Genomic DNA, 71,851 nt, shown 5'->3' with positions numbered 1-71,851 from the left:
ATTTAAGTCCGCAGGACCCTGAACCATTGTACAGGCTTTTTCCCTGGGAAACAAAACTGACAAGCCACTGTTCTGGGTGTCAGTTTCCAGGACACACTTGGCTCTCTCAAACCAGACAAAGTTGGCACTGGTGCCACCTTGCGTCTGGGAGGCATCCTGCGAGAGGCGGATCTCCAGGTGGCACCCGGGTATTAAAGGCGGCATTACCTAAACCATTGTACAGGCTTTTTCCCTGGGAAACAAAACTCACAAGCCACTGTTCTGGGTGTCAGTTTGCAGGAGCCACCTGGCACTCTTAAACCAGACCAAGTTGGCACTGGTGCCACCTTGCGTCTGGGAGGCATCCTGCGAGAGGTGCAATTCCAGGAGGCACCCGGCAATTTAAGGCCGCAGGACCCTGAACCATTGTACAGGCTTTTTCCCTGGGAAACAAAACTCACAAGCCACTGTTCTGGGTGTCAGTTTTCAGGACCCACTTGGCACTCTTAAACCAGACCAATTTAGCACAGGTGTTGCTTAGCGTCTGGGAAACATCTGGCGTGATGCGGAATTCCAGGAGGCACCCCGCAATTTAAGGCCTCAGGCCCCTGAACCATTTTACAGGCTTTTTCCCTGGGAAACAAAACTCACAAGCCACTGTTCTGGGTGTCAGTTTGCAGGACCCACTTGGCACTCTCAAACCAGACCAAGTTGGCAATGGTGCCACCTTGCGTCTGGGAGGCATCCTGCGAGAGGCGGAATTCCAGGAGGCACCCGGCAATTTAAGTCCGCAGGCCGCTGAACAATTGTACAGGCTTTTTCCCTGGGAAACAAAACTCACAAGCCACAGTTCTGGGTGTCAGTTTTCAGGACCCACTTGACACTCTCAAAGCAGACCAAGTTGGCACTGGTGCCACCTTGCGTCTGAGAGGCATCCTGCGAGAGGCGCAATTCCAGGCGGCGCCCGGCAATTTAAGGCTGCAGGACCCTGAACCATTGTACAGGCTTTTTCCCTGGGAAACAAAACTCACAAGCCACTGTTCTGGGTGTCAGTTTTCAGGACCCACTTGGCACTCTCAAACCAGACCAAGTTGGCACTGGTGCCACCTTGCGTCTGGGAGACATTCTGCGAGAGGCGGATCTCCAGGTGGCACCCGGCTATTAAAGGCGGCATTACCTAATCCATTTTACAGGCTTTTTCCCTGGGAAACAAAACTCACAAGCCACTGTTCTGGGTGTCAGTTTTCAGGACCCACTTGGAACTCTTAAACCAGACCAAGTTGGCACTGGTGCCACCTTGCGTCTGGGAGGCATCCTGCGAGAGGCGCAATTCCAGGAGGCACCCGGCAATTTAAGGCCGCAGGACCCTGAACCATTGTACAGGCTTTTTCCCTGGGAAACAAAACTCACAAGCCACTGTTCTGGGTGTCAATTTTCAGGACCCACTTGGCACTCAACCCAGACCAAGTTGGCACTGGTGCCACCTTGCGTCTGGGAGGCATCGTGCGAGAGGCTGAATTCTAGGAAGCACCCGGCAATTTAAGGCCGCAGGACCCTGAACCATTGTACAGGCTTTTTCCCTGGGAAACAAAACTCACAAGCCACTGTTCTGGGTGTCATTTTTCAGGACCCACTTGACACACTCAAAGCAGACCAAGTTGGCACTGGTGCCACCTTGCGTCTGGGAGGCATCCTGCGAGATGCGCAAGTCCAGGAGGCACCCGGTAATTTAAGGCTGCAGGACCCTGAACCATCGTACAGGCTTTTTCCCTGGGAAAGAAAACTCACAAGCCACTTTTCTGGGTGTCAGTTTTCAGGAGCCACCTGGTACTCTCAAACAAGACCAAGTTGGCACTGGTGCCACCTTGCGTCTGGGAGGCATCCTACGAGAGGCGGAATTCCAGGAGGCACCCGGCAATTTAAGGCCGCAGGACCCAAAACCATTCTACAGGCTTTTTCCCTGGGAAAAAAAATTCAGAAGCCACTGTTCTGGGTGTCAGTTTGCAGGACCGACCTGGCAGTCTCAAACCAGACCAAGTTGGCACCGGTGCCACCTTGCGTCTGGGAGGCATCCTGCAAGACGCCGAATTCCAGGAGGCACCCGGCAATTTAAGGCCGCAGGACCCTGAACCATTGTACAGGCTTTTTCCCTGGGAAACAAAACTCACAAGCCACTGTTCTGGGTGTCAGTTTCCAGGACCCACTTGGCACTCATAAACCAGACCAATTTGGCACTGGTGTTGCTTAGCGTCTGGGAAACATCTGGTGAGTTGCGGAATTCCTGGAGGCACTCGGCAATTTAAGGCCTCAGGCCCCTGAACCATTGTACAGGCTTTTTCCCTGGGAAACAAAACTCACAAGCCACTGTTCTGGGTGTCAGTTTTCAAGACACACTTGGCACTCTCAAACGAGACCAAGTTGGCACTGGTGCCACCTTGCGTCTGGGAGGCATCCGGCGAGATGCGCAACTCCGGAGGCACCCGGCAATTTAAGGCCGCAGGACCCTGAACCATTGTACAGGCTTTTTCCCTGGGAAACAAAACTCACAAGCCACTGTTCTGGGTGTCAGTTTTCAGGACCCAGTTGGCACTCTCAAACCAGACCAAGTCGGAAATGGTGTCATTTTGCGTCTGGGAGGCACCCTGCGAGAGTCCGAATTCCAGGAGGCACCCAGCAATTTAAGGCCGCAGGACCCTGAACCATTGTACAGGCTTTTTCCCTGGGAAACAAAACTCACAAGCCACTGTTCTGGGTGTCAGTTTTCAGGACCCACTTGGCACTCTCAAACCAGACCAAGTTGGCACTGGTGCCACCTTGCGTCTGGGAGGCATCCTACGAGAGGCGGAATTCCAGGAGGCACCCGGCAATTTAAGGCCGCAGGACCCAAAACCATTCTACAGGCTTTTTCCCTGGGAAAAAAAATTCAGAAGCCACTGTTCTGGGTGTCAGTTTGCAGGACCCACTTGGCACTCTCAAACCAGACCAAGTTGGCACTGGTGCCACCTTGTGTCTGGGAGGCATCCTCCGAGATGCGGAATTCCAGGAGGCACCCGGCAATTTAAGGCCGCAGGACCCTGAACCATTGTACAGGCTTTTTCCCTGGGAAACAAAACTCACAAGCCACTGTTCTGGGTGTCAGTTTCCAGGACCCACTTGGCACTCATAAACCAGACCAATTTGGCACTAGTGTTGCTTAGCGTCTGGGAAACATCTGGCGAGATGCGGAATTCCTGGAGGCACTCGGCAATTTAAGGCCTCAGGCCCCTGAACCATTTTACAGGCTTTTTCCCTGGGAAACAAAACTCACAAGCCACTGTTCTGGGTGTCAGTTTGCAAGACACACTTTGCACTCTCAAACCAGACCAAGTTGGCACTGGTGCCACCTTGCGTCTGGGAGGCATCCTGCGAGAGGCCGAATTCCAGGAGGCACCCGGCAATTTAAGGCCTCAGGCCCCTGAACCATTGTACAGGCTTTTTCCCTGGGAAACAAAACTCACAAGCCACTGTTCTGGGTGTCAGTTTGCAGGACCCACTTGGCACTCTCAAACCAGACCAAGTTGGCACTGGTGCCACCTTGCGTCTGGGAGGCATCCTGCGAGAGGCGGATCTCCAGGTGGCACCCGGCTATTAAAGGCGGCATTACCTAAACCATTGTACAGGCTTTTTCCCTGGGAAACAAAACTCACAAGCCACTGTTCTGGGTGTCAGTTTGCAGGAGCCACCTGGCACTCTTAAACCAGACCAAGTTGGCACTGGTGCCACCTTGCGTCTGGGAGGCATCCTGCGAGAGGTGCAATTCCAGGAGGCACCCGGCAATTTAAGGCCGCAGGACCCTGAACCATTGTACAGGCTTTTTCCCTGGGAAACAAAACTCACAAGCCACTGTTCTGGGTGTCAGTTTTCAGGACCCACTTGGCACTCTTAAACCAGACCAATTTAGCACAGGTGTTGCTTAGCGTCTGGGAAACATCTGGCGTGATGCGGAATTCCAGGAGGCACCCCGCAATTTAAGGCCTCAGGAACCTGAACCATTGTACAGGCTTTTTCTCTGGGAAACAAAACTCACAAGCCACTGTTCTGGGTGTCAGTTTTCAGGACCCACTTGGCACTCTCAAACCAGACCAAGTTGGCACGGGTGCCACCTTGCGTCTGGGAGGCATCCTGCGAGAGGCGGAATTCCAGGAGGCACCCGCCAATTAAAGTCCGCAGGCCGCTGAACAATTGTACAGGCTTTTTTCCTGGGAAACAAAACTCACAAGCCACTGTTCTGGGTGTCAGTTTTCAGGACACACTTGGCACTCTCAAACCAGACCAAGTTGGCACTGGTGCCACCTTGTGTCTGGGAAGCATCCTGCGAGAGGCGCAATTCCAGGCGGCGCCCGGCAATTTAAGGCTGCAGGACCCTGAACCATTGTACAGGCTTTTTCCCTGGGAAACAAAACTCACAAGCCACTGTTCTGGGTGTCAGTTTTCAGGACCCACTTGACACTCTCAAACCAGACCAAGTTGGCACTGGTGCCACCTTGCATCTGGGAGGCATTCTGCGAGAGGCGGATCTCCAGGTGGCACCCGGCTATTAAAGGCGGCATTACCTAATCCATTTTACAGGCTTTTTCCCTGGGAAACAAAACTCACAAGCCACTGTTCTGGGTGTCAGTTTTCAGGACCCACTTTACACACTCAAAGCAGACCAAGTTGGCACTGGTGCCACCTTGCATCTGGGTGGCATCCGGCGAGATGCGCAACTCCGGAGGCACCCGGCAATTTAAGGCCGCAGGACCCTGAACCATTGTACAGGCTTTTTCCCTGGGAAACAAAACTCACAAGCCACTGTTCTGGGTGTCAGTTTTCAGGACCCAGTTGGCACTCTCAAACCAGACCAAGTCGGAAATGGTGTCATTTTGCGTCTGGGAGGCACCCTGCGAGAGTCCGAATTCCAGGAGGCACCCAGCAATTTAAGGCCGCAGGACCCTGAACCATTGTACAGGCTTTTTCCCTGGGAAACAAAACTCACAAGCCACTGTTCTGGGTGTCAGTTTTCAGGACCCACTTGGCACTCTCAAACCAGACCAAGTTGGCACTGGTGCCACCTTGCGTCTGGGAGGCATCCTACGAGAGGCGGAATTCCAGGAGGCACCCGGCAATTTAAGGCCGCAGGACCCAAAACCATTCTACAGGCTTTTTCCCTGGGAAAAAAAATTCAGAAGCCACTGTTCTGGGTGTCAGTTTGCAGGACCCACTTGGCACTCTCAAACCAGACCAAGTTGGCACTGGTGCCACCTTGTGTCTGGGAGGCATCCTCCGAGATGCGGAATTCCAGGAGGCACCCGGCAATTTAAGGCCGCAGGACCCTGAACCATTGTACAGGCTTTTTCCCTGGGAAACAAAACTCACAAGCCACTGTTCTGGGTGTCAGTTTCCAGGACCCACTTGGCACTCATAAACCAGACCAATTTGGCACTAGTGTTGCTTAGCGTCTGGGAAACATCTGGCGAGATGCGGAATTCCTGGAGGCACTCGGCAATTTAAGGCCTCAGGCCCCTGAACCATTTTACAGGCTTTTTCCCTGGGAAACAAAACTCACAAGCCACTGTTCTGGGTGTCAGTTTGCAAGACACACTTTGCACTCTCAAACCAGACCAAGTTGGCACTGGTGCCACCTTGCGTCTGGGAGGCATCCTGCGAGAGGCCGAATTCCAGGAGGCACCCGGCAATTTAAGGCCTCAGGCCCCTGAACCATTGTACAGGCTTTTTCCCTGGGAAACAAAACTCACAAGCCACTGTTCTGGGTGTCAGTTTGCAGGACCCACTTGGCACTCTCAAACCAGACCAAGTTGGCACTGGTGCCACCTTGCGTCTGGGAGGCATCCTGCGAGAGGCGGATCTCCAGGTGGCACCCGGCTATTAAAGGCGGCATTACCTAAACCATTGTACAGGCTTTTTCCCTGGGAAACAAAACTCACAAGCCACTGTTCTGGGTGTCAGTTTGCAGGAGCCACCTGGCACTCTTAAACCAGACCAAGTTGGCACTGGTGCCACCTTGCGTCTGGGAGGCATCCTGCGAGAGGTGCAATTCCAGGAGGCACCCGGCAATTTAAGGCCGCAGGACCCTGAACCATTGTACAGGCTTTTTCCCTGGGAAACAAAACTCACAAGCCACTGTTCTGGGTGTCAGTTTTCAGGACCCACTTGGCACTCTTAAACCAGACCAATTTAGCACAGGTGTTGCTTAGCGTCTGGGAAACATCTGGCGTGATGCGGAATTCCAGGAGGCACCCCGCAATTTAAGGCCTCAGGAACCTGAACCATTGTACAGGCTTTTTCTCTGGGAAACAAAACTCACAAGCCACTGTTCTGGGTGTCAGTTTTCAGGACCCACTTGGCACTCTCAAACCAGACCAAGTTGGCACGGGTGCCACCTTGCGTCTGGGAGGCATCCTGCGAGAGGCGGAATTCCAGGAGGCACCCGCCAATTAAAGTCCGCAGGCCGCTGAACAATTGTACAGGCTTTTTTCCTGGGAAACAAAACTCACAAGCCACTGTTCTGGGTGTCAGTTTTCAGGACACACTTGGCACTCTCAAACCAGACCAAGTTGGCACTGGTGCCACCTTGCGTCTGGGAAGCATCCTGCGAGAGGCGCAATTCCAGGCGGCGCCCGGCAATTTAAGGCTGCAGGACCCTGAACCATTGTACAGGCTTTTTCCCTGGGAAACAAAACTCACAAGCCACTGTTCTGGGTGTCAGTTTTCAGGACCCACTTGACACTCTCAAACCAGACCAAGTTGGCACTGGTGCCACCTTGCATCTGGGAGGCATTCTGCGAGAGGCGGATCTCCAGGTGGCACCCGGCTATTAAAGGCGGCATTACCTAATCCATTTTACAGGCTTTTTCCCTGGGAAACAAAACTCACAAGCCACTGTTCTGGGTGTCAGTTTTCAGGACCCACTTTACACACTCAAAGCAGACCAAGTTGGCACTGGTGCCACCTTGCATCTGGGTGGCATCCGGCGAGATGCGCAACTCCGGAGGCACCCGGCAATTTAAGGCCGCAGGACCCTGAACCATTGTACAGGCTTTTTCCCTGGGAAACAAAACTCACAAGCCACTGTTCTGGGTGTCAGTTTTCAGGACCCAGTTGGCACTCTCAAACCAGACCAAGTCGGAAATGGTGTCATTTTGCGTCTGGGAGGCACCCTGCGAGAGTCCGAATTCCAGGAGGCACCCAGCAATTTAAGGCCGCAGGACCCTGAACCATTGTACAGGCTTTTTCCCTGGGAAACAAAACTCACAAGCCACTGTTCTGGGTGTCAGTTTTCAGGACCCACTTGGCACTCTCAAACCAGACCAAGATGGCACTGGTGCCACCTTGCGTCTGGGAGGCATCCTACGAGAGGCGGAATTCCAGGAGGCACCCGGCAATTTAAGGCCGCAGGACCCAAAACCATTCTACAGGCTTTTTCCCTGGGAAAAAAAATTCAGAAGCCACTGTTCTGGGTGTCAGTTTGCAGGACCCACTTGGCACTCTCAAACCAGACCAAGTTGGCACTGGTGCCACCTTGTGTCTGGGAGGCATCCTCCGAGATGCGGAATTCCAGGAGGCACCCGGCAATTTAAGGCCGCAGGACCCTGAACCATTGTACAGGCTTTTTCCCTGGGAAACAAAACTCACAAGCCACTGTTCTGGGTGTCAGTTTCCAGGACCCACTTGGCACTCATAAACCAGACCAATTTGGCACTAGTGTTGCTTAGCGTCTGGGAAACATCTGGCGAGATGCGGAATTCCTGGAGGCACTCGGCAATTTAAGGCCTCAGGCCCCTGAACCATTTTACAGGCTTTTTCCCTGGGAAACAAAACTCACAAGCCACTGTTCTGGGTGTCAGTTTGCAAGACACACTTTGCACTCTCAAACCAGACCAAGTTGGCACTGGTGCCACCTTGCGTCTGGGAGGCATCCTGCGAGAGGCCGAATTCCAGGAGGCACCCGGCAATTTAAGGCCTCAGGCCCCTGAACCATTGTACAGGCTTTTTCCCTGGGAAACAAAACTCACAAGCCACTGTTCTGGGTGTCAGTTTGCAGGACACACTTGGCACTCTCAAACCAGACCAAGTTGGCACTGGTGCCACCTTGCGTCTGGGAGGCATCCTGCGAGAGGCGGATCTCCAGGTGGCACCCGGCTATTAAAGGCGGCATTACCTAAACCATTGTACAGGCTTTTTCCCTGGGAAACAAAACTCACAAGCCACTGTTCTGGGTGTCAGTTTTCAGGACCCACCTGGCACTCTTAAACCAGACCAAGTTCGCACCGGTGCCACCTTGCGTCTGGGAGGCATCCTGCGAGAGGTGCAATTTCAGGAGGCACCCGGCAATTTAAGGCCGCAGGACCCTGAACCATTGTACAGGCTTTTTCCCTGGGAAACAAAACTCACAAGCCACTGTTCTGGGTGTCAGTTTTCAGGACCCACTTGGCACTCTTAAACCAGACCAATTTAGCACAGGTGTTGCTTAGCGTCTGGGAAACATCTGGCGTGATGCGGAATTCCAGGAGGCACCCGGCAATTTAAGGCCTCAGGCCCCTGAACCATTGTACAGGCTTTTTCCCTGGGAAACAAAACTCACAAGCCACTGTTCTGGGTGTCAGTTTGCAGGACACACATGGCACTCTCAAACCAGACCAAGTTGGCACTGGTGCCACCTTGCGTCTGGGAGGCATCCTGCGAGAGGCGGAATTCCAGGAGGCACCCGGCAATTTAAGTCAGCAGGACCCTGAACCATTGTACAGGCTTTTTCCCTGGGAAACAAAACTCACAAGCCACTGTTCTGGGTGTCAGTTTTCAGGACCCACTTGACACTCTCAAACCAGACCAAGTTGGCACTGGTGCCACCTTGCGTCTGGGAGGCATCCTGCAAGAGGCGGATCTCCAGGTGTCACCCGGCTATTAAAGGCGGCATTAACTAAACCATTTTACAGGCTTTTTCCCTGGGAAACAAAACTCACAAGCCACTGTTCTGGGTGTCAGTTTGCAGGACACACTTGGCACTCTCAAACGAGACCAAGTTGGCACTGGTGCCACCTTGCATCTGGGAGGCATCCTGCGAGAGGCCGAATTCCAGGAGGCACCCGGCAATTTAAGTCCGCAGGACCCTGAACCATTGTACAGGCTTTTTCCCTGGGAAACAAAACTGACAAGCCACTGTTCTGGGTGTCAGTTTCCAGGACACACTTGGCTCTCTCAAACCAGACAAAGTTGGCACTGGTGCCACCTTGCGTCTGGGAGGCATCCTGCGAGAGGCGGATCTCCAGGTGGCACCCGGGTATTAAAGGCGGCATTACCTAAACCATTGTACAGGCTTTTTCCCTGGGAAACAAAACTCACAAGCCACTGTTCTGGGTGTCAGTTTGCAGGAGCCACCTGGCACTCTTAAACCAGACCAAGTTGGCACTGGTGCCACCTTGCGTCTGGGAGGCATCCTGCGAGAGGTGCAATTCCAGGAGGCACCCGGCAATTTAAGGCCGCAGGACCCTGAACCATTGTACAGGCTTTTTCCCTGGGAAACAAAACTCACAAGCCACTGTTCTGGGTGTCAGTTTTCAGGACCCACTTGGCACTCTTAAACCAGACCAATTTAGCACAGGTGTTGCTTAGCGTCTGGGAAACATCTGGCGTGATGCGGAATTCCAGGAGGCACCCCGCAATTTAAGGCCTCAGGCCCCTGAACCATTTTACAGGCTTTTTCCCTGGGAAACAAAACTCACAAGCCACTGTTCTGGGTGTCAGTTTGCAGGACCCACTTGGCACTCTCAAACCAGACCAAGTTGGCAATGGTGCCACCTTGCGTCTGGGAGGCATCCTGCGAGAGGCGGAATTCCAGGAGGCACCCGGCAATTTAAGTCCGCAGGCCGCTGAACAATTGTACAGGCTTTTTCCCTGGGAAACAAAACTCACAAGCCACAGTTCTGGGTGTCAGTTTTCAGGACCCACTTGACACTCTCAAAGCAGACCAAGTTGGCACTGGTGCCACCTTGCGTCTGAGAGGCATCCTGCGAGAGGCGCAATTCCAGGCGGCGCCCGGCAATTTAAGGCTGCAGGACCCTGAACCATTGTACAGGCTTTTTCCCTGGGAAACAAAACTCACAAGCCACTGTTCTGGGTGTCAGTTTTCAGGACCCACTTGGCACTCTCAAACCAGACCAAGTTGGCACTGGTGCCACCTTGCGTCTGGGAGACATTCTGCGAGAGGCGGATCTCCAGGTGGCACCCGGCTATTAAAGGCGGCATTACCTAATCCATTTTACAGGCTTTTTCCCTGGGAAACAAAACTCACAAGCCACTGTTCTGGGTGTCAGTTTTCAGGACCCACTTGGAACTCTTAAACCAGACCAAGTTGGCACTGGTGCCACCTTGCGTCTGGGAGGCATCCTGCGAGAGGCGCAATTCCAGGAGGCACCCGGCAATTTAAGGCCGCAGGACCCTGAACCATTGTACAGGCTTTTTCCCTGGGAAACAAAACTCACAAGCCACTGTTCTGGGTGTCAATTTTCAGGACCCACTTGGCACTCAACCCAGACCAAGTTGGCACTGGTGCCACCTTGCGTCTGGGAGGCATCGTGCGAGAGGCTGAATTCTAGGAAGCACCCGGCAATTTAAGGCCGCAGGACCCTGAACCATTGTACAGGCTTTTTCCCTGGGAAACAAAACTCACAAGCCACTGTTCTGGGTGTCATTTTTCAGGACCCACTTGACACACTCAAAGCAGACCAAGTTGGCACTGGTGCCACCTTGCGTCTGGGAGGCATCCTGCGAGATGCGCAAGTCCAGGAGGCACCCGGTAATTTAAGGCTGCAGGACCCTGAACCATCGTACAGGCTTTTTCCCTGGGAAAGAAAACTCACAAGCCACTTTTCTGGGTGTCAGTTTTCAGGAGCCACCTGGTACTCTCAAACAAGACCAAGTTGGCACTGGTGCCACCTTGCGTCTGGGAGGCATCCTACGAGAGGCGGAATTCCAGGAGGCACCCGGCAATTTAAGGCCGCAGGACCCAAAACCATTCTACAGGCTTTTTCCCTGGGAAAAAAAATTCAGAAGCCACTGTTCTGGGTGTCAGTTTGCAGGACCGACCTGGCAGTCTCAAACCAGACCAAGTTGGCACCGGTGCCACCTTGCGTCTGGGAGGCATCCTGCAAGACGCCGAATTCCAGGAGGCACCCGGCAATTTAAGGCCGCAGGACCCTGAACCATTGTACAGGCTTTTTCCCTGGGAAACAAAACTCACAAGCCACTGTTCTGGGTGTCAGTTTCCAGGACCCACTTGGCACTCATAAACCAGACCAATTTGGCACTGGTGTTGCTTAGCGTCTGGGAAACATCTGGTGAGTTGCGGAATTCCTGGAGGCACTCGGCAATTTAAGGCCTCAGGCCCCTGAACCATTGTACAGGCTTTTTCCCTGGGAAACAAAACTCACAAGCCACTGTTCTGGGTGTCAGTTTTCAAGACACACTTGGCACTCTCAAACGAGACCAAGTTGGCACTGGTGCCACCTTGCGTCTGGGAGGCATCCGGCGAGATGCGCAACTCCGGAGGCACCCGGCAATTTAAGGCCGCAGGACCCTGAACCATTGTACAGGCTTTTTCCCTGGGAAACAAAACTCACAAGCCACTGTTCTGGGTGTCAGTTTTCAGGACCCAGTTGGCACTCTCAAACCAGACCAAGTCGGAAATGGTGTCATTTTGCGTCTGGGAGGCACCCTGCGAGAGTCCGAATTCCAGGAGGCACCCAGCAATTTAAGGCCGCAGGACCCTGAACCATTGTACAGGCTTTTTCCCTGGGAAACAAAACTCACAAGCCACTGTTCTGGGTGTCAGTTTTCAGGACCCACTTGGCACTCTCAAACCAGACCAAGTTGGCACTGGTGCCACCTTGCGTCTGGGAGGCATCCTACGAGAGGCGGAATTCCAGGAGGCACCCGGCAATTTAAGGCCGCAGGACCCAAAACCATTCTACAGGCTTTTTCCCTGGGAAAAAAAATTCAGAAGCCACTGTTCTGGGTGTCAGTTTGCAGGACCCACTTGGCACTCTCAAACCAGACCAAGTTGGCACTGGTGCCACCTTGTGTCTGGGAGGCATCCTCCGAGATGCGGAATTCCAGGAGGCACCCGGCAATTTAAGGCCGCAGGACCCTGAACCATTGTACAGGCTTTTTCCCTGGGAAACAAAACTCACAAGCCACTGTTCTGGGTGTCAGTTTCCAGGACCCACTTGGCACTCATAAACCAGACCAATTTGGCACTAGTGTTGCTTAGCGTCTGGGAAACATCTGGCGAGATGCGGAATTCCTGGAGGCACTCGGCAATTTAAGGCCTCAGGCCCCTGAACCATTTTACAGGCTTTTTCCCTGGGAAACAAAACTCACAAGCCACTGTTCTGGGTGTCAGTTTGCAAGACACACTTTGCACTCTCAAACCAGACCAAGTTGGCACTGGTGCCACCTTGCGTCTGGGAGGCATCCTGCGAGAGGCCGAATTCCAGGAGGCACCCGGCAATTTAAGGCCTCAGGCCCCTGAACCATTGTACAGGCTTTTTCCCTGGGAAACAAAACTCACAAGCCACTGTTCTGGGTGTCAGTTTGCAGGACCCACTTGGCACTCTCAAACCAGACCAAGTTGGCACTGGTGCCACCTTGCGTCTGGGAGGCATCCTGCGAGAGGCGGATCTCCAGGTGGCACCCGGCTATTAAAGGCGGCATTACCTAAACCATTGTACAGGCTTTTTCCCTGGGAAACAAAACTCACAAGCCACTGTTCTGGGTGTCAGTTTGCAGGAGCCACCTGGCACTCTTAAACCAGACCAAGTTGGCACTGGTGCCACCTTGCGTCTGGGAGGCATCCTGCGAGAGGTGCAATTCCAGGAGGCACCCGGCAATTTAAGGCCGCAGGACCCTGAACCATTGTACAGGCTTTTTCCCTGGGAAACAAAACTCACAAGCCACTGTTCTGGGTGTCAGTTTTCAGGACCCACTTGGCACTCTTAAACCAGACCAATTTAGCACAGGTGTTGCTTAGCGTCTGGGAAACATCTGGCGTGATGCGGAATTCCAGGAGGCACCCCGCAATTTAAGGCCTCAGGAACCTGAACCATTGTACAGGCTTTTTCTCTGGGAAACAAAACTCACAAGCCACTGTTCTGGGTGTCAGTTTTCAGGACCCACTTGGCACTCTCAAACCAGACCAAGTTGGCACGGGTGCCACCTTGCGTCTGGGAGGCATCCTGCGAGAGGCGGAATTCCAGGAGGCACCCGCCAATTAAAGTCCGCAGGCCGCTGAACAATTGTACAGGCTTTTTTCCTGGGAAACAAAACTCACAAGCCACTGTTCTGGGTGTCAGTTTTCAGGACACACTTGGCACTCTCAAACCAGACCAAGTTGGCACTGGTGCCACCTTGTGTCTGGGAAGCATCCTGCGAGAGGCGCAATTCCAGGCGGCGCCCGGCAATTTAAGGCTGCAGGACCCTGAACCATTGTACAGGCTTTTTCCCTGGGAAACAAAACTCACAAGCCACTGTTCTGGGTGTCAGTTTTCAGGACCCACTTGACACTCTCAAACCAGACCAAGTTGGCACTGGTGCCACCTTGCATCTGGGAGGCATTCTGCGAGAGGCGGATCTCCAGGTGGCACCCGGCTATTAAAGGCGGCATTACCTAATCCATTTTACAGGCTTTTTCCCTGGGAAACAAAACTCACAAGCCACTGTTCTGGGTGTCAGTTTTCAGGACCCACTTTACACACTCAAAGCAGACCAAGTTGGCACTGGTGCCACCTTGCATCTGGGTGGCATCCGGCGAGATGCGCAACTCCGGAGGCACCCGGCAATTTAAGGCCGCAGGACCCTGAACCATTGTACAGGCTTTTTCCCTGGGAAACAAAACTCACAAGCCACTGTTCTGGGTGTCAGTTTTCAGGACCCAGTTGGCACTCTCAAACCAGACCAAGTCGGAAATGGTGTCATTTTGCGTCTGGGAGGCACCCTGCGAGAGTCCGAATTCCAGGAGGCACCCAGCAATTTAAGGCCGCAGGACCCTGAACCATTGTACAGGCTTTTTCCCTGGGAAACAAAACTCACAAGCCACTGTTCTGGGTGTCAGTTTTCAGGACCCACTTGGCACTCTCAAACCAGACCAAGATGGCACTGGTGCCACCTTGCGTCTGGGAGGCATCCTACGAGAGGCGGAATTCCAGGAGGCACCCGGCAATTTAAGGCCGCAGGACCCAAAACCATTCTACAGGCTTTTTCCCTGGGAAAAAAAATTCAGAAGCCACTGTTCTGGGTGTCAGTTTGCAGGACCCACTTGGCACTCTCAAACCAGACCAAGTTGGCACTGGTGCCACCTTGTGTCTGGGAGGCATCCTCCGAGATGCGGAATTCCAGGAGGCACCCGGCAATTTAAGGCCGCAGGACCCTGAACCATTGTACAGGCTTTTTCCCTGGGAAACAAAACTCACAAGCCACTGTTCTGGGTGTCAGTTTCCAGGACCCACTTGGCACTCATAAACCAGACCAATTTGGCACTAGTGTTGCTTAGCGTCTGGGAAACATCTGGCGAGATGCGGAATTCCTGGAGGCACTCGGCAATTTAAGGCCTCAGGCCCCTGAACCATTTTACAGGCTTTTTCCCTGGGAAACAAAACTCACAAGCCACTGTTCTGGGTGTCAGTTTGCAAGACACACTTTGCACTCTCAAACCAGACCAAGTTGGCACTGGTGCCACCTTGCGTCTGGGAGGCATCCTGCGAGAGGCCGAATTCCAGGAGGCACCCGGCAATTTAAGGCCTCAGGCCCCTGAACCATTGTACAGGCTTTTTCCCTGGGAAACAAAACTCACAAGCCACTGTTCTGGGTGTCAGTTTGCAGGACACACTTGGCACTCTCAAACCAGACCAAGTTGGCACTGGTGCCACCTTGCGTCTGGGAGGCATCCTGCGAGAGGCGGATCTCCAGGTGGCACCCGGCTATTAAAGGCGGCATTACCTAAACCATTGTACAGGCTTTTTCCCTGGGAAACAAAACTCACAAGCCACTGTTCTGGGTGTCAGTTTTCAGGACCCACCTGGCACTCTTAAACCAGACCAAGTTCGCACCGGTGCCACCTTGCGTCTGGGAGGCATCCTGCGAGAGGTGCAATTTCAGGAGGCACCCGGCAATTTAAGGCCGCAGGACCCTGAACCATTGTACAGGCTTTTTCCCTGGGAAACAAAACTCACAAGCCACTGTTCTGGGTGTCAGTTTTCAGGACCCACTTGGCACTCTTAAACCAGACCAATTTAGCACAGGTGTTGCTTAGCGTCTGGGAAACATCTGGCGTGATGCGGAATTCCAGGAGGCACCCGGCAATTTAAGGCCTCAGGCCCCTGAACCATTGTACAGGCTTTTTCCCTGGGAAACAAAACTCACAAGCCACTGTTCTGGGTGTCAGTTTGCAGGACACACATGGCACTCTCAAACCAGACCAAGTTGGCACTGGTGCCACCTTGCGTCTGGGAGGCATCCTGCGAGAGGCGGAATTCCAGGAGGCACCCGGCAATTTAAGTCAGCAGGACCCTGAACCATTGTACAGGCTTTTTCCCTGGGAAACAAAACTCACAAGCCACTGTTCTGGGTGTCAGTTTTCAGGACCCACTTGACACTCTCAAACCAGACCAAGTTGGCACTGGTGCCACCTTGCGTCTGGGAGGCATCCTGCAAGAGGCGGATCTCCAGGTGTCACCCGGCTATTAAAGGCGGCATTAACTAAACCATTTTACAGGCTTTTTCCCTGGGAAACAAAACTCACAAGCCACTGTTCTGGGTGTCAGTTTGCAGGACACACTTGGCACTCTCAAACGAGACCAAGTTGGCACTGGTGCCACCTTGCATCTGGGAGGCATCCTGCGAGAGGCCGAATTCCAGGAGGCACCCGGCAATTTAAGTCCGCAGGACCCTGAACCATTGTACAGGCTTTTTCCCTGGGAAACAAAACTGACAAGCCACTGTTCTGGGTGTCAGTTTCCAGGACACACTTGGCTCTCTCAAACCAGACAAAGTTGGCACTGGTGCCACCTTGCGTCTGGGAGGCATCCTGCGAGAGGCGGATCTCCAGGTGGCACCCGGGTATTAAAGGCGGCATTACCTAAACCATTGTACAGGCTTTTTCCCTGGGAAACAAAACTCACAAGCCACTGTTCTGGGTGTCAGTTTGCAGGAGCCACCTGGCACTCTTAAACCAGACCAAGTTGGCACTGGTGCCACCTTGCGTCTGGGAGGCATCCTGCGAGAGGTGCAATTCCAGGAGGCACCCGGCAATTTAAGGCCGCAGGACCCTGAACCATTGTACAGGCTTTTTCCCTGGGAAACAAAACTCACAAGCCACTGTTCTGGGTGTCAGTTTTCAGGACCCACTTGGCACTCTTAAACCAGACCAATTTAGCACAGGTGTTGCTTAGCGTCTGGGAAACATCTGGCGTGATGCGGAATTCCAGGAGGCACCCCGCAATTTAAGGCCTCAGGCCCCTGAACCATTTTACAGGCTTTTTCCCTGGGAAACAAAACTCACAAGCCACTGTTCTGGGTGTCAGTTTGCAGGACCCACTTGGCACTCTCAAACCAGACCAAGTTGGCAATGGTGCCACCTTGCGTCTGGGAGGCATCCTGCGAGAGGCGGAATTCCAGGAGGCACCCGGCAATTTAAGTCCGCAGGCCGCTGAACAATTGTACAGGCTTTTTCCCTGGGAAACAAAACTCACAAGCCACAGTTCTGGGTGTCAGTTTTCAGGACCCACTTGACACTCTCAAAGCAGACCAAGTTGGCACTGGTGCCACCTTGCGTCTGAGAGGCATCCTGCGAGAGGCGCAATTCCAGGCGGCGCCCGGCAATTTAAGGCTGCAGGACCCTGAACCATTGTACAGGCTTTTTCCCTGGGAAACAAAACTCACAAGCCACTGTTCTGGGTGTCAGTTTTCAGGACCCACTTGGCACTCTCAAACCAGACCAAGTTGGCACTGGTGCCACCTTGCGTCTGGGAGACATTCTGCGAGAGGCGGATCTCCAGGTGGCACCCGGCTATTAAAGGCGGCATTACCTAATCCATTTTACAGGCTTTTTCCCTGGGAAACAAAACTCACAAGCCACTGTTCTGGGTGTCAGTTTTCAGGACCCACTTGGAACTCTTAAACCAGACCAAGTTGGCACTGGTGCCACCTTGCGTCTGGGAGGCATCCTGCGAGAGGCGCAATTCCAGGAGGCACCCGGCAATTTAAGGCCGCAGGACCCTGAACCATTGTACAGGCTTTTTCCCTGGGAAACAAAACTCACAAGCCACTGTTCTGGGTGTCAATTTTCAGGACCCACTTGGCACTCAACCCAGACCAAGTTGGCACTGGTGCCACCTTGCGTCTGGGAGGCATCGTGCGAGAGGCTGAATTCTAGGAAGCACCCGGCAATTTAAGGCCGCAGGACCCTGAACCATTGTACAGGCTTTTTCCCTGGGAAACAAAACTCACAAGCCACTGTTCTGGGTGTCATTTTTCAGGACCCACTTGACACACTCAAAGCAGACCAAGTTGGCACTGGTGCCACCTTGCGTCTGGGAGGCATCCTGCGAGATGCGCAAGTCCAGGAGGCACCCGGTAATTTAAGGCTGCAGGACCCTGAACCATCGTACAGGCTTTTTCCCTGGGAAAGAAAACTCACAAGCCACTTTTCTGGGTGTCAGTTTTCAGGAGCCACCTGGTACTCTCAAACAAGACCAAGTTGGCACTGGTGCCACCTTGCGTCTGGGAGGCATCCTGCCAGAGGCGGAATTCTAGGAGGCACCCGGCAATTTAAGGCCGCAGGACCCAAAACCATTCTACAGGCTTTTTCCCTGGGAAAAAAAATTCAGAAGCCACTGTTCTGGGTGTCAGTTTGCAGGACCGACCTGGCAGTCTCAAACCAGACCAAGTTGGCACCGGTGCCACCTTGCGTCTGGGAGGCATCCTGCAAGACGCCGAATTCCAGGAGGCACCTGGCAATTTAAGGCCGCAGGACCCTGAACCATTGTACAGGCTTTTTCCCTGGGAAACAAAACTCACAAGCCACTGTTCTGGGTGTCAGTTTCCAGGACCCACTTGGCACTCATAAACCAGACCAATTTGGCACTGGTGTTGCTTAGCGTCTGGGAAACATCTGGTGAGTTGCGGAATTCCTGGAGGCACTCGGCAATTTAAGGCCTCAGGCCCCTGAACCATTGTACAGGCTTTTTCCCTGGGAAACAAAACTCACAAGCCACTGTTCTGGGTGTCAGTTTTCAAGACACACTTGGCACTCTCAAACGAGACCAAGTTGGCACTGGTGCCACCTTGCGTCTGGGAGGCATCCTGCGAGAGGCCGAATTCCAGGAGGCACCCGGCAATTTAAGTCCGCAGGACCCTGAACCATTGTACAGGCTTTTTCCCTGGGAAAGAAAACTCACAAGCCACTGTTCTGGGTGTCAGTTTGCAGGACACACTTGGCACTCTCAAACCAGACCAAGTTGGCACTGGTGCCACCTTGCGTCTGGGAGGCATCCTGCGAGAGGCGGATCTCCTGGTGGCACCCGGCTATTAAAGGCGGCATTACCTAAACGATTGTACAGGCTTTTTCCCTAGGAAACAAAACTCACAAGCCACTGTTCTGGGTGTCAGTTTTCAGGACCCACCTGGCACTCTTAAACCAGACCAAGTTGGCACCGGTGCCACCTTGCGTCTTGGAGGCATCCTGCGAGAGGCCGAATAACAGGAGGCACCCGGCAATTTAAGGCCGCAGGACCCTGAACCATTGTACAGGCTTTTTCCCTGGGAAACAAAACTCACAAGCCACTGTTCTGGGTGTCAGTTTTCAGGACCCACTTGGCACTCTTAAACCAGACCAATTTAGCACAGGTGTTGCTTAGCGGCTGGGAAACATCTGGCGTGATGCGGAATTCCAGGAGGCACTCGGCAATTTAAGGCCTCAGGCCCCTGAACCATTGTACAGGCTTTTTCCCTGGGAAACAAAACTCACAAGCCACTGTTCTGGGTGTCAGTTTGCAGGAGCCACCTGGCACTCTTAAACCAGACCAAGATGGCACTGGTGCCACCTTGTGTCTGGGAGGCATCCTGCCAGAGGCGGAATTCCAGGAGGCACCCGGCAATTTAAGGCCGCAGGACCCAAAACCATTCTACAGGCTTTTTCCCTGGGAAACAAAACTCACAAGCCACTGTTCTGGGTGTCAGTTTTCAGGACCCACTTGGCACTCTCAAACCAGACTAAGTTGGAAATGGTGTCATTTTGCGTCTGGGAGGCATCCTGCGAGTGGCTGAATTCCAGGAGGCACCCGGCAATTCAAGTCCGCAGGACCCTGAACCATTGTACAGGCTTTTTCCCTGGGAAACAAAACTCACAAGCCTCTGTTCTGGGTGTCAGTTTTCAGGACCCACTTGGCACTCTCAAACCAGACCAAGTTGGCACTGGTGCCACCTTGCGTCTGGGAGGCATCCTGCGAGAGGCGGATCTCCAGGTGGCACCCGGCTATTAAAGGCGTCATTACCTAATCCATTGTACAGGCTTTTTCCCTGGGAAACAAAACTCACAAGCCACTGTTCTGGGTGTCAGTTTTCAGGACCCACTTGGCACTCTTAAACCAGACCAAGTTGGAACTGGTGCCCCCTTGTGTCTGGGAGGCATCCTGCGAGATGCGGAATTCCAGGAGGCACCCGGCAATTTAAGGCCGCAGGCCCCTGAACCATTGTACAGGCTTTTTCCCTGGGAAACAAAACTCACAAGCCACTGTTCTGGGTGTCAGTTTTCAGGACCCACTTGGCACTCTTAAACCAGACCAAGTTGGAACTGGTGCCACCTTGCGTCTGGGAGGCATCCTGCAAGACGCCGAATTCCAGGAGTCACCCGGCAATTTAAGGCCGCAGGACCCTGAACCATTGTACAGGCTTTTTCCCTGGGAAACAAAACTCACAAGCCACTGTTCTGGGTGTCAGTTTGCAGGACCCACTTGGCACTCTCAAACCAGACCAAGTTGGCACTGGTGCCACCTTGCGTCTGGGGGGCATCCTGCCAGAGGCGGAATTCCAGGAGGCACCCGGCAATTTAAGGCCGCAGGACCCAAAACCATTCTACAGGCTTTTTCCCTGGGAAAAAAAATTCAGAAGCCACTGTTCTGGGTGTCAGTTTGCAGGACCCACTTGGCACTCTCAAACCAGACCAAGTTGGCACTGGTGCCACCTTGCGTCTGGGAGGCATCCTGCCAGAGGCGGAATTCCAGGAGGCACCCGGCAATTTAAGGCCGCAGGCCCCTGAACCATTGTACAGGCTTTTTCCCTGGGAAACAAAACTCACAAGCCACTGTTCTGGGTGTCAGTTTCCAGGACCCACTTGGCACTCTTAAACCAGACCAATTTGGCACTGGTGTTGCTTAGCGTCTGGGAAACATCTGGTGAGATGCGGAATTCCAGGAGGCACCCGGCAATTTAAGGCCTCAGGCCCCTGAACCATTGTACAGGCTTTTTCCCTGGGAAACAAAACTCACAAGCCACTGTTCTGGGTGTCAGTTTGCAGGAGCTACCTGGGACTCTTAAACCAGACCAAGTTGGCACTGGTGCCACCTTGCATCTGGGAGGCATCCTGCGAGAGGTGAAATTCCAGGAGGCACCCGGCAATTTAAGGCCGCAGGACCCTGAACCATTGTACAGGCTTTTTCCCTGGGAAACAAAACTCACAAGCCACTGTTCTGGGTGTCAGTTTTCAGGACCCACTTGGCACTCTTAAACCAGACCAATTTAGCACAGGTGTTGCTTAGCGTCTGGGAAACATCTGGCGTGATGCGGAATTCCAGGAGGCACCCCGCAATTAAAGTCCGCAGGCCGCTGAACAATTGTACAGGCTTTTTCCCTGGGAAACAAAACTCACAAGCCACTGTTCTGAGTGTCAGTTTGCAGGACACACTTGGCACTCTCAAACCAGACCAAGTTGGCACTGGTGCCACCTTGCGTCTGGGAGGCATCCTGCGAGAGGCGCAATTCCAGGCGGCGCCCGGCAATTTAAGGCTGCAGGACCCTGAACCATTGTACAGGCTTTTTCCCTGGGAAACAAAACTCACAAGCCACTGTTCTGGGTGTCAGTTTTCAGGACCCACTTGACACTCTCAAACCAGACCAAGTTGGCACTGGTGCCACCTTGCGTCTGGGAGGCATTCTGCGAGAGGCGGATCTCCAGGTGGCACCCGGCTATTAAAGGCGGCATTACCTAATCCATTTTACAGGCTTTTTCCCTGGGAAACAAAACTCACAAGCCACTGTTCTGGGTGTCAGTTTTAAGGACCCACTTTACACACTCAAAGCAGACCAAGTTGGCACTGGTGCCACCTTGCGTCTGGGAGGCATCCTGCGAGATGCGCAACTCCGGAGGCACCCGGTAATTTAAGGCCGCAGGACCCTGAACCATTGTACAGGCTTTTTCCCTGGGAAACAAAACTCACAAGCCACTGTTCTGGGTGTCAGTTTTCAGGACCCAGTTGGCACTCTCAAACCAGACCAAGTCGGAAATGGTGTCATTTTGCGTCTGGGAGGCACCCTGCGAGATTCCGAATTCCAGGAGGCACCCGGCAATTTAAGGCTGCAGGACCCTGAACCATTGTACAGGCTTTTTCCCTGGGAAACAAATCTCACAAGCCACTGTTCTGGGTGTCAGTTTCCAGGACCCACTTGGCACTCTTAAACCAGACCAATTTGGCACTGGTGTTGCTTAGCGTCTGGGAAACATCTGGCGAGATGCGGAATTCCTGGAGGCACTCGGCAATTTAAGGCCTCAGGCCCCTGAACCATTTTACAGGCTTTTTCCCTGGGAAACAAAACTCACAAGCCACTGTTCTGGGTGTCAGTTTGCAAGACACACTTTGCACTCTCAAACCAGACCAAGTTGGCACTGGTGCCACCTTGCGTCTGGGAGGCATCCTGCGAGAGGCCGAATTCCAGGAGGCACCCGGCAATTTAAGGCCTCAGGCCCCTGAACCATTGTACAGGCTTTTTCCCTGGGAAACAAAACTCACAAGCCACTGTTCTGGGTGTCAGTTTTCAGGACACACTTGGCACTCTCAAACCAGACCAAGTTGGCACTGGTGCCACCTTGCGTCTGGGAGGCATCCTGCGAGAGGCGTATCTCCAGGTGGCACCCGGCTATTAAAGGCGGCATTACCTAAACCATTGTACAGGCTTTTTCCCTGGGAAACAAAACTCACAAGCCACTGTTCTGGGTGTCAGTTTTCAGGACCCACCTGGCACTCTTAAACCAGACCAAGTTGGCACCGGTGCCACCTTGCGTCTGGGAGGCATCCTGCGAGAGGTGCAATTTCAGGAGGCACCCGGCAATTTAAGGCCTCAGGCCCCTGAACCATTGTACAGGCTTTTTCCCTGGGAAACAAAACTCACAAGCCACTGTTCTGGGTGTCAGTTTGCAGGACACACATGGCACTCTCAAACCAGACCAAGTTGGCACTGGTGCCACCTTGCGTCTGGGAGGCATCCTGCGAGAGGCGGAATTCCAGGAGGCACCCGGCAATTTAAGTCAGCAGGACCCTGAACCATTGTACAGGCTTTTTCCCTGGGAAACAAAACTCACAAGCCACTGTTCTGGGTGTCAGTTTTCAGGACCCACTTGGCACTCTTAAACCAGACCAATTTAGCACAGGTGTTGCTTAGCGTCTGGGAAACATCTGGCGTGATGCGGAATTCCAGGAGGCACCCCGCAATTTAAGGCCTCAGGCCCCTGAACCATTGTACAGGCTTTTTCCCTGGGAAACAAAACTCACAAGCCACTGTTCTGGGTGTCAGTTTTCAGGACCCACTTGGCACTCTCAAACCAGACCAAGTTGGCACTGGTGCCACCTTGCGTCTGGGAGGCATCCTGCGAGAGGCGGATCTCCAGGTGGCACCCGGCTATTAAAGGCGTCATTACCTAATCCATTTTACAGGCTTTTTCCCTGGGAAACAAAACTCACAAGCCACTGTTCTGGGTGTCAGTTTTCAGGACCCACTTGGCACTCTTAAACCAGACCAAGTTGGAACTGGTGCCCCCTTGTGTCTGGGAGGCATCCTGCGAGAGGCGCAATTCCAGGAGGCACCAGGCAATTTAAGGACGCAGGCCCCTGAACCATTGTACAGGCTTTTTCCCTGGGAAACAAAACTCACAAGCCACTGTTCTGGGTGTCAGTTTTCAGGACCCACTTGGCACTCTTAAACCAGACCAAGTTGGAACTGGTGCCACCTTGCGACTGGGAGGCATCCTGCAAGACGCCGAATTCCAGGAGTCACCCGGCAATTTAAGGCCGGAGGACCCTGAACCATTGTACAGGCTTTTTCCCTGGGAAACAAAACTCACAAGCCACTGTTCTGGGTGTCAGTTTGCAGGACCCACTTGGCACTCTCAAACCAGACCAAGTTGGCACTGGTGCCACCTTGCGTCTGGGAGGCATCCTGCCAGAGGCGGAATTCCAGGAGGCACCCGGCAATTTAAGGCCGCAGGACCCAAAACCATTCTACAGGCTTTTTCCCTGGGAAAAAAAATTCAGAAGCCACTGTTCTGGGTGTCAGTTTGCAGGAGCCACTTGGCACTCTCAAACCAGACCAAGTTGGCACTGGTGCCACCTTGCGTCTGGGAGGCATCCTGCAAGACGCCGAATTCCAGGAGGCACCCGGCAATTTAAGGCCGCAGGACCCTGAACCATTGTACAGGCTTTTTCCCTGGGAAACAAAACTCACAAGCCACTGTTCTGGGTGTCAGTTTCCAGGACCCACTTGGCACTCTTAAACCAGACCAATTTGGCACTGGTGTTGCATAGCGTCTGGGAAACATCTGGTGAGATGCGGAATTCCAGGAGGCACCCGGCAATTTAAGGCCTCAGGCCCCTGAACCATTGTACAGGCTATTTCCCTGGGAAACAAAACTCACAAGCCACTGTTCTGGGTGTCAGTTTGCAGGACCCACTTGGCACGCTCAAACCAGACCAAGTTGGCACTGGTGCCACCTTGCGTCTGGGAGGCATCCTGCGAGAGGCGGAATTCCAGGAGGCACCCGGCAATTAAAGTCCGCAGGCCGCTGAACAATTGTACAGGCTTTTTCCCTGGGAAACAAAACTCACAAGCCACTGTTCTGAGTGTCAGTTTGCAGGACACACTTGGCACTCTCAAAGCAGACCAAGTTGGCACTGGTGCCACCTTGCGTCTGGGAGGCATCCTGCGAGAGGCGCAATTCCAGGCGGCGCCCGGCAATTTAAGGCTGCAGGACCCTGAACCATTGTACAGGCTTTTTCCCTGGGAAACAAAACTCACAAGCCACTGTTCTGGGTGTCAGTTTTCAGGACCCACTTGACACTCTCAAACCAGACCAAGTTGGCACTGGTGCCACCTTGCGTCTGGGAGGCATTCTGCGAGAGGCGGATCTCCAGGTGGCACCCGGCTATTAAAGGCAGCATTACCTAATCCATTTTACAGGCTTTTTCCCTGGGAAACAAAACTCACAAGCCACTGTTCTGGGTGTCAGTTTTAAGGACCCACTTTACACACTCAAAGCAGACCAAGTTGGAACTGGTGCCACCTTGCGTCTGGGAGGCATCCTGCGAGATGCGCAACTCCGGAGGCACCCGGTAATTTAAGGCCGCAGGACCCTGAACCATCGTACAGGCTTTTTCCCTGGGAAACAAAACTCACAAGCCACTGTTCTGGGTGTCAGTTTTCAGGACCCACTTGGCACTCTTAAACCAGACCAAGTTGGCACTGGTGCCACCTTGCGTCTGGGAGGCATCCTGCGAGAGGCTGAATTCCAGGAGTCACCCGGAAATTTAAGGCTGCAGGACCCTGAACCATTGTACAGGCTTTTTCCCTGGGAAACAAAACTCACAAGCCACTGTTCTGGGTGTCAGTTTTCAGGACCCAGTTGGCACTCTCAAACCAGACCAAGTCGGAAATGGTGTCATTTTGCGTCTGGGAGGCACCCTGCGAGAGTCCGAATTCCAGGAGGCACCCGGCAATTTAAGGCTGCAGGACCCTGAACCATTGTACAGGCTTTTTCCCTGGGAAACAAAACTCACAAGCCACTGTTCTGGGTGTCAGTTTCCAGGACCCACTTGGCACTCATAAACCAGACCAATTTGGCACTGGTGTTGCTTAGCGTCTGGGAAACATCTGGCGAGATGCGGAATTCCTGGAGGCACTCGGCAATTTAAGGCCTCAGGCCCCTGAACCATTTTACAGGCTTTTTCCCTGGGAAACAAAACTCACAAGCCACTGTTCTGGGTGTCAGTTTGCAAGACACACTTTGCACTCTCAAACCAGACCAAGTTGGCACTGGTGCCACCTTGCGTCTGGGAGGCATCCTGCGAGAGGCCGAATTCCAGGAGGCACCCGGCAATTTAAGGCCTCAGGCCCCTGAACCATTGTACAGGCTTTTTCCCTGGGAAACAAAACTCACAAGCCACTGTTCTGGGTGTCAGTTTGCAGGACACACTTGGCACTCTCAAACCAGACCAAGTTGGCACTGGTGCCACCTTGCGTCTGGGAGGCATCCTGCGAGAGGCGTATCTCCAGGTGGCACCCGGCTATTAAAGGCGGCATTACCTAAACCATTGTACAGGGTTTTTCCCTGGGAAACAAAACTCACAAGCCACTGTTCTGGGTGTCAGTTTTCAGGACCCACCTGGCACTCTTAAACCAGACCAAGTTGGCACCGGTACCACCTTGCGTCTGGGAGGCATCCTGCGAGAGGTGCAATTTCAGGAGGCACCCGGCAATTTAAGGCCGCAGGACCCTGAACCATTGTACAGGCTTTTTCCCTGGGAAACAAAACTCACAAGCCACTGTTCTTGGTGTCAGTTTTCAGGACCCACTTGGCACTCTTAAACCAGACCAATTTAGCACAGGTGTTGCTTAGCGTCTGGGAAACATCTGGCGTGATGCGGAATTCCAGGAGGCACCCCGCAATTTAAGGCCTCAGGAACCTGAACCATTGTACAGGCTTTTTCCCTGGGAAACAAAACTCACAAGCCACTGTTCTGGGTGTCAGTTTGCAGGACACACATGGCACTCTCAAACCAGACCAAGTTGGCACTGGTGCCACCTTGCGTCTGGGAGGCATCCTGCGAGAGGCGGAATTCCAGGAGGCACCCGGCAATTTAAGTCAGCAGGACCCTGAACCATTGTACAGGCTTTTTCCCTGGGAAACAAAACTCACAAGCCACTGTTCTGGGTGTCAGTTTTCAGGACCCACTTGACACTCTCAAACCAGACCAAGTTGGCACTGGTGCCACCTTGCGTCTGGGAGGCATCCTGCAAGAGGCGGATCTCCAGGTGTCACCCGGCTATTAAAGGCGGCATTACCTAAACCATTGTACAGGCTTTTTCCCTGGGAAACAAAACTCACAAGCCACTGTTCTGGGTGTCAGTTTGCAGGAGCCACCTGGCACTCTTAAACCAGACCAAGTTGGCACTGGTGCCACCTTGCGTCTGGGAGGCATCCTGCGAGAGGCGTATCTCCAGGTGGCACCCGGCTATTAAAGGCGGCATTACCTAAACCATTGTACAGGCTTTTTCCCTGGGAAACAAAACTCACAAGCCACTGTTCTGGGTCTCAGTTTTCCGGACCCACTTGGCACTCTTAAACCAGACCAATTTAGCACAGGTGTTGCTTAGCGTCTGGGAAACATCTGGCGTGATGCGGAATTCCAGGAGGCACCCCGCAATTTAAGGCCTCAGGAACCTGAACCATTGTACAGGCTTTTTCCCTGGGAAACAAAACTCACAAGCCACTGTTCTGGGTGTCAGTTTGCAGGACCCACTTGGCACGCTCAATCCAGACCAAGTTGGCACTGGTGCCACCTTGCGTCTGGGAGGCATCCTGCGAGAGGCGGAATTCCAGGAGGCACCCGGCAATTAAAGTCCGCAGGCCGCTGAACAATTGTACAGGCTTTTTCCCTGGGAAACAAAACTCACAAGCCACTGTTCTGAGTGTCAGTTTGCAGGACACACTTGGCACTCTCAAACCAGACCAAGTTGGCACTGGTGCCACCTTGCGTCTGGGAGGCATCCTGCGAGAGGCGCAATTCCAGGCGGCGCCCGGCAATTTAAGGCTGCAGGACCCTGAACCATTGTACAGGCTTTTTCCCTGGGAAACAAAACTCACAAGCCACTGTTCTGGGTGTCAGTTTTCAGGACCCACTTGACACTCTCAAACCAGACCAAGTTGGCACTGGTGCCACCTTGCGTCTGGGAGGCATTCTGCGAGAGGCGGATCTCCAGGTGGCACCCGGTTATTAAAGGCGGCATTACCTAATCCATTTTACAGGCTTTTTCCCTGGGAAACAAAACTCACAAGCCACTGTTCTGGGTGTCAGTTTTAAGGACCCACTTTACACACTCAAAGCAGACCAAGTTGGCACTGGTGCCACCTTGCGTCTGGGAGGCATCCTGCGAGATGCGCAACTCCGGAGGCACCCGGTAATTTAAGGCCGCAGGACCCTGAACCATCGTACAGGCTTTTTCCCTGGGAAACAAAACTCACAAGCCACTGTTCTGGGTGTCAGTTTTCAGGACCCACTTGGCACTCTTAAACCAGACCAAGTTGGCACTGGTGCCACCTTGCGTCTGGGAGGCATCCTGCGAGAGGCTGAATTCCAGGAGTCACCCGGAAATTTAAGGCTGCAGGACCCTGAACCATTGTACAGGCTTTTTCCCTGGGAAACAAAACTCACAAGCCACTGTTCTGGGTGTCAGTTTTCAGGACCCAGTTGGCACTCTCAAACCAGACCAAGTCGGAAATGGTGTCATTTTGCGTCTGGGAGGCACCCTGCGAGAGGCGGAATTCCAGGAGGCACCCGGCAATTTAAGTCAGCAGGACCCTGAACCATTGTACAGGCTTTTTCCCTGGGAAACAAAACTCACAAGCCACTGTTCTGGGTGTCAGTTTCCAGGACCCACTTGGCACTCATAAACCAGACCAATTTGGCACTGGTGTTGCTTAGCGTCTGGGAAACATCTGGCGAGATGCGGAATTCCTGGAGGCACTCGGCAATTTAAGGCCTCAGGCCCCTGAACCATTTTACAGGCTTTTTCCCTGGGAAACAAAACTCACAAGCCACTGTTCTGGGTGTCAGTTTGCAAGACACACTTTGCACTCTCAAACCAGACCAAGTTGGCACTGGTGCCACCTTGCGTCTGGGAGGCATCCTGCGAGAGGCCGAATTCCAGGAGGCACCCGGCAATTTAAGGCCTCAGGCCCCTGAACCATTGTACAGGCTTTTTCCCTGGGAAACAAAACTCACAAGCCACTGTTCTGGGTGTCAGTTTGCAGGACACACTTGGCACTCTCAAACCAGACCAAGTTGGCACTGGTGCCACCTTGCGTCTGGGAGGCATCCTGCGAGAGGCGTATCTCCAGGTGGCACCCGGCTATTAAAGGCGGCATTACCTAAACCATTGTACAGGGTTTTTCCCTGGGAAACAAAACTCACAAGCCACTGTTCTGGGTGTCAGTTTTCAGGACCCACCTGGCACTCTTAAACCAGACCAAGTTGGCACCGGTGCCACCTTGCGTCTGGGAGGCATCCTGCGAGAGGTGCAATTTCAGGAGGCACCCGGCAATTTAAGGCCGCAGGACCCTGAACCATTGTACAGGCTTTTTCCCTGGGAAACAAAACTCACAAGCCACTGTTCTTGGTGTCAGTTTTCAGGACCCACTTGGCACTCTTAAACCAGACCAATTTAGCACAGGTGTTGCTTAGCGTCTGGGAAACATCTGGCGTGATGCGGAATTCCAGGAGGCACCCCGCAATTTAAGGCCTCAGGAACCTGAACCATTGTACAGGCTTTTTCCCTGGGAAACAAAACTCACAAGCCACTGTTCTGGGTGTCAGTTTGCAGGACACACATGGCACTCTCAAACCAGACCAAGTTGGCACTGGTGCCACCTTGCGTCTGGGAGGCATCCTGCGAGAGGCGGAATTCCAGGAGGCACCCGGCAATTTAAGTCAGCAGGACCCTGAACCATTGTACAGGCTTTTTCCCTGGGAAACAAAACTCACAAGCCACTGTTCTGGGTGTCAGTTTTCAGGACCCACTTGACACTCTCAAACCAGACCAAGTTGGCACTGGTGCCACCTTGCGTCTGGGAGGCATCCTGCAAGAGGCGGATCTCCAGGTGTCACCCGGCTATTAAAGGCGGCATTACCTAAACCATTGTACAGGCTTTTTCCCTGGGAAACAAAACTCACAAGCCACTGTTCTGGGTGTCAGTTTGCAGGAGCCACCTGGCACTCTTAAACCAGACCAAGTTGGCACTGGTGCCACCTTGCGTCTGGGAGGCATCCTGCGAGAGGCGTATCTCCAGGTGGCACCCGGCTATTAAAGGCGGCATTACCTAAACCATTGTACAGGCTTTTTCCCTGGGAAACAAAACTCACAAGCCACTGTTCTGGGTCTCAGTTTTCAGGACCCACTTGGCACTCTTAAACCAGACCAATTTAGCACAGGTGTTGCTTAGCGTCTGGGAAACATCTGGCGTGATGCGGAATTCCAGGAGGCACCCCGCAATTTAAGGCCTCAGGAACCTGAACCATTGTACAGGCTTTTTCCCTGGGAAACAAAACTCACAAGCCACTGTTCTGGGTGTCAGTTTGCAGGACCCACTTGGCACGCTCAATCCAGACCAAGTTGGCACTGGTGCCACCTTGCGTCTGGGAGGCATCCTGCGAGAGGCGGAATTCCAGGAGGCACCCGGCAATTAAAGTCCGCAGGCCGCTGAACAATTGTACAGGCTTTTTCCCTGGGAAACAAAACTCACAAGCCACTGTTCTGAGTGTCAGTTTGCAGGACACACTTGGCACTCTCAAACCAGACCAAGTTGGCACTGGTGCCACCTTGCGTCTGGGAGGCATCCTGCGAGAGGCGGAATTCCAGGAGGCACCCGGCAATTTAAGTCAGCAGGACCCTGAACCATTGTACAGGCTTTTTCCCTGGGAAACAAAACTCACAAGCCACTGTTATGGGTGTCAGTTTGCAGGACCCAGTTGGCACTCTCAAACCAGACAAAGTTGGCACTGGTGCCACCTTGCGTCTGGGAGGCATCCTGCGAGAGGCGGATCTCCAGGTGGCACCCGGTTATTAAAGGCGGCATTACCTAATCCATTTTACAGGCTTTTTCCCTGGGAAACAAAACTCACAAGCCACTGTTCTGGGTGTCAGTTTTAAGGACCCACTTTACACACTCAAATCAGACCAAGTTGGCACTGGTGCCACCTTGCGTCTGGGAGGCATCCTGCGAGATGCGCAACTCCGGAGGCACCCGGTAATTTAAGGCCGCAGGACCCTGAACCATCGTACAGGCTTTTTCCCTGGGAAACAAAACTCACAAGCCACTGTTCTGGGTGTCAGTTTTCAGGACCCACTTGGCACTCTTAAACCAGACCAAGTTGGCACTGGTGCCACCTTGCGTCTGGGAGGCATCCTGCGAGAGGCTGAATTCCAGGAGTCACCCGGAAATTTAAGGCCGCAGGACCCTGAACCATTGTACAGGCTTTTTCCCTGGGAAACAAAACTCACAAGCCACTGTTCTGGGTGTCAGTTTTCAGGACCCAGTTGGCACTCTCAAACCAGACCAAGTCGGAAATGGTGTCATTTTGCGTCTGGGAGGCACCCTGCGAGAGTCCGAATTCCAGGAGGCACCCGGCAATTTAAGGCTGCAGGACCCTGAACCATTGTACAGGCTTTTTCCCTGGGAAACAAAACTCACAAGCCACTGTTCTGGGTGTCAGTTTCCAGGACACACTTGGCACTCATAAACCAGACCAATTTGGCACTGGTGTTGCTTAGCGTCTGGGAAACATCTGGCGAGATGCGGAATTCCTGGAGGCACTCGGCAATTTAAGGCCTCAGGCCCCTGAACCATTTTACAGGCTTTTTCCCTGGGAAACAAAACTCACAAGCCACTGTTCTGGGTGTCAGTTTGCAAGACACACTTTGCACTCTCAAACCAGACCAAGTTGGCACTGGTGCCACCTTGCGTCTGGGAGGCATCCTGCGAGAGGCCGAATTCCAGGAGGCACCCGGCAATTTAAGGCCTCAGGCCCCTGAACCATTGTACAGGCTTTTTCCCTGGGAAACAAAACTCACAAGCCACTGTTCTGGGTGTCAGTTTGCAGGAGCCACCTGGCACTCTCAAACCAGACCAAGTTGGCACTGGTGCCACCTTGCGTCTGGGAGGCATCCTGCGAGAGGCGTATCTCCAGGTGGCACGCGGCTATTAAAGGCGGCATTACCTAAACCATTGTACAGGCTTTTTCCCTGGGAAACAAAACTCACAAGCCACTGTTCTGGGTGTCAGTTTGCAGGAGCCACCTGGCACTCTTAAACCAGACAAAGTTGGCACCGGTGCCACCTTGCGTCTGGGAGGCATCCTGCGAGAGGTGCAATTTCAGGAGGCACCCGGCAATTTAAGGCCGCAGGACCCTGAACCATTGTACAGGCTTTTTCCCTGGGAAACAAAACTCACAAGCCACTGTTCTGGGTGTCAGTTTTCAGGACCCACTTGGCACTCTTAAACCAGACCAATTTAGCACAGGTGTTGCTTAGCGTCTGGGAAACATCTGGCGTGATGCGGAATTCCAGGAGGCACCCCGCAATTTAAGGCCGCAGGACCCTGAACCATTGTACAGGCTTTTTCCCTGGGAAACAAAACTCACAAGCCACTGTTCTGGGTGTCAGTTTTCAGGACCAACTTGGCACTCTCAAACCAGACCAAGTTGGCACTGGTGCCACCTTGCGTCTGGGAGGCATCCTGCGAGAGGCGGAATTCCAGGAGGCACCCGGCAATTTAAGTCAGCAGGACCCTGAACCATTGTACAGGCTTTTTCCCTGGGAAACAAAACTCACAAGCCACTGTTCTGGGTGTCAGTTTTCAGGACCCACTTGACACTCTCAAACCAGACCAATATGGCACTGGTGCCACCTTGCGTCTGGGAGGCATCCTGCAAGAGGCGGATCTCCAGGTGTCACCCGGCTATTAAAGGCGGCATTACCTAAACCATTTTACAGGCTTTTTCCCTGGGAAACAAAACTCACAAGCCACTGTTCTGGGTGTCAGTTTGCAGGACACACATGGCACTCTCAAACCAGACCAAGTTGGCACTGGTGCCACCTTGCGTCTGGGAGGCATCCTGCGAGAGGCGGAATTCCAGGAGGCACCCGGCAATTTAAGTCAGCAGGACCCTGAACCATTGTACAGGCTTTTTCCCTGGGAAACAAAACTCACAAGCCACTGTTCTGGGTGTCAGTTTTCAGGACCCACTTGACACTCTCAAACCAGACCAAGTTGGCACTGGTGCCACCTTGCGTCTGGGAGGCATCCTGCAAGAGGCGGATCTCCAGGTGTCACCCGGCTATTAAAGGCGGCATTACCTAAACCATTGTACAGGCTTTTTCCCTGGGAAACAAAACTCACAAGCCACTGTTCTGGGTGTCAGTTTGCAGGAGCCACCTGGCACTCTTAAACCAGACCAAGTTGGCACTGGTGCCACCTTGCGTCTGGGAGGCATCCTGCGAGAGGCGTATCTCCAGGTGGCACCCGGCTATTAAAGGCGGCATTACCTAAACCATTGTACAGGCTTTTTCCCTGGGAAACAAAACTCACAAGCCACTGTTCTGGGTCTCAGTTTTCAGGACCCACTTGGCACTCTTAAACCAGACCAATTTAGCACAGGTGTTGCTTAGCGTCTGGGAAACATCTGGCGTGATGCGGAATTCCAGGAGGCACCCCGCAATTTAAGGCCTCAGGAACCTGAACCATTGTACAGGCTTTTTCCCTGGGAAACAAAACTCACAAGCCACTGTTCTGGGTGTCAGTTTGCAGGACCCACTTGGCACGCTCAATCCAGACCAAGTTGGCACTGGTGCCACCTTGCGTCTGGGAGGCATCCTGCGAGAGGCGGAATTCCAGGAGGCACCCGGCAATTAAAGTCCGCAGGCCGCTGAACAATTGTACAGGCTTTTTCCCTGGGAAACAAAACTCACAAGCCACTGTTCTGAGTGTCAGTTTGCAGGACACACTTGGCACTCTCAAACCAGACCAAGTTGGCACTGGTGCCACCTTGCGTCTGGGAGGCATCCTGCGAGAGGCGGAATTCCAGGAGGCACCCGGCAATTTAAGTCAGCAGGACCCTGAACCATTGTACAGGCTTTTTCCCTGGGAAACAAAACTCACAAGCCACTGTTATGGGTGTCAGTTTGCAGGACCCAGTTGGCACTCTCAAACCAGACAAAGTTGGCACTGGTGCCACCTTGCGTCTGGGAGGCATCCTGCGAGAGGCGGATCTCCAGGTGGCACCCGGTTATTAAAGGCGGCATTACCTAATCCATTTTACAGGCTTTTTCCCTGGGAAACAAAACTCACAAGCCACTGTTCTGGGTGTCAGTTTTAAGGACCCACTTTACACACTCAAATCAGACCAAGTTGGCACTGGTGCCACCTTGCGTCTGGGAGGCATCCTGCGAGATGCGCAACTCCGGAGGCACCCGGTAATTTGAGGCCGCAGGACCCTGAACCATCGTACAGGCTTTTTCCCTGGGAAACAAAACTCACAAGCCACTGTTCTGGGTGTCAGTTTTCAGGACCCACTTGGCACTCTTAAACCAGACCAAGTTGGCACTGGTGCCACCTTGCGTCTGGGAGGCATCCTGCGAGAGGCTGAATTCCAGGAGTCACCCGGAAATTTAAGGCCGCAGGACCCTGAACCATTGTACAGGCTTTTTCCCTGGGAAACAAAACTCACAAGCCACTGTTCTGGGTGTCAGTTTTCAGGACCCAGTTGGCACTCTCAAACCAGACCAAGTCGGAAATGGTGTCATTTTGCGTCTGGGAGGCACCCTGCGAGAGTCCGAATTCCAGGAGGCACCCGGCAATTTAAGGCTGCAGGACCCTGAACCATTGTACAGGCTTTTTCCCTGGGAAACAAAACTCACAAGCCACTGTTCTGGGTGTCAGTTTCCAGGACACACTTGGCACTCATAAACCAGACCAATTTGGCACTGGTGTTGCTTAGCGTCTGGGAAACATCTGGCGAGATGCGGAATTCCTGGAGGCACTCGGCAATTTAAGGCCTCAGGCCCCTGAACCATTTTACAGGCTTTTTCCCTGGGAAACAAAACTCACAAGCCACTGTTCTGGGTGTCAGTTTGCAAGACACACTTTGCACTCTCAAACCAGACCAAGTTGGCACTGGTGCCACCTTGCGTCTGGGAGGCATCCTGCGAGAGGCCGAATTCCAGGAGGCACCCGGCAATTTAAGGCCTCAGGCCCCTGAACCATTGTACAGGCTTTTTCCCTGGGAAACAAAACTCACAAGCCACTGTTCTGGGTGTCAGTTTGCAGGAGCCACCTGGCACTCTCAAACCAGACCAAGTTGGCACTGGTGCCACCTTGCGTCTGGGAGGCATCCTGCGAGAGGCGTATCTCCAGGTGGCACGCGGCTATTAAAGGCGGCATTACCTAAACCATTGTACAGGCTTTTTCCCTGGGAAACAAAACTCACAAGCCACTGTTCTGGGTGTCAGTTTGCAGGAGCCACCTGGCACTCTTAAACCAGACAAAGTTGGCACCGGTGCCACCTTGCGTCTGGGAGGCATCCTGCGAGAGGTGCAATTTCAGGAGGCACCCGGCAATTTAAGGCCGCAGGACCCTGAACCATTGTACAGGCTTTTTCCCTGGGAAACAAAACTCACAAGCCACTGTTCTGGGTGTCAGTTTTCAGGACCCACTTGGCACTCTTAAACCAGACCAATTTAGCACAGGTGTTGCTTAGCGTCTGGGAAACATCTGGCGTGATGCGGAATTCCAGGAGGCACCCCGCAATTTAAGGCCGCAGGACCCTGAACCATTGTACAGGCTTTTTCCCTGGGAAACAAAACTCACAAGCCACTGTTCTGGGTGTCAGTTTTCAGGACCAACTTGGCACTCTCAAACCAGACCAAGTTGGCACTGGTGCCACCTTGCGTCTGGGAGGCATCCTGCGAGAGGCGGAATTCCAGGAGGCACCCGGCAATTTAAGTCAGCAGGACCCTGAACCATTGTACAGGCTTTTTCCCTGGGAAACAAAACTCACAAGCCACTGTTCTGGGTGTCAGTTTTCAGGACCCACTTGACACTCTCAAACCAGACCAATATGGCACTGGTGCCACCTTGCGTCTGGGAGGCATCCTGCAAGAGGCGGATCTCCAGGTGTCACCCGGCTATTAAAGGCGGCATTACCTAAACCATTTTACAGGCTTTTTCCCTGGGAAACAAAACTCACAAGCCACTGTTCTGGGTGTCAGTTTGCAGGAGCCACCTGGCACTCTCAAACCAGACCAAGTTGGCACTGGTGCCACCTTGCGTCTGGGAGGCATCCTGCGAGAGGTGCAATTCCAGGAGGCACCCGGCAATTTAAGTCCGCAGGACCCTGAACCATTGTACAGTCTTTTTCCCTGGGAAACAAAACTCACAAGCCACTGTTCTGGGTGTCAGTTTTCAGGACCCACTTGACACGCCCAAAGCAGACCAAGTTGGCACTGGTGCCACCTTGCGTCTGGGAGGCATCCTGCGAGAGGCACAATTCCAGGAGGCACCCGGCAATTTAAGGCCGCAGGACCCTGAACCACTGTACAGGCTTTTTCCCTGGGAAACAAAACTCACAAGCCACTGTTCTGGGTGTCAGTTTCCAAGACCCACTTGGCACTCTCAAACCAGACCAAGTTGGCACTGTTGTTGCTTAGCGTCTGGGAAACATCTGGTGAGATGCGGAATTCCAGGAATCACCCGGCAATTTTAGGCCGCAGGACCCAGAACCATTGTACAGGCTTTTTCCCTGGGAAACAAAACTCACAAGCAACTGTTCTGGGTGTCAGTTTGCAGGACACACTTGACACTCTCAAACGAGACCAAGTTGGCACTGGTGCCACCTTGCATCTGGGAGGCATCCTGCGAGAGGCGCAATTCCAGGAGGCACCCGGCAATTTAAGTCCGCAGGACCCTGAACCATTGTACAGGCTTTTTCCCTGGGAAACAAAACTCACAAGCCACTGTTCTGGGTGTCAGTTTTCAGGACACACTTGGCACTCTCAAACCAGACAAAGTTGGCACTGGTGCCACCTTGCGTCTGGGAGGCATCCTGCGAGAGGCGGATCTCCAGGTGGCACCCGGGTATTAAAGGTGGCATTACCTAAACCATTGTACAGGCTTTTTCCCTGGGAAACAAAACTCACAAGCCACTGTTCTGGGTGTCAGTTTTCAGGAGCCACCTGGCACTCTTAAACCAGTCCAAGTTGGCACTGGTGCCACCTTGCGTCTGGGAGGCATCCTGCGAGAGGTGCAATTCCAGGAGGCACCCGGCAATTTAAGGCCGCAGGACCCTGAACCATTGTACAGGCTTTTTCCCTGGGAAACAAAACTCACAAGCCACTGTTCTGGGTGTCAGTTTTCAGGACCCACTTGGCACTCTTAAACCAGACCAATTTAGCACAGGTGTTGCTTAGCGTCTGGGAAACATCTGGCGTGATGCGGAATTCCAGGAGGCACCCCGCAATTTAAGGCCGCAGGACCCTGAACCATTGTACAGGCTTTTTCCCTGGGAAACAAAACTCACAAGCCACAGTTCTGGGTGTCAGTTTTCAGGACCCACTTGACACTCTCAAAGCAGAACAAGTTGGCACTGGTGCCACCTTGCGTCTGAGAGGCATCCTGCGAGAGGCGCAATTCCAGGCGGCGCCCGGCAATTTAAGGCTGCAGGACCCTGAACCATTGTACAGGCTTTTTCCCTGGGAAACAAAACTCACAAGCCACTGTTCTGGGTGTCAGTTTTCAGGACCCACTTGGCACTCTCAAACCAGACCAAGTTGGCACTGGTGCCCCCTTGCGTCTGGGAGGCATTCTGCGAGAGGCGGATCTCCAGGTGGCACCTGGCTTTTAAAGGCGGCATTACCTAATCCATTTTACAGGCTTTTTCCCTGGGAAACAAAACTCACAAGCCACTGTTCTGGGTGTCAGTTTTCAGGACCCACTTGGAACTCTTAAACCAGACCAAGTTGGCACTGGTGCCACCTTGCGTCTGAGAGGCATCCTGCGAGAGGCGCAATTCCAGGTGGCACACGGCAATTTAAGGCCGCAGGCCCCTGAACCATTTTACAGGCTTTTTCCCTGGGAAACAAAACTCACAAGCCACTGTTCTGGGTGTCAGTTTGCAAGACACACTTTGCACTCTCAAACCAGACCAAGTTGGCACTGGTGCCACCTTGCGTCTGGGAGGCATCCTGCGAGAGGCCGAATTCCAGGAGGCACCCGGCAATTTAAGGCCTCAGGCCCCTGAACCATTGTACAGGCTTTTTCCCTGGGAAACAAAACTCACAAGCCACTGTTCTGGGTGTCAGTTTTCAGGACCCACCTGGCACTCTTAAACCAGACCAAGTTGGCACTGGTTCCACCATTGCGTCTGGGAGGCATCCTGCGAGAGGCGTATCTCCAGGTGGCACCCGGCTATTAAAGGCGGCATTACCTAAACCATTGTACAGGCTTTTTCCCTGGGAAACAAAACTCACAAGCCACTGTTCTGGGTGTCAGTTTTCAGGACCCACCTGGCACTCTTAAACCAGACCAAGTTTGCACCAGTGCCACCTTGCGTCTGGGAGGCATCCTGCGAGAGGTGCAATTTCAGGAGGCACCCGGCAATTTAAGGCCGCAGGACCCTGAACCATTGTACAGGCTTTTTCCCTGGGAAACAAAACTCACAAGCCACTGTTCTGGGTGTCAGTTTTCAGGACCCACTTGGCACTCTTAAACCAGACCAATTTAGCACAGGTGTTGCTTAGCGTCTGGGAAACATCTGGCGTGATGCGGAATTCCAGGAGGCACCCCGCAATTTAGGCCTCAGGCCCCTGAACCATTGTACAGGCTTTTTCCCTGGGAAACAAAACTCACAAGCCACTGTTCTGGGTGTCAGTTTGCAGGAGCCACCTGGCACTCTCAAACCAGACCAAGTTGGCACTGGTGCCACCTTGCGTCTGGGAGGCATCCTGCGAGAGGTGCAATTCCAGGAGGCACCCGGCAATTTAAGGCCGCAGGACCCTGAACCATTGTACAGGCTTTTTCCCTGGGAAACAAAACTCACAAGCCACTGTTCTGGGTGTCAGTTTGCAGGACCCACTTGGCACTCTCAAACCAGACCAAGTTGGCACTGGTGCCACCTTGCGTCTGGGTGGCATCCTGCAAGACGCCGAATTCCAGGAGGCACCCGGCAATTTAAGGCCACAGGCCCCTGAACCATTGTACAGGCTTTTTCCCTGGGAAACAAAACTCACAAGCCACTGTTCTGGGTGTCAGTTTTCAGGACCCACTTGACACTCTCAAAGCAGACCAAGTTGGCACTGGTGCCACCTTGCGTCTGGTAGGCATCCTGCGAAAGGCGGATCTCCTGGTGGCACCCGGTTATTAAAGGCGGCATTACCTAAACCATTTTACAGGCTTTTTCCCTGGGAAACAAAACTCACAAGCCACTGTTCTGGGTGTCAGTTTTCAGGACCCACTTGGCACTCTCAAACCAGACCAAGTTGGCACTGGTGCCACCTTGCGTCTGGGAGGCATCCTGCGAGAGGCGCAATTCCAGGAGGCACCCGGCAATTTAAGTCCGCAGGACCCTGAACCATTGTACAGGCTTTTTCCCTGGAAAACAAAACTCACAAGGCCCTGTTCTGGGTGTCAGTTTTCAGGACCCACTTGGCACTCTTAAACCAGACCAAGTTGGAACTGGTGCCACCTTGCGTCTGGGTGGCATCCTGTGAGAGGCGGATCTCCTGGAGGCACCCGGCAATTTAAGGCCGCAGGACCCTGAACCATTGTACAGGCTTTTTCCCTGGGAAACAAAACTCACAAGCCACTGTTCTGGGTGTCAGTTTCCAGGACACACTTGGCACTCTCAAACCAGACCAAGTTGGCACTGTTTTTGCTTAGCGTCTGGGAAACATCTGGTGAGATGCGGAATTCCAGGAATCACCCGGCAATTTAAGGCCGCAGGACCCAGAACCATTTTTCAGGCTTTTTCCCAGGGAAACAAAACTCACAAGCAACTGTTCTGGGTGTCAGTTTGCAGGACACACTTGACACTCTCAAACGAGACCAAGTTGGCACTGGTGCCACCTTGCATCTGGGAGGCATCCTGCGAGAGGCGCAATTCCAGGAGGCACCTGGCAATTTAAGTCCGCAGGACCCTGAACCATTGTACAGGCTTTTTCCCTGGGAAACAAAACTCACAAGCCACTGTTCTGGGTGTCAGTTTCCAGGACACACTTGGCACTCTCAAACCAGACAAAGTTGGCACTGGTGCCACCTTGCGTCTGGGAGGCATCCTGCGAGAGGCGGATCTCCAGGTGGCACCCGGGTATTAAAGGCGGCATTACCTAAACCATTGTACAGGCTTTTTCCCTGGGAAACAAAACTCACAAGCCACTGTTCTGGGTGTCAGTTTGCAGGAGCCACCTGGCACTCTTAAACCAGACCAAGTTGGCACTGGTGCCACCTTGCGTCTGGGAGGCATCCTGCGAGAGGTGCAATTCCAGGAGGCACCTGGCAATTTAAGGCCGCAGGACCCTGAACCATTGTACAGGCTTTTTCCCTGGGAAACAAAACTCACAAGCCACTGTTCTGGGTGTCAGTTTTCAGGACCCACTTGGCACTCTTAAACCAGACCAATTTAGCACAGGTGTTGCTTAGCGTCTGGGAAACATCTGGCGTGATGCGGAATTCCAGAAGGCACCCCGCAATTTAAGGCCTCAGGCCCCTGATCCATTGTACAGGCTTTATCCCTGGGAAACAAAACTCACAAGCCACTGTTCTGGGTGTCAGTTTGCAGGACCCACTTGGCACTCTCAAACCAGACCAAGTTGGCACTGGTGCCACCTTGCGTCTGGGAGGCATCCTGCGAGAGGCGGAATTCCAGGAGGCACCCGGCAATTTAAGTCCGCAGGCCGCTGAACAATTGTACAGGCTTTTTCCCTGGGAAACAAAACTCACAAGCCACAGTTCTGGGTGTCAGTTTTCAGGACCCACTTGGCACTCTCAAAGCAGACCAAGTTGGCACTGGTGCCACCTTGCGTCTGAGAGGCATCCTGCGAGAGGCGCAATTCCAGGCGGCGCCCGGCAATTTAAGGCTGCAGGACCCGGAACCATTGTACAGGCTTTTTCCCTGGGAAACAAAACTCACAAGCCACTGTTCTGGGTGTCAGTTTTCAGGACCCACTTGGCACTCTCAAACCAGACCAAGTTGGAACTGGTGCACCCTTGCGTCTGGGAGGCATTCTGCGAGAGGCGGATCTCCAGGTGGCACCCGGCTATTAAAGGCGGCATTACCTAATCCATTTTACAGGCTTTTTCCCTGGGAAACAAAACTCACAAGCCACTGTTCTGGGTGTCAGTTTTCAGGACCCACTTGGAACTCTTAAACCAGACCAAGTTGGCACTGTTGTTGCTTAGCGTCTGAGAGGCATCCTGCGAGAGGCGCAATTCCAGGAGGCACCCGGCAATTTAAGGCCGCAGGCCCCTGAACCATTGTACAGGCTTTTTTTCTGGGAAACAAAACTCACAAGCCACTGTTCTGGGTGTCAATTTTCAGGACCCACTTGGCACTCTTAACCCAGACCAAGTTGGATCTGGTGCCACCTTGCGTCTGGGAGGCATCCTGCGAGAGGCTGAATTCCAGGAAGCACCCGGCAATTTAAGGCCGCAGGACCCTGAACCATTGTACAGGCTTTTTCCCTGGGAAAGAAAACTCACAAGCCACTGTTCTGGGTGTCAGTTTGCAGGACACACTTGGCACTCTCAAAGCAGACGAAGTTGGCACTGGTGCCACCTTGCGTCTGGGAGGCATCCTGCGAGATGCGCAAGTCCAGGAGGCACCCGGTAATTTAAGGCTGCAGGACCCTGAACCACCGTACAGGCTTTTTCCCTGGGAAACAAAACTCACAAGCCACTGTTCTGGGTGTCAGTTTGCAGGAGCCACCTGGAACTCTCAAACAAGACCAAGTTGGCACTGGTGCCACCTTGCGTCTGGGAGGCATCCTGCTAGAGGCGGAATTCCAGGAGGCACCCGGCAATTTAAGGCCGCATGACCCAAAACCATTCTACAGGCTTTTTCCCTGGGAAAAAAAATTCAGAAGCCACTGTTCTGGGTGTCAGTTTGCAGGACCCACCTGGCACTCTCAAACCAGACCAAGTTGGCACCGGTGCCACCTTGCGTCTGGGAGGCATCCTGCAAGACGCCGAATTCCAGGAGGCACCCGGCAATTTAAGGCCGCAGGCCCCTGAACCATTGTACAGGCTTTTTCCCTGGGAAACAAAACTCACAAGCCACTGTTCTGGGTGTCAGTTTCCAGGACCCACTTGGCACTGATAAACCAGACCAATTTGGCACTGGTGTTGCTTAGCGTCTGGGAAACATCTGGTGAGATGCGGAATTCCTGGAGACACTCGGCAATTTAAGGCCTCAGGCTCCTGAACCATTGTACAGGCTTTTTCCCTGGGAAACAAAACTCACAAGCCACTGTTCTGGGTGTCAGTTTGCAAGACACACTTGGCACTCTCAAACGAGACCAAGTTGGCACTGGTGCCACCTTGCGTCTGGGAGGCATCCTGCGAGAGGCCGAATTCCAGGAGGCACCCGGCAATTTAAGTCCGCAGGACCCTGAACCATTGTACAGGCTTTTTCCCTGGGAAACAAAACTCACAAGCCACTGTTCTGGGTGTCAGTTTTCAGGACACACTTGGCACTCTCAAACCAGACCAAGTTGGCACTGGTGCCACCTTGCGTCTGGGAGGCATCCTGCGAGAGGCGTATCTCCAGGTGGCACCCGGCTATTAAAGGCGGCATTACCTAAACCATTGTACAGGCTTTTTCCCTGGGAAACAAAACTCACAAGCCACTGTTCTGGGTGTCAGTTTTCAGGACCCACCTGGCACTCTTAAACCAGACCAAGTTGGCACTGGTGCCACCTTGCGTCTGGGAGGCATCCTGCGAGAGGCCGAATTCCAGGAGGCACCCGGCAATTTAAGTCCGCAGGACCCTGAACCATTGTACAGGCTTTTTCCCTGGGAAACAAAACTCACAAGCCACTGTTCTGGGTGTCAGTTTTCAGGACCCACTTGGCACTCTTAAACCAGACCAATTTAGCACAGGTGTTGCTTAGCGTCTGGGAAACATCTGGCGTGATGCGGAATTCCAGGAGGCACCCGGCAATTTAAGGCCTCAGGCCCCTGAACCATTGTACAGGCTTTTTCCCTGGGAAACAAAACTCACAAGCCACTGTTCTGGGTGTCAGTTTGCAGGACACACATGGCACTCTTAAACCAGACCAAGTTGGCACTGGTGCCACCTTGCGTCTGGGAGGCATCCTGCGAGAGGCGGAATTCCAGGAGGCACCCGGCAATTCAAGTCCGCAGGACCCTGAACCATTTTACAGGCTTTTTCCCTGGGAAACAAAACTCACAAGCCACTGTTCTGGGTGTCAGTTTTCAGGACCCACTTGACACTCTCAAACCAGACCAAGTTGGCACTGGTGCCACCTTGCGTCTGGGAGGCATCCTGCGAGAGGCGGATCTCCAGGTGTCACCCGGGTATTAAAGGCGGCATTACCTAAACCATTTTACAGGCTTTTTCCTTGGGCAACAAAACTCACAAGCCACTGTTCTGGGTGTCAGTTTCCAGGACACACTTGGCACTCTCAAACCAGACAAAGTTGGCACTGGTGCCACCTTGCGTCTGGGAGGCATCCTGCGAGAGGCGGATCTCCAGGTGGCACCCGGGTATTAAAGGCGGCATTACCTAAACCATTGTACAGGCTTTTTCCCTGGGAAACAAAACTCACAAGCCACTGTTCTGGGTGTCAGTTTGCAGGACACACTTGGCACTCTCAAACCAGACCAAGTTGGCACTGTTTTTGCTTAGCGTCTGGGAAACATCTGGTGAGATGCGGAATTCCAGGAATAACCCGGCAATTTATGGCCGCAGGACCCTGAACCATTTTACAGGCTTTTTCCCTGGGAAACAAAACTCACAAGCCACTGTTCTGGGTGTCAGTTTTCAGGACCCACTTGACACTCTCAAACCAGACCAAGTTGGCACTGGTGCCACCTTGCGTCTGGGAGGCATCCTGCGAGAGGCGGATCTCCAGGTGTCACCCGGGTATTAAAGGCGGCATTACCTAAACCATTTTACAGGCTTTTTCCTTGGGCAACAAAACTCACAAGCCACTGTTCTGGGTGTCAGTTTCCAGGACACACTTGGCACTCTCAAACCAGACAAAGTTGGCACTGGTGCCACCTTGCGTCTGGGAGGCATCCTGCGAGAGGCGGATCTCCAGGTGGCACCCGGGTATTAAAGGCGGCATTACCTAAACCATTGTACAGGCTTTTTCCCTGGGAAACAAAACTCACAAGCCACTGTTCTGGGTGTCAGTTTGCAGGACACACTTGGCACTCTCAAACCAGACCAAGTTGGCACTGTTTTTGCTTAGCGTCTGGGAAACATCTGGTGAGATGCGGAATTCCAGGAATAACCCGGCAATTTATGGCCGCAGGACCCTGAACCATTTTACAGGCTTTTTCCCTGGGAAACAAAACTCACAAGCCACTGTTCTGGGTGTCAGTTTTCAGGACCCACTTGACACTCTCAAACCAGACCAAGTTGGCACTGGTGCCACCTTGCGTCTGGGAGGCATCCTGCGAGAGGCGGATCTCCAGGTGTCACCCGGGTATTAAAGGCGGCATTACCTAAACCATTTTACAGGCTTTTTCCTTGGGCAACAAAACTCACAAGCCACTGTTCTGGGTGTCAGTTTTCAGGACCCACTTGGCACTCTCCAACCAGACTAAGTTGGAAATGGTGTCATTTTGCGTCTGGGAGGCATCCTGCGAGAGGCGTATCTCCAGGTGGCACCCGGCAATTTAAGGCCTCAGGCCCCTGAACCATTGTACAGGCTTTTTCCCTGGGAAACAAAACTCACAAGCAACTGTTCTGGGTGTCAGTTTGCAGGACCCACTTGGCACTCTCAAACCAGACCAAGTTGGCACTGGTGCCACCTTGCATCTGGGAGGCATCCTGCGGGAGGCGCAATTCCAGGAGGCACCCGGCAATTTAAGTCCGCAGGACCCTGAACCATTGTACAGGCTTTTTCCCTGGGAAACAAAACTCACAAGCCACTGTTCTGGGTGTCAGTTTTCAGGACCCACTTGACACTCTCAAAGCAGACCAAGTTGGCACTGGTGCCACCTTGCATCTGGGAGGCATCCTGGAAGAGGCATATCTCTAGGTGGCACCCGGCTATTAAAGGCGGCATTACCTAAACCATTTTAAAGGCTTTTTCCCTGGGAAACAAAACTCACAAGCCACTGTTCTGGGTGTCAGTTTGCAGGAGCCACCTGGCACTCTCAAACCAGACCAAGTTGGCACTGGTGTTGCTTGCGTCTGGGAGGCATCCTGCGAGAGGCGCAATTCCAGGAGGCACCCGGCAATTTAAGGCCGCAGGACCCTGAACCATTGTACAGGCTTTTTCCCTGGGAAACAAAACTCACAAGCCACTGTTCTGGGTGTCAGTTTTCAGGACCCACTTGACACTCTCAAAGCAGACCAAGTTGGCACTGGTGCCACCTTGCGTCTGGGAGGCATCCTGCGAGAGGCCGAATTCCAGGAGTCACCCGGCAATTTAAGGCCGCACGACCCTGAACCATTGTACATGCTTTTTCCCTGGGAAACAAAACTCACAAGCCACTGTTCTGGGTGTCAGTTTTCAGGACCCACTTGGCACTCTCAAACCAGACTAAGTTGGAAATGGTGTCATTTTGCGTCTGGGAGGCACCCTGCGAGAGTCCGAATTCCAGGAGGCACCCGGGTAGTTAAGGCCGCAGGCCCCTGAACCATGGTACAGGCTTTTTCCCTGGGAAACAAAACTCACAAGCCACTGTTCTGGGTGTCAGTTTCCAGGACCCACTTGGCACTCTTAAACCAGACCAAGTTGGCACTGTTGTTGCTTAGCGTCTGGGAAACATCTGGTGAGATGCGGAATTCCAGGAGTCACCCGGCAATTTAAGTCCGCAGGACCCTGAACCATTGTACAGGCTTTTTCCCTGGGAAACAAAACTCACAAGCCACTGTTCTGGGTGTCAGTTTGCAGGACCCACTTGGCACTCTCAAACCAGACCAAGTTGGCACTGGTGCCACCTTGCGTCTGGGAGGCATCCTGCGAGAGGTGCAATTCCAGGAGGCACCCGGCAATTTAAGGCCGCAGGACCCTGAAACATTGTACAGGCTTTTTCCCTGGGAAACAAAACTCACAAGCCACTGTTCTGGGTGTCAGTTTGCAGGAGCCACCTGGCACTCTTAAACCAGACCAAGCTGGCACTGGTGCCACCTTGTGTCTGGGAGGCATCCTGCGAGAGGCGCAATTCCAGGAGGCACCCGGCAATTTAAGGCCTCAGGACCCTGAACCATTGTACAGGCTTTTTCCCTGGGAAACAAAACTCACAAGCCACTGTTCTGGGTGTCAGTTTTCAGGACCCACTTGGCACTCTCAAACCAGACTAAGTTGGCACTGGTGCCACCTTGCGTCTGGGATGCATCCTGCCAGAGGCAGAATTCCAGGAGGCACCCGGCAATTTAAGGCCGCAGGACCCAAAACCATTCTACAGGCTTTTTCCCTGGGAAACAAAACTCACAAGCCACTGTTCTGGGTGTCAGTTTGCAGGACCCACTTGGCACTCTTAAACCAGACCAATTTGGCACTGGTGCTGCTTAGCGTATGGGAAACATCAGGTGAGATGCAGAATTCCAGGAGGCACCCGGCAATTTAAGTCCGCAGGCCGCTGAACAATTGTACAGGCTTTTTCCCTGGGAAACAAAACTCACAAGCAACTGTTCTGGGTGTCAGTTTGCAGGACCCACTTGGCACTCTCAAACCAGACCAAGTTGGCACTGGTGCCACCTTGCGTCTGAGAGGCATCCTGCGAGAGGCGCAATTCCAGGCGGCGCCCGGCAATTTAAGGCTGCAGGACCCGGAACCATTGTACAGGCTTTTTCCCTGGGAAACAAAACTCACAAGCCACTGTTCTGGGTGTCAGTTTTCAGGACGCACTTGGCACTCTCAAACCAGACCAAGTTGGAACTGGTGCACCCTTGCGTCTGGGAGGCATTCTGCGAGAGGCGGATCTCCAGGTGGCACCCGGCTATTAAAGGCGGCATTACCTAATCCATTTTACAGGCTTTTTCCCTGGGAAACAAAACTCACAAGCCACTGTTCTGGGTGTCAGTTTTCAGGACCCACTTGGAACTCTTAAACCAGACCAAGTTGGCACTGGTGTTGCTTAGCGTCTGAGAGGCATCCTGCGAGAGGCGCAATTCCAGGAGGCACCCGGCAATTTAAGGCCGCAGGCCCCTGAACCATTGTACAGGCTTTTTTTCTGGGAAACAAAACTCACAAGCCACTGTTCTGGGTGTCAATTTTCAGGACCCACTTGGCACTCTTAACCCAGACCAAGTTGGATCTGGTGCCACCTTGCGTCTGGGAGGCATCCTGCGAGAGGCTGAATTCCAGGAAGCACCCGGCAATTTAAGGCCGCAGGACCCTGAACCATTGTACAGGCTTTTTCCCTGGGAAAGAAAACTCACAAGCCACTGTTCTGGGTGTCAGTTTGCAGGACACACTTGGCACTCTCAAAGCAGACCAAGTTGGCACTGGTGCCACCTTGCGTCTGGGAGGCATCCTGCGAGATGCGCAAGTCCAGGAGGCACCCGGTAATTTAAGGCTGCAGGACCCTGAACCACCGTACAGGCTTTTTCCCTGGGAAACAAAACTCACAAGCCACTGTTCTGGGTGTCAGTTTGCAGGAGCCACCTGGAACTCTCAAACAAGACCAAGTTGGCACTGGTGCCACCTTGCGTCTGGGAGGCATCCTGCTAGAGGCGGAATTCCAGGAGGCACCCGGCAATTTAAGGCCGCATGACCCAAAACCATTCTACAGGCTTTTTCCCTGGGAAAAAAAATTCAGAAGCCACTGTTCTGGGTGTCAGTTTGCAGGACCCACCTGGCACTCTCAAACCAGACCAAGTTGGCACCGGTGCCACCTTGCGTCTGGGAGGCATCCTGCAAGACGCCGAATTCCAGGAGGCACCCGGCAATTTAAGGCCGCAGGCCCCTGAACCATTGTACAGGCTTTTTCCCTGGGAAACAAAACTCACAAGCCACTGTTCTGGGTGTCAGTTTCCAGGACCCACTTGGCACTGATAAACCAGACCAATTTGGCACTGGTGTTGCTTAGCGTCTGGGAAACATCTGGTGAGATGCGGAATTCCTGGAGACACTCGGCAATTTAAGGCCTCAGGCTCCTGAACCATTGTACAGGCTTTTTCCCTGGGAAACAAAACTCACAAGCCACTGTTCTGGGTGTCAGTTTGCAAGACACACTTGGCACTCTCAAACGAGACCAAGTTGGCACTGGTGCCACCTTGCGTCTGGGAGGCATCCTGCGAGAGGCCGAATTCCAGGAGGCACCCGGCAATTTAAGTCCGCAGGACCCTGAACCATTGTACAGGCTTTTTCCCTGGGAAACAAAACTCACAAGCCACTGTTCTGGGTGTCAGTTTTCAGGACACACTTGGCACTCTCAAACCAGACCAAGTTGGCACTGGTGCCACCTTGCATCTGGGAGGCATCCTGCGGGAGGCGCAATTCCAGGAGGCACCCGGCAATTTAAGTCCGCAGGACCCTGAACCATTGTACAGGCTTTTTCCCTGGGAAACAAAACTCACAAGCCACTGTTCTGGGTGTCAGTTTTCAGGACCCACTTGACACTCTCAAAGCAGACCAAGTTGGCACTGGTGCCACCTTGCATCTGGGAGGCATCCTGGAAGAGGCATATCTCTAGGTGGCACCCGGCTATTAAAGGCGGCATTACCTAAACCATTTTAAAGGCTTTTTCCCTGGGAAACAAAACTCACAAGCCACTGTTCTGGGTGTCAGTTTGCAGGAGCCACCTGGCACTCTCAAACCAGACCAAGTTGGCACTGGTGTTGCTTGCGTCTGGGAGGCATCCTGCGAGAGGCGCAATTCCAGGAGGCACCCGGCAATTTAAGGCCGCAGGACCCTGAACCATTGTACAGGCTTTTTCCCTGGGAAACAAAACTCACAAGCCACTGTTCTGGGTGTCAGTTTTCAGGACCCACTTGACACTCTCAAAGCAGACCAAGTTGGCACTGGTGCCACCTTGCGTCTGGGAGGCATCCTGCGAGAGGCCGAATTCCAGGAGTCACCCGGCAATTTAAGGCCGCACGACCCTGAACCATTGTACATGCTTTTTCCCTGGGAAACAAAACTCACAAGCCACTGTTCTGGGTGTCAGTTTTCAGGACCCACTTGGCACTCTCAAACCAGACTAAGTTGGAAATGGTGTCATTTTGCGTCTGGGAGGCACCCTGCGAGAGTCCGAATTCCAGGAGGCACCCGGGTAGTTAAGGCCGCAGGCCCCTGAACCATGGTACAGGCTTTTTCCCTGGGAAACAAAACTCACAAGCCACTGTTCTGGGTGTCAGTTTCCAGGACCCACTTGGCACTCTTAAACCAGACCAAGTTGGCACTGTTGTTGCTTAGCGTCTGGGAAACATCTGGTGAGATGCGGAATTCCAGGAGTCACCCGGCAATTTAAGTCCGCAGGACCCTGAACCATTGTACAGGCTTTTTCCCTGGGAAACAAAACTCACAAGCCACTGTTCTGGGTGTCAGTTTGCAGGACCCACTTGGCACTCTCAAACCAGACCAAGTTGGCACTGGTGCCACCTTGCGTCTGGGAGGCATCCTGCGAGAGGTGCAATTCCAGGAGGCACCCGGCAATTTAAGGCCGCAGGACCCTGAAACATTGTACAGGCTTTTTCCCTGGGAAACAAAACTCACAAGCCACTGTTCTGGGTGTCAGTTTGCAGGAGCCACCTGGCACTCTTAAACCAGACCAAGCTGGCACTGGTGCCACCTTGTGTCTGGGAGGCATCCTGCGAGAGGCGCAATTCCAGGAGGCACCCGGCAATTTAAGGCCTCAGGACCCTGAACCATTGTACAGGCTTTTTCCCTGGGAAACAAAACTCACAAGCCACTGTTCTGGGTGTCAGTTTTCAGGACCCACTTGGCACTCTCAAACCAGACTAAGTTGGCACTGGTGCCACCTTGCGTCTGGGATGCATCCTGCCAGAGGCAGAATTCCAGGAGGCACCCGGCAATTTAAGGCCGCAGGACCCAAAACCATTCTACAGGCTTTTTCCCTGGGAAACAAAACTCACAAGCCACTGTTCTGGGTGTCAGTTTGCAGGACCCACTTGGCACTCTTAAACCAGACCAATTTGGCACTGGTGCTGCTTAGCGTATGGGAAACATCAGGTGAGATGCGGAATTCCAGGAGGCACCCGGCAATTTAAGTCCGCAGGCCGCTGAACAATTGTACAGGCTTTTTCCCTGGGAAACAAAACTCACAAGCCACAGTTCTGGGTGTCAGTTTTCAGGACCCACTTGGCACTCTCAAAGCAGACCAAGTTGGCACTGGTGCCACCTTGCGTCTGAGAGGCATCCTGCGAGAGGCGCAATTCCAGGCGGCGCCCGGCAATTTAAGGCTGCAGGACCCGGAACCATTGTACAGGCTTTTTCCCTGGGAAACAAAACTCACAAGCCACTGTTCTGGGTGTCAGTTTTCAGGACGCACTTGGCACTCTCAAACCAGACCAAGTTGGAACTGGTGCACCCTTGCGTCTGGGAGGCATTCTGCGAGAGGCGGATCTCCAGGTGGCACCCGGCTATTAAAGGCGGCATTACCTAATCCATTTTACAGGCTTTTTCCCTGGGAAACAAAACTCACAAGCCACTGTTCTGGGTGTCAGTTTTCAGGACCCACTTGGAACTCTTAAACCAGACCAAGTTGGCACTGGTGTTGCTTAGCGTCTGAGAGGCATCCTGCGAGAGGCGCAATTCCAGGAGGCACCCGGCAATTTAAGGCCGCAGGCCCCTGAACCATTGTACAGGCTTTTTTTCTGGGAAACAAAACTCACAAGCCACTGTTCTGGGTGTCAATTTTCAGGACCCACTTGGCACTCTTAACCCAGACCAAGTTGGATCTGGTGCCACCTTGCGTCTGGGAGGCATCCTGCGAGAGGCTGAATTCCAGGAAGCACCCGGCAATTTAAGGCCGCAGGACCCTGAACCATTGTACAGGCTTTTTCCCTGGGAAAGAAAACTCACAAGCCACTGTTCTGGGTGTCAGTTTGCAGGACACACTTGGCACTCTCAAAGCAGACCAAGTTGGCACTGGTGCCACCTTGCGTCTGGGAGGCATCCTGCGAGATGCGCAAGTCCAGGAGGCACCCGGTAATTTAAGGCTGCAGGACCCTGAACCACCGTACAGGCTTTTTCCCTGGGAAACAAAACTCACAAGCCACTGTTCTGGGTGTCAGTTTGCAGGAGCCACCTGGAACTCTCAAACAAGACCAAGTTGGCACTGGTGCCACCTTGCGTCTGGGAGGCATCCTGCTAGAGGCGGAATTCCAGGAGGCACCCGGCAATTTAAGGCCGCATGACCCAAAACCATTCTACAGGCTTTTTCCCTGGGAAAAAAAATTCAGAAGCCACTGTTCTGGGTGTCAGTTTGCAGGACCCACCTGGCACTCTCAAACCAGACCAAGTTGGCACCGGTGCCACCTTGCGTCTGGGAGGCATCCTGCAAGACGCCGAATTCCAGGAGGCACCCGGCAATTTAAGGCCGCAGGCCCCTGAACCATTGTACAGGCTTTTTCCCTGGGAAACAAAACTCACAAGCCACTGTTCTGGGTGTCAGTTTCCAGGACCCACTTGGCACTGATAAACCAGACCAATTTGGCACTGGTGTTGCTTAGCGTCTGGGAAACATCTGGTGAGATGCGGAATTCCTGGAGACACTCGGCAATTTAAGGCCTCAGGCTCCTGAACCATTGTACAGGCTTTTTCCCTGGGAAACAAAACTCACAAGCCACTGTTCTGGGTGTCAGTTTGCAAGACACACTTGGCACTCTCAAACGAGACCAAGTTGGCACTGGTGCCAACTTGCGTCTGGGAGGCATCCTGCGAGAGGCCGAATTCCAGGAGGCACCCGGCAATTTAAGTCCGCAGGACCCTGAACCATTGTACAGGCTTTTTCCCTGGGAAACAAAACTCACAAGCCACTGTTCTGGGTGTCAGTTTTCAGGACACACTTGGCACTCTCAAACCAGACCAAGTTGGCACTGGTGCCACCTTGCGTCTGGGAGGCATCCTGCGAGAGGCGTATCTCCAGGTGGCACCCGGCTATTAAAGGCGGCATTACCTAAACCATTGTACAGGCTTTTTCCCTGGGAAACAAAACTCACAAGCCACTGTTCTGGGTGTCAGTTTTCAGGACCCACCTGGCACTCTTAAACCAGACCAAGTTGGCACCGGTGCCACCTTGCGTCTGGGAGGCATCCTGCGAGAGGCCGAATTCCAGGAGGCACCCGGCAATTTAAGTCCGCAGGACCCTGAACCATTGTACAGGCTTTTTCCCTGGGAAACAAAACTCACAAGCCACTGTTCTGGGTGTCAGTTTTCAGGACCCACTTGGCACTCTTAAACCAGACCAATTTAGCACAGGTGTTGCTTAGCGTCTGGGAAACATCTGGCGTGATGCGGAATTCCAGGAGGCACCCGGCAATTTAAGGCCTCAGGCCCCTGAACCATTGTACAGGCTTTTTCCCTGGGAAACAAAACTCACAAGCCACTGTTCTGGGTGTCAGTTTGCAGGACACACATGGCACTCTTAAACCAGACCAAGTTGGCACTGGTGCCACCTTGCGTCTGGGAGGCATCCTGCGAGAGGCGGAATTCCAGGAGGCACCCGGCAATTCAAGTCCGCAGGACCCTGAACCATTTTACAGGCTTTTTCCCTGGGAAACAAAACTCACAAGCCACTGTTCTGGGTGTCAGTTTTCAGGACCCACTTGACACTCTCAAACCAGACCAAGTTGGCACTGGTGCCACCTTGCGTCTGGGAGGCATCCTGCGAGAGGCGGATCTCCAGGTGTCACCCGGGTATTAAAGGCGGCATTACCTAAACCATTTTACAGGCTTTTTCCTTGGGCAACAAAACTCACAAGCCACTGTTCTGGGTGTCAGTTTTCAGGACCCACTTGGCACTCTCCAACCAGACTAAGTTGGAAATGGTGTCATTTTGCGTCTGGGAGGCATCCTGCGAGAGGCGTATCTCCAGGTGGCACCCGGCAATTTAAGGCCTCAGGCCCCTGAACCATTGTACAGGCTTTTTCCCTGGGAAACAAAACTCACAAGCCACTGTTCTGGGTGTCAGTTTGCAGGACACACTTGGCACTCTCAAACCAGACCAAGTTGGCACTGTTTTTGCTTAGCGTCTGGGAAACATCTGGTGAGATGCGGAATTCCAGGAATAACCCGGCAATTTATGGCCGCAGGACCCTGAACCATTTTACAGGCTTTTTCCCTGGGAAACAAAACTCACAAGCCACTGTTCTGGGTGTCAGTTTTCAGGACCCACTTGACACTCTCAAACCAGACCAAGTTGGCACTGGTGCCACCTTGCGTCTGGGAGGCATCCTGCGAGAGGCGGATCTCCAGGTGTCACCCGGGTATTAAAGGCGGCATTACCTAAACCATTTTACAGGCTTTTTCCTTGGGCAACAAAACTCACAAGCCACTGTTCTGGGTGTCAGTTTTCAGGACCCACTTGGCACTCTCCAACCAGACTAAGTTGGAAATGGTGTCATTTTGCGTCTGGGAGGCATCCTGCGAGAGGCGTATCTCCAGGTGGCACCCGGCAATTTAAGGCCTCAGGCCCCTGAACCATTGTACAGGCTTTTTCCCTGGGAAACAAAACTCACAAGCAACTGTTCTGGGTGTCAGTTTGCAGGACCCACTTGGCACTCTCAAACCAGACCAAGTTGGCACTGGTGCCACCTTGCATCTGGGAGGCATCCTGCGGGAGGCGCAATTCCAGGAGGCACCCGGCAATTTAAGTCCGCAGGACCCTGAACCATTGTACAGGCTTTTTCCCTGGGAAACAAAACTCACAAGCCACTGTTCTGGGTGTCAGTTTTCAGGACCCACTTGACACTCTCAAAGCAGACCAAGTTGGCACTGGTGCCACCTTGCATCTGGGAGGCATCCTGGAAGAGGCATATCTCTAGGTGGCACCCGGCTATTAAAGGCGGCATTACCTAAACCATTTTAAAGGCTTTTTCCCTGGGAAACAAAACTCACAAGCCACTGTTCTGGGTGTCAGTTTGCAGGAGCCACCTGGCACTCTCAAACCAGACCAAGTTGGCACTGGTGTTGCTTGCGTCTGGGAGGCATCCTGCGAGAGGCGCAATTCCAGGAGGCACCCGGCAATTTAAGGCCGCAGGACCCTGAACCATTGTACAGGCTTTTTCCCTGGGAAACAAAACTCACAAGCCACTGTTCTGGGTGTCAGTTTTCAGGACCCACTTGACACGCTCAAAGCAGACCAAGTTGGCACTGGTGCCACCTTGCGTCTGGGAGGCATCCTGCGAGAGGCCGAATTCCAGGAGTCACCCGGCAATTTAAGGCCGCACGACCCTGAACCATTGTACATGCTTTTTCCCTGGGAAACAAAACTCACAAGCCACTGTTCTGGGTGTCAGTTTTCAGGACCCACTTGGCACTCTCAAACCAGACTAAGTTGGAAATGGTGTCATTTTGCGTCTGGGAGGCACCCTGCGAGAGTCCGAATTCCAGGAGGCACCCGGGTAGTTAAGGCCGCAGGCCCCTGAACCATGGTACAGGCTTTTTCCCTGGGAAACAAAACTCACAAGCCACTGTTCTGGGTGTCAGTTTCCAGGACCCACTTGGCACTCTTAAACCAGACCAAGTTGGCACTGTTGTTGCTTAGCGTCTGGGAAACATCTGGTGAGATGCGGAATTCCAGGAGTCACCCGGCAATTTAAGTCCGCAGGACCCTGAACCATTGTACAGGCTTTTTCCCTGGGAAACAAAACTCACAAGCCACTGTTCTGGGTGTCAGTTTGCAGGACCCACTTGGCACTCTCAAACCAGACCAAGTTGGCACTGGTGCCACCTTGCGTCTGGGAGGCATCCTGCGAGAGGTGCAATTCCAGGAGGCACCCGGCAATTTAAGGCCGCAGGACCCTGAAACATTGTACAGGCTTTTTCCCTGGGAAACAAAACTCACAAGCCACTGTTCTGGGTGTCAGTTTGCAGGAGCCACCTGGCACTCTTAAACCAGACCAAGCTGGCACTGGTGCCACCTTGTGTCTGGGAGGCATCCTGCGAGAGGCGCAATTCCAGGAGGCACCCGGCAATTTAAGGCCTCAGGACCCTGAACCATTGTACAGGCTTTTTCCCTGGGAAACAAAACTCACAAGCCACTGTTCTGGGTGTCAGTTTTCAGGACCCACTTGGCACTCTCAAACCAGACTAAGTTGGCACTGGTGCCACCTTGCGTCTGGGATGCATCCTGCCAGAGGCAGAATTCCAGGAGGCACCCGGCAATTTAAGGCCGCAGGACCCAAAACCATTCTACAGGCTTTTTCCCTGGGAAACAAAACTCACAAGCCACTGTTCTGGGTGTCAGTTTGCAGGACCCACTTGGCACTCTTAAACCAGACCAATTTGGCACTGGTGCTGCTTAGCGTATGGGAAACATCAGGTGAGATGCGGAATTCCAGGAGGCACCCAGCAATTTAAGGCCTCAGGCCCCTGAACCATTGTACAGGCTTTTTCCCTGGGAAACAAAACTCACAAGCCACTGTTCTGGGTGTCAGTTTGCAGGACACACTTGGCACTCTCAAACCAGACCAAGTTGGCACTGGTGCCACCTTGCGTCTGGGAGGCATCCTGCGAGAGGCGCAATTCCAGGAGGCACCCGGCAATTAAAGGCCTCAGGCCCCTGAACCATTGTACAGGCTTTTTCCCAGTGAAACAAAACTCACAAGCCACTGTTCTGGGTGTCAGTTTTCAGGACCCACTTGACACTCTCAAACCAGACCAAGTTGGCACTGGAGCCACCTTGCGTCTGGGAGGCATCCTGCGAGAGGCGGATCTCCAGGTGGCACCCGGCTATTAAAGGCGGCATTACCTAAACCATTGTACAGGCTTTTTCCCTGGGAAACAAAACTCACAAGCCACTGTTCTGGGTGTCAGTTTTCAGGACCCACTTGACACTCTCAAAGCAGACCAAGTTGGCACTGGTGCCACCTTGCGTCTGGGAGGCATCCTGCGAGAGGCGGAATTCCAGAAGGCACCCGGCAATTTAAGGCCTCAGGCCCCTGAACCATTGTACAGGCTTTTTCCCTGGGAAACAAAACTCACAAGCCACTGTTCTGGCTGTCAGTTTTCAGGACGCACTTGACACTCTCAAAGCAGACTAAGTTGGCACTGGTGCCACCTTGCGTCTGGGATGAATCCTGCGAGAGGCGCATCTCCAGGTGGCACACGGCTATTAAAGGCGGCATTAACCTAAACCATTGTACAGGCTTTTTCCCTGGGAAAGAAAACTCACAAGCCACTGTTCTGGGTGTCAGTTTTCAGGAGCAACTTGGCACTCTTAACCCAGACCAAGTTGGCACTGGTGCCACCTTGCGTCTGGGAGGCATCCTGCGAGAGGTGCAATTCCAGGAGGCACCCGGCAATTTAAGGCCGCAGGACCCTGAACCATTGTACAGGCTTTTTCCCTGGGAAACAAAACTCACAAGCCACTGTTCTGGGTGTCAGTTTGCAGGACCCACTTGGCACTCTCAAACCAGACCAAGTTGGCACTGGTGCCACCTTGCGTCTGGGTGGCATCCTGCAAGACGCCGAATTCCAGGAGGCACCCGGCAATTTAAGGCCACAGGCCCCTGAACCATTGTACAGGCTTTTTCCCTGGGAAACAAAACTCACAAGCCACTGTTCTGGGTGTCAGTTTTCAGGACCCACTTGACACTCTCAAAGCAGACCAAGTTGGCACTGGTGCCACCTTGCGTCTGGTAGGCATCCTGCGAAAGGCGGATCTCCTGGTGGCACCCGGTTATTAAAGGCGGCATTACCTAAACCATTTTACAGGCTTTTTCCCTGGGAAACAAAACTCACAAGCCACTGTTCTGGGTGTCAGTTTTCAGGACCCACTTGGCACTCTCAAACCAGACCAAGTTGGCACTGGTGCCACCTTGCGTCTGGGAGGCATCCTGCGAGAGGCGCAATTCCAGGAGGCACCCGGCAATTTAAGTCCGCAGGACCCTGAACCATTGTACAGGCTTTTTCCCTGGGAAACAAAACTCACAAGCCACTGTTCTGGGTGTCAGTTTTCAGGACCCACTTGGCACTCTCAAACCAGAACAAGTTGGCACTGGTGCCACCTTGCGTCTGGGAGGCATCCTGGAAGAGGCGGATCTCTAGGTGGCACCCGGCTATTAAAGGCGGCATTACCTAAACCATTGTACAGGCTTTTTCCCTGGGAAACAAAACTCACAAGCCACTGTTCTGGGTGTCAGTTTTCAGGACCCACTTGACACTCTCAAAGCAGACCAAGTTGGCACTGGTGCCACCTTGCGTCTGGGAGGCATCCTGCGAGAGGCGGAATTCCAGAAGGCACCCGGCAATTTAAGGCCTCAGGCCCCTGAACCATTTTACAGGCTTTTTCCCTGGGAAACAAAACTCACAAGCCACTGTTCTGGCTGTCAGTTTTCAGGACGCACTTGACACTCTCAAAGCAGACTAAGTTGGCACTGGTGCCACCTTGCGTCTGGGAGGCATCCTGCGAGAGGCGAATCTCCAGGTGGCACACGGCTATTAAAGGCGGCATTAACCTAAACCATTGTACAGGCTTTTTCCCTGGGAAAGAAAACTCACAAGCCACTGTTCTGGGTGTCAGTTTTCAGGAGCAACTTGGCACTCTTAACCCAGACCAAGTTGGCACTGGTGCCACCTTGCGTCTGGGAGGCATCCTGCGAGTGGCCGAATTCCAGGAGGCAGCCGGCAATTTAAGGCCGCAGGACCCAGAACCATTGTACAGGCTTTTTCCCTGGGAAACAAAACTCACAAGCCACTGTTCTGGGTGTCAGTTTGCAGGACCCACTTGGCACTCTCAAACCAGACCAAGTTGGCACTGGTGCCACCTTGCGTCTGGGAGGCATCCTGCGAGAGGCAGATCTCCAGGAGGCACCCGGCAATTTAGGGCCACAGGCCCCTGAACCATTGTACAGGCTTTTTCCCTGGGAAACAAAACTCACAAGCCACTGTTCTGGGTGTCAGTTTTCAGGACGCACTTGACATTCTCAAAGCAGACCAAGTTGGCACTGGTGCCACCTTGTGTCTGGGAGGCATCCTGCGAGAGGGGCAATTCCAGGAGGCACCCGGCAATTTAAGGCCGCAGGACCCTGAACCATTGTACAGGCTTTTTCCCTGGGAAACAAAACTCACAAGCCACTGTTCTGGGTGTCAGTTTTCAGGACCCACTTGGCACTCTCAAAGCAGACCAAGTTGGCACTGGTGCCACCTTGCGTCTGGGAGGCATCCTGCCAGAGGCGGAATTCCAGGAGGCACCCGGCAATTTAAGGCCGCAGGACCCAAAACCATTCTACAGGCTTTTTCCCTGAGAAAAAAAATTCAGAAGCCACGGCTCTGGATGTCAGTTTGCAGGACCCACTTGACACTCTCAAACCAGACTAAGTTGGCACTGGTGCCACCTTGCGTCTGGGAGGCATCCTGCAAGACGCCGAATTCCAGGAGGCACTTGGCAATTTAAGGCCGCAGGCCCCTGAACGATTGTACAGGCTTTTTCCCTGGGAAACAAAACTCACAAGCCACTGTTCTGGCTGTCAGTTTTCAGGACCCACTTGGCACTCTTAAACCAGACCAATTTGGCACTGGTGTTGCTTAGCGTCTGGGAAACATCAGGTGAGATGCGGAATTCCAGGAGTCACCCGGCAATTTAAGGCCGCAGGACCCTGAACCATTGTACAGGCTTTTTCCCTGGGAAACAAAACTCACAAGCCACTGTTCTGGGTGTCAGTTTTCAGGACCCACTTGGCACTCTCAAACCAGACCAAGTTGGCACTGGTGCCACCTTGCGTCTGGGAGGCATCCTGCGAGAGGCGGATCTCCAGGTGGCAGCCGGCTATTAAAGGCGGCATTACCTAAACTATTGTACAGGCTTTTTCCCTGGGAAACAAAACTCACAAGCCACTGTTCTGGGTGTCAGTTTTCAGGACCCACTTGGCACTCTCAAAGCAGACCAAGTTGGCACCGGTGCCACCTTGCGTCTGGGAGGCATCCTGCGAGAGGCCGAATTCCAGGAGGCACCCGGCAATTTAAGTCCGCAGGACCCTGAACCATTGTACAGGCTTTTTCCCTGGGAAACAAAACTCACAAGCCACTGTTCTGGGTGTCAGTTTTCAGGACACACTTGGCACTCTTAAACAAGACCAAGTTCGCACTGGTGCCACCTTGTGTCTGGGAGGCATCCTGCGAGAGGCCGAATTCCAGAAGGCACCCGGCAATTTAAGGCCTCAGGCCCCTGAACCATTGTACAGGCTTTTTCCCTGGGAAACAAAACTCACAAGCCACTGTTCTGGGTGTCAGTTTTCAGGACCCACTTGGCACTCTCAAACCAGACCAAGTTGGCACTGGTGCCACCTTGTGTCTGGGAGGCATCCTGCGAGAGGCGGAATTCCAGGAGGCACCCGGCAATTTAAGGCCTCAGGCCCGTGAACCATTGTACAGGCTTTTTCCCTGGGAAACAAAACTCACAAGCCACTGTTCTGGCTGTCAGTTTTCAGGACCCACTTGACACTCTCAAAGCAGACCAAGTTGGCACTGGTGCCACCTTGCGTCTGGGAGGCATCCTATGAGAGGCGAATCTCCAGGTGGCACCCGGCTATTAAAGGCGGCATTAACCTAACACATTTTACAGGCTTTTTCCCTGGGAAAGAAAACTCACAAGCCACTGTTCTGGGTGTCAGTTTGCAGGAGCCACCTGGCACTCTTAAACCAGACCAAGTTGGCACTGGTTCCTCCTTGCGTCTTGGAGGCATCCTGCGAGAGGCAGATCTCCAGGAGGCACCCGGCAATTTAAGGCCGCAGGACCCTGAACCATTGTACAGGCTTTTTCCCTGGGAAACAAAACTCACAAGCCACTGTTCTGGGTGTCAGTTTGCAGGACCCACTTGGCACTCTCAAACCAGACCAAGTTGGCACTGGTGCCACCTTGCGTCTGGGAGGCATCCTGCAAGACGCCGAATTCCAGGAGGCACCCGGCAATTTAAGGCCGCAGGCCCCTGAACCATTGTACAGGCTTTTTCCCTAAGAAACAAAACTCACAAGCCACTGTTCTGGGTGTCAGTTTTCAGGACCCACTTGACACTCTCAAAGCCGACCAAGTTGGCACTGGTGCCACCTTGCGTCTGGTAGGCATCCTGCGAGAGGCGGATATCCTGGTGGCACCCGGTTATTAAAGGCGGCATTACCTAAACCATTTTACAGGCTTTTTCCCTGGGAAACAAAACTCACAAGCAACTGTTATGGGTGTCAGTTTTCAGGACCCACTTGGCACTCTTAAACCAGACCAAGTTGGCACTGGTTCCACTTTGCGTCTGGGAGGCATCCTGCGAGAGGTGGAATTCCAGGAGGCACCCGGCAATTTAAGGCCTCAGGCCCCTGAACCATTGTACAGGCTTTTTCCCTGGGAAACAAAACTCACAAGCCACTGTTCTGGGTGTCAGTTTTCAGGACCCACTTGGCACTCTCAAACCAGAACAAGTTGGCACTGGTGCCACCTTGCGTCTGGGAGGCATCCTGGAAGAGGCGGATCTCTAGGTGGCACCCGGCTATTAAAGGCGGCATTACCTAAACCATTGTACAGGCTTTTTCCCTGGGAAACAAAACTCACAAGCCACTGTTCTGGGTGTCAGTTTTCAGGACCCACTTGACACTCTCAAAGCAGACCAAGTTGGCACTGGTGCCACCTTGCGTCTGGGAGGCATCCTGCGAGAGGCGGAATTCCAGAAGGCACCCGGCAATTTAAGGCCTCAGGCCCCTGAACCATTTTACAGGCTTTTTCCCTGGGAAACAAAACTCACAAGCCACTGTTCTGGCTGTCAGTTTTCAGGACGCACTTGACACTCTCAAAGCAGACTAAGTTGGCACTGGTGCCACCTTGCGTCTGGGAGGCATCCTGCGAGAGGCGAATCTCCAGGTGGCACACGGCTATTAAAGGCGGCATTAACCTAAACCATTGTACAGGCTTTTTCCCTGGGAAAGAAAACTCACAAGCCACTGTTCTGGGTGTCAGTTTTCAGGAGCAACTTGGCACTCTTAACACAGACCAAGTTGGCACTGGTGCCACCTTGCGTCTGGGAGGCATCCTGCGAGTGGCCGAATTCCAGGAGGCAGCCGGCAATTTAAGGCCGCAGGACCCAGAACCATTGTACAGGCTTTTTCCCTGGGAAACAAAACTCACAAGCCACTGTTCTGGGTGTCAGTTTGCAGGACCCACTTGGCACTCTCAAACCAGACCAAGTTGGCACTGGTGCCACCTTGCGTCTGGGAGGCATCCTGCGAGAGGCGGATCTCCAGGTGGCACCCGGCTATTAAAGGCGTCATTACCTAATCCATTTTACAGGCTTTTTCCCTGGGAAACAAAACTCACAAGCCACTGTTCTGGCTGTCAGTTTTCAGGACCCACTTGGCACTCTCAAACCAGACCAAGTTGGCACTGGTGCCACCTTGCGTCTGGGAGGCATCCTGCGAGAGGCGCAATTCCAGGAGGCACCCGGCAATTTAAGTCCGCAGGACCCTGAACCATTGTACAGGCTTTTTCCCTGGGAAACAAAACTCACAAGCCACTGTTCTGGGTGTCAGTTTTCAGGACCCACTTGGCACTCTCAAACCAGAACAAGTTGGCACTGGTGCCACCTTGCGTCTGGGAGGCATCCTGGAAGAGGCGGATCTCTAGGTGGCACCCGGCTATTAAAGGCGGCATTACCTAAACCATTGTACAGGCTTTTTCCCTGGGAAACAAAACTCACAAGCCACTGTTCTGGGTGTCAGTTTTCAGGACCCACTTGACACTCTCAAAGCAGACCAAGTTGGCACTGGTGCCACCTTGCGTCTGGGAGGCATCCTGCGAGAGGCGGAATTCCAGAAGGCACCCGGCAATTTAAGGCCTCAGGCCCCTGAACCATTTTACAGGCTTTTTCCCTGGGAAACAAAACTCACAAGCCACTGTTCTGGCTGTCAGTTTTCAGGACGCACTTGACACTCTCAAAGCAGACTAAGTTGGCACTGGTGCCACCTTGCGTCTGGGAGGCATCCTGCGAGAGGCGAATCTCCAGGTGGCACACGGCTATTAAAGGCGGCATTAACCTAAACCATTGTACAGGCTTTTTCCCTGGGAAAGAAAACTCACAAGCCACTGTTCTGGGTGTCAGTTTTCAGGAGCAACTTGGCACTCTTAACCCAGACCAAGTTGGCACTGGTGCCACCTTGCGTCTGGGAGGCATCCTGCGAGTGGCCGAATTCCAGGAGGCAGCCGGCAATTTAAGGCCGCAGGACCCAGAACCATTGTACAGGCTTTTTCCCTGGGAAACAAAACTCACAAGCCACTGTTCTGGGTGTCAGTTTGCAGGACCCACTTGGCACTCTCAAACCAGACCAACTTGGCACTGGTGCCACCTTGCGTCTGGGAGGCATCCTGCGAGAGGCAGATCTCCAGGAGGCACCCGGCAATTTAGGGCCGCAGGACCCTGAACCATTGTACAGGCTTTTTCCCTGGGAAACAAAACTCACAAGCCACTGTTCTGGGTGTCAGTTTTCAGGACGCACTTGACATTCTCAAAGCAGACCAAGTTGGCACTGGTGCCACCTTGTGTCTGGGAGGCATCCTGCGAGAGGCGCAATTCCAGGAGGCACCCGGCAATTTAAGGCCGCAGGACCCTGAACCATTGTACAGGCTTTTTCCCTGGGAAACAAAACTCACAAGCCACTGTTCTGGGTGTCAGTTTTCAGGACCCACTTGGCACTCTCAAAGCAGACCAAGTTGGCACTGGTGCCACCTTGCGTCTGGGAGGCATCCTGCCAGAGGCGGAATTCCAGGAGGCACCCGGCAATTTAAGGCCGCAGGACCCAAAACCATTCTACAGGCTTTTTCCCTGAGAAAAAAAATTCAGAAGCCACGGTTCTGGATGTCAGTTTGCAGGACCCACTTGACACTCTCAAACCAGACTAAGTTGGCACTGGTGCCACCTTGCGTCTGGGAGGCATCCTGCAAGACGCCGAATTCCAGGAGGCACCCGGCAATTTAAGGCCGCAGGACCCTGAACCATTGTACAGGCTTTTTCCCTGGGAAACAAAACTCACAAGCCACTGTTCTGGCTGTCAGTTTTCAGGACCCACTTGGCACTCTTAAACCAGACCAATTTGGCACTGGTGTTGCTTAGCGTCTGGGAAACATCAGGTGAGATGCGGAATTCCAGGAGGCACCCGGCAATTTAAGGCCGCAGGACCCTGAACCATTGTACAGGCTTTTTCCCTGGGAAACAAAACTCACAAGCCACTGTTCTGGGTGTCAGTTTTCAGGACCCACTTGGCACTCTCAAACCAGACCAAGTTGGCACTGGTGCCACCTTGCGTCTGGGAGGCATCCTGCGAGAGGCGGATCTCCAGGTGGCAGCCGGCTATTAAAGGCGGCATTACCTAAACTATTGTACAGGCTTTTTCCCTGGGAAACAAAACTCACAAGCCACTGTTCTGGGTGTCAGTTTTCAGGACCCACTTGGCACTCTCAAAGCAGACAGAGTTGGCACTGGTGCCACCTTGTGTCTGGGAGGCATCCTGCGAGAGGCCGAATTCCAGAAGGCACCCGGCAATTTAAGGCCTCAGGCCCCTGAACCATTGTACAGGCTTTTTCCCTGGGAAACAAAACTCACAAGCCACTGTTCTGGGTGTCAGTTTTCAGGACCCACTTGGCACTCTCAAACCATACCAAGTTGGCACTGGTGCCACCTTGTGTCTGGGAGGCATCCTGCGAGAGGCGGAATTCCAGGAGGCACCCGGCAATTTAAGGCCTCAGGCCCGTGAACCATTGTACAGGCTTTTTCCCTGGGAAACAAAACTCACAAGCCACTGTTCTGGCTGTCAGTTTTCAGGACCCACTTGACACTCTCAAAGCAGACCAAATTGGCACTGGTGCCACCTTGCGTCTGGGAGGCATCCTATGAGAGGCGAATCTCCAGGTGGCACCCGGCTATTAAAGGCGGCATTAACCTAACACATTTTACAGGCTTTTTCCCTGGGAAAGAAAACTCACAAGCCACTGTTCTGGGTGTCAGTTTGCAGGAGCCACCTGGCACTCTTAAACCAGACCAAGTTGGCACTGGTTCCTCCTTGCGTCTTGGAGGCATCCTGCGAGAGGCAGATCTCCAGGAGGCACCCGGCAATTTAAGGCCGCAGGACCCTGAACCATTGTACAGGCTTTTTCCCTGGGAAACAAAACTCACAAGCCACTGTTCTGGGTGTCAGTTTTCAGGACCCACTTGGCACTCTCAAAGCCGACCAAGTTGGCACTGGTGCCACCTTGCGTCTGGGAGGCATCCTGCGAGAGGCGGATCTCCTGGTGGCACCTGGTTATTAAAGGCGGCATTACCTAAACCATTTTACAGGCTTTTTCCCTGGGAAACAAAACTCAGAAGCCACTGTTCTGGGTGTCAGTTTTCAGGACCCACTTGGCACTCTTAAACCAGACTAAGTTGGCACTGGTGCCACCATGCGTCTGGGAGGCATCCTGCGAGAGGCGGAATTCCAGGAGGCACCCGGCAATTTAATGCCTCAGGCCCCTGAACCATTGTACTGGCTTTTTCCCTGGGAAACTAAACTCACAAGCCACTGTTCTGGGTGTCAGTTTTCAGGACGCACTTGGCACTCTCAAACCAGACCAAGTTGGCACTGGTGCCACCTTGCGTCTGGGAGGCATCCTGCGAGAGGCGCAATTCCAGGAGGCACCCGGCAATTTAAGTCCGCAGGACCCTGAACCATTGTACAGGCTTTTTCCCTGGGAAACAAAACTCACAAGCCACTGTTCTGGGTGTCAGTTTGCAGGACCCACTTGGCACTCTCAAACCAGACCAAGTTGGCACTGGTGCCACCTTGCGTCTGGGAGGCATCCTGCAAGACGCCGAATTCCAGGAGGCACCCGGCAATTTAAGGCCGCAGGCCCCTGAACCATTGTACAGGCTTTTTCCCTGGGAAACAAAACTCACAAGCCACTGTTCTGGGTGTCAGTTTTCAGGACCCACTTGACACTCTCAAAGCCGACCAAGTTGGCACTGGTGCCACCTTGCGTCTGGTAGGCATCCTGCGAGAGGCGGATATCCTGGTGGCACCCGGTTATTAAAGGCGGCATTACCTAAACCATTTTACAGGCTTTTTCCCTGGGAAACAAAACTCACAAGCAACTGTTATGGGTGTCAGTTTTCAGGACCCACTTGGCACTCTTAAACCAGACCAAGTTGGCACTGGTTCCACTTTGCGTCTGGGAGGCATCCTGCGAGAGGCGCAATTCCAGGAGGCACCCGGCAATTTAAGGCCTCAGGCCCCTGAACCATTGTACAGGCTTTTTCCCTGGGAAACAAAATTCAGAAGCCACTGTTCTGGGTGTCAGTTTGCAGGACGGACTGGACACTCTCAATGCAGACCAAGTTGGCACTGGTGCCACCTTGCGTCTGGGAGGCATCCTGCCAGAGGCGGAATTCCAGGAGGCACCCGGCAATTTAAGGCCGCAGGACCCAAAACCATTCTACAGGCTTTTTCCCTGGGAAAAAAAATTCAGAAGCCACGGTTCTGGGTGTCAGTTTGCAGGACCCACTTGACACTCTCAAACCAGACTAAGTTGGCACTGGTGCCACCTTGCGTCTGGGAGGCATCCTGCAAGACACCGAATTCCAGGAGGCATCCGGCAATTTAAGGCCTCAGGCCCCTGAACCATTGTACAGGCTTTTTCCCTGGGAAACAAAACTCACAAGCCACTGTTCTGGGTGTCAGTTTGCAGGACCCACTTGGCACTCTTAAACCAGACCAATTTGGCACTGGTGTTGCTTAGCGTCTGGGAAACATCAGGTGAGATGCGGAATTCCAGGAGTCACCCGGCAATTTAAGGCCGCAGGACCCTGAACCATTGTACAGGCTTTTTCCCTGGGAAACAAAACTCACAAGCCACTGTTCTGGGTGTCAGTTTTCAGGACCCACTTGGCACTCTCAAACCAGACCAAGTTGGCACTGGAGCCACCTTGCGTCTGGGAGGCATCCTGCGAGAGGCGGATCTCCAGGTGGAACCCGGCTATTAAAGGAGGCATTACCTAAACTATTGTACAGGCTTTTTTCCTGGGAAACAAAACTCACAAGCCACTGTTCTGGGTGTCAGTTTTCAGGACCCACTTGACACTCTCAAAGCAGACCAAGTTGGCACTGGTGCCACCATGCGTCTGGGAGGCATCCTGCGAGAGGTGCAATTTCAGGAGGCACCCGGCAATTTAAGGCCGCAGGACCCTGAACCATTGTACAGGCTTTTTCCCTGGGAAACAAAACTCACAAGCCACTGTTCTGGGTGTCAGTTTGCAGGACACACTTGGCACTCTTAAACCAGACCAAGTTGGCACTGGTGCCACCTTGTGTCTGGGAGGCATCCTGCGAGAGTCCGAATTCCAGGAGGCACCCGGCTATTAAAGGCAGCATTACCTAAACCATTTTACAGGCTTTTTCCCTGGGAAACAAAACTCACAAGCCACTGTTCTTGGTGTCAGTTTGCAGGAGCCACCTGGCACTCTAAAACCAGACCAAGTTTGCACTGGTGTTGCTTGCGTCTTGGAGGCATCCTGCGAGAGGCTGAATTCCAGGAAGCACCCGGCAATTTAAGGCCTCAGGCCCCTGAACCATTGTACAGGCTTTTTCCCTGGGAAACAAAACTCACAAGCCACTGTTCTGGGTGTCAGTTTTCAGGACCCACTTGGCACTCTTAAACCAGACCAAGTTGGCACTGGTGCCACCTTGTGTCTGGGAGGCATCCTGCGAGAGGCCGAATTCCAGGAGGCACCTGGCAATTTAAGGCCTCAGGACCCTGAACCATTGTACAGGCTTTTCCCCTGGGAAACAAAACTCACAAGCCACTGTTCTGGGTGTCAGTTTTCAGGACCCACTTGGCACTGTTAAACCAGACCAAGTTGGAACTGGTGCCACCTTGCGTCTGGGAGGCATCCTGCGAGTGGCCGAATTCCAGGAGGCACCCGGCAATTTAAGGCCGCAGGATCCTGAACCATTGTACAGGCTTTTTCCCTGGGAAACAAAACTCACAAGCCACTGTTCTGGCTGTCAGTTTTAAGGACCCACTTGACACTCTCAAAGCAGACCAAGTTGGCACTGGTGCCACCTTGCGTCTGGGAGGCATCCTGCGAGAGGCGAATCTCCTTGTGGCATCCGGCTTTTAAAGGCGGCATTAACCTAAACATTTTACAGGCTTTTTCCGTGGGAAACAAAACTCACAAGCCACTGTTCTGGCTGTCAGTTTTCAGGACCCACTTGACACTCTCAAAGCAGACCAAGTTGGCACTGGTGCCACCTTGCGTCTGGGAGGCATCCTGCGAGAGGTGCAATTCCAGGAGGCACCCGGCAATTTAAGGCCGCAGGACCCTGAACCACTGTACAGGTTTTTTCCCTGGGAAACAAAACTCAAAAGCCACTGTTCTGGGTGTCAGTTTTCAGGACCCACTTGGCACTCTTAAACCAGACTAAGTTGGCACTGGTGCCACATTGAGTCCAGGAGGCATCCTGCGAGAGGCGGATCTCCAGGAGGCACCCGGCAATTTTAGGCCGCAGGACCCTGAACCACTGTAAAGGCTTTTTCCCTGGGAAACAAAACTCACAAGCCACTGTTCTGGGTGTCAGTTTGCAGGAGCCACCTGGCACTCTCAAACCAGACCAAATTGGAACTGGTGCCACCTTGCGTCTGGGAGGCATCCTGCGAGAGGCGCAAATCCAGGAGGCACCCGGCAATTTAAGGCCTCAGGACCCTGAACCATTGTACAGGCTTTTTCCCTGGGAAACAAAACTCACAGGCCACTGTTCTGGGTGTCAGTTTCCAGGACCCACTTGACACTCTCAAACCAGACCAAGTTGGCACTGGTGCCACCTTGCGTCTGGGAGGCATCCTGCGAGAGGCGGAATTCCGGGAGGCACCCGGCAATTTAAGGCTGCAGGACCCAAAACCATTCTACAGGCTTTTTCCCTGGAAAACAAAATTCAGAAGCCACTGTTCTGGGTGTCAGTTTTCAGGACCCACTTGACACTCTCAAACCAGACCAAGTTGGCACTGGTGCCACCTTGCGTCTGGGAGGCATCCTGCGAGAGGCGGAATTCCGGGAGGCACCCGGCAATTTAAGGCTGCAGGACCCAAAACCATTCTACAGGCTTTTTCCCTGGAAAACAAAATTCAGAAGCCACTGTTCTGGGTGTCAGTTTTCAGGACCCACTTGACACTCTCAAACCAGACCAAGTTGGCACTGGTGCCACCTTGCGTCTGGGAAGCATCTTCCAAGAAGCCGAATTCCAGGAGGCACCCGGCAATTTAAGGCCGCAGGACCCTGAACCATTGTACAGGCTTTTTCCCTGGGAAACAAAACTCAGAAGCCACTGTTCTGGGTGTCAGTTTCCAGGACCCACTTGGCACTCTTAAACCAGACCAAGTTGGCACTGGTGTTGCTTAGCGTCTGGGAAACATCTGGTGAGATGCGGAATTCCAGGAGGCACCCGGCAATTTAAGGCCGCAGGACCCTGAACCATTGTACAGGCTTTTTCCCTGGGAAACAAAACTCACAAGCCACTGTTCTGGGTGTCAGTTTTCAGGACCCACTTGGCACTCTCAAAGCAGACCAAGTTGGAAATGGTGCCACCTTGCGTCTGGGAGGCATCCTGCGAGAGGCGCAATTCTAGGAGGCACCCGGCAATTTAAGGCCGCAGGAACCTGAACCATTGTACAGGCTTTTTCCCTGGGAAACAAAACTCACAAGCCACTGTTCTGGGTGTCAGTTTTCAGGACCCACTTGGCACTGTTTAACCAGACCAAGTTGGAACTGGTGCCACCTTGCGTCTGGGAGGCATCCTGCGAGAGGCGGAATTCCAGGAGTCACCCGGCAATTTAAGGCCTCAGGACCCTGAACCACTGTACAGGCTTTTTCCCTGGGAAACAAAACTCACAAGCCACTGCTCTGGGTGTCAGTTTTCAGGACCCACTTGACACTCTCAAAGCAGACCAAGTTGGCACTGGTGCCACCTTGCGTCTGGGAGGCATCCTGCCAGAGGCGGATCTCCAGGAGGCACCCAGCAATTTAAGGCCGCCGGACCCAAAACAATTCAACAGGCTTTTTCCCTGGAAAACAAAATTCAGAAGCCACTGTTCTGTGTGTGAGTTTGCAGGACCCACATGGAACTCTTAAACCAGACAGGGTTGGCACTGGTGCCACCTTGCGTCTGGGGGGCATTTTGCAAGACGGCGAATTCCCGGAGGCACCTGGCAATTTAAGGCCGCAGGACCCTGAATCATTGTTCAGGCTTTTTCCCTGGAAAACAAAATTCAGAAGCCACTGTTCTGGGTGTCAGTTTTCAGGACCCACTTGGCACTCTTAAACCAGACCAATTTGGCACTGGTGTTGCTTACCGTCTGTGAAACATCTGGCGAGTTGCGGAATTCCAGGAGGCACCCGGCAATTTAAGGCCGCAGGACCCTGAACCATTGTACAGGCTTTTTCCCTGGGAAACAAAACTCACAAGCCACTGTTCTGGGTGTCAGTTTGCAGGAGCCACCTGGCACTCTTAAACCAGACCAAGTTGGCACTGTTGCCACCTTGCGTCTGGGAGGCATCCTGCGAGAGGCGCAATTCCAGGAGGCACCCGGCAATTTAAGGCCGCAGGATCCTGAACCATTGTACAGGCTTATTCCCTGGGAAACAAAACTCACAAGCCACTGTTCTGGGTGTCAGTTTTCAGGACCAACTTGACACTCTCAAACCAGACCAAGTTGGCACTGGTGCCACCTTGCGTCTGGGAGGCATCCTGCGAGTGGCCGAAATCCAGGAGGCACCCGGCAATTTAAGGCGTCAGGCCCCTGAGCCATTGTACAGGCTTTTTCCTTGGGAAACAAAACCCACAAGTCACTGTTCTGGGTGTTAGTTTTCAGGACCCACTTGGCACTCTTAAACCAGACCAAGTGTCAACTGGTGTCACCTTGCATCTGGGAGGCATCCTGCGAGAAGCCGAATTCCAGGAGTCACCAGGCAATTTAAGGCCGCAGGACCCTGAACCTTTCTACAGGCTTTTACCCTTGGAAACAAAACTCACAAGCCACTGTTCTGGGTGTCAGTTTTCAGGACCCACTTGGCACTCTTAAACCAGACCAAGTTTGAACTGGTGCCACCTTGCGTCTGGGAGGCATCCTGCGAGAGGCGAATCTCCAGGTGGCACCCGGCTATTAAAGGCGGCATTAACCTAAACCATTTTACAGTTTTTTTCCCTGGGAAACAAAACTCACAAGCCACTGTTCTGGGTGTCAGTTTTCAGGACCCACTTGACACTCTCAAAGCAGACCAAGTTGGCACTGGTGCCACCTTGCGTCTGGGAGGCATCCTGCGAGAGGCGCAATTCCAGGAGGCACCCGGCAATTTAAGGCCGCAGGACCCTGAACCACTGTACAGGCTTTTTCCCTGGGAAACAAAACTCAAAAGCCACTGTTCTGGGTGTCAGTTTTCAGGACCCACTTGGCACTCTTAAACCAGACTAAGTTGGCACTGGTGCCACCTTGCGTCTGGGAGGCATCCTGCGAGAGGCGGAATTCCAGGAGTCACCCGGCAATTTAAGGCCTCAGGCTCCTGAACCATTGTACAGGCTTTTTCCCTGGGAAACAAAACTCACAAGCCACTGCTCTGGGTGTCAGTTTTCAGGACCCACTTGACACTCTCAAAGCAGACCAAGTTGGCACTGGTGCCACCTTGCGTCTGGGAGGCATCCTGCGAGAGGCGCAATTTCAGGAGGCACCCAGCAATTTAAGGCCGCAGGACCCTGAACCATTGTACAGGCTTTTTCCCTGGGAAACAAAACTCACAAGCCACTGTTCTGGGTGTCAGTTTTCAGGACCCACTTGGCACTCTTAAACCAGACCAAGTTTGAACTGGTGCCACCTTGCGTCTGGGAGGCATCCTGCGAGTGGCCGAATTCCAGGAGGCACCCGGCAATTTAAGGCCGCAGGACCCTGAACCATTGTACAGGCTTTTTCCTTGGGAAAGAAAACTCACAAGCCACTGTTCTGGGTGTCATTTTGAAGGACACACTTGGCACTCTCAAACCAGACAAAGTTGGCACTGGTGCCACCTTGCGTCTGGGAGGCATCCTGCGAGAGGCTGAATTCCAGGAGGCACCCGGCATTTTAAGGCGTCAGGCCCCTGAACCATTATACAGACTTTTTCCCTGGGAAACAAAACTCACAAGCCACTGCTCTGGGTGTCAGTTTTCAGGACCCACTTGGCACTCTCAAACCAGACCAAGTTTGCACTGGTGCCACCTTGCATCTGGGAGGCATCCTGCGAGAGGCGCATCTCCAGGTGGCACCCGGCTATTAAGAGAGGCATTAACCTAAACCATTTTACAGGCTTTTTCCCTGGGAAGGAAAACTCACAAGCCACTGTTCTGGGTGTCAGTTTTCAGGACCCACTTGGCACTCTTAAAGCAGACCAATTTAGCGCTGGTGTTGCTTAGCGTCTGGGAAACATCTGGCGTGATGCGGAATTCCAGGAGGCAACCCGCAATTTAAGGCCGCAGGACCCTGAACCATTGTACAGGCTTTTTCCCTGGGAAACAAAACTCACAAGCCACTGTTCTGGGTGTCAGTTTGCAGGACCCACTTGACACTCTCAAACCAGACCAAGTTGGCACTGGTGCCACCTTGCGTCTGGGAGGCATCCTGCGAGAGGCGGAATTCCGGGAGGCACCCGGCAATTTAAGGCTGCAGGACCCAAAACCATTCTACAGGCTTTTTCCCTGGAAAACAAAATTCAGAAGCCACTGTTCTGGGTGTCAGTTTTCAGGACCCACTTGACACTCTCAAACCAGACCAAGTTGGCACTGGTGCCACCTTGCGTCTGGGAGGCATCCTGCGAGAGGCGGAATTCCGGGAGGCACCCGGCAATTTAAGGCTGCAGGACCCAAAACCATTCTACAGGCTTTTTCCCTGGAAAACAAAATTCAGAAGCCACTGTTCTGGGTGTCAGTTTTCAGGACCCACTTGACACTCTCAAACCAGACCAAGTTGGCACTGGTGCCACCTTGCGTCTGGGAAGCATCTTCCAAGAAGCCGAATTCCAGGAGGCACCCGGCAATTTAAGGCCGCAGGACCCTGAACCATTGTACAGGCTTTTTCCCTGGGAAACAAAACTCACAAGCCACTGTTCTGGGTGTCAGTTTCCAGGACCCACTTGGCACTCTTAAACCAGACCAAGTTGGCACTGGTGTTGCTTAGCGTCTGGGAAACATCTGGTGAGATGCGGAATTCCAGGAGGCACCCGGCAATTTAAGGCCGCAGGACCCTGAACCATTCTACAGGCTTTTACCCTTGGAAACAAAACTCACAAGCCACTGTTCTGGGTGTCAGTTTTCAGGACCCACTTGGCACTCTTAAACCAGACCAAGT

Source organism: Fringilla coelebs (genome assembly GCF_963513975.1).
Source record: "Fringilla coelebs genome assembly, chromosome: 23".
In the NCBI taxonomy this organism is placed as follows: Eukaryota; Metazoa; Chordata; class Aves; order Passeriformes; family Fringillidae; genus Fringilla; species Fringilla coelebs.
Note: the sequence above shows the minus strand (reverse complement) of the source record.